This window comes from Meriones unguiculatus (assembly GCF_030254825.1).
Source record: "Meriones unguiculatus strain TT.TT164.6M chromosome 13 unlocalized genomic scaffold, Bangor_MerUng_6.1 Chr13_unordered_Scaffold_28, whole genome shotgun sequence".
Classification (NCBI taxonomy): domain Eukaryota; kingdom Metazoa; phylum Chordata; class Mammalia; order Rodentia; family Muridae; genus Meriones; species Meriones unguiculatus.
The window spans coordinates 8934969-9007057 of NW_026843644.1; the positions used below are offsets into that span (position 1 = coordinate 8934969).

Below are 72089 nucleotides of genomic sequence, written 5' to 3' on the forward strand. Positions count from 1 at the left end.
CTATGTGCAGGCATTCCAGAATGAAATGACTCTTCCTAAGAGAGCCAGCCAACCACTGCAGGTGCTCTTTCTCACTTAGCTTTCACGTGATTTGATTGTTATCTTTATTTGTCAAAGAATTGTTCAGAAGGAACAGTTTGGCAGTTAAATTGCTGTTTATATTTTGATGGATTTGCACAATCAGGAGTATACAGGGTTCAGGCAGGCTTATTTTGCTATTTTTATCTCTTTGTGTTGTTATGTATAGATAAACAGGATGTAATTACAAGTTTACTGTAGAGCCTAGAAAGCTTTTATGCCAGGGTAATTCCAGTTTCACACTTGCAAGGAATTTTAGCTACCAGCCCTGCAGCCCTTTGTCTCAGGAGGTGCTTAGGTTGTGTTTGGATGATTGTTATTCATTTGTAGCATTAGAGTACTGCTGTTCTACTCATCTCTTTATTGTTTATTTATTCCTACGAATTTGTTTAAGAGAAGGAATCGTTCACATTTTTTCTCACTACTGCCTAATTGAGGTCACTTAAGAGAATCGCTTGCAAGTCGGTGAGATGGCTCAGCAGATAAAGGCTCTTGCTGGGCAAGCCTGGAGACCTGAGTTCGATCCCTGAATTTATGAAAAGGTGGAAGGCAAGAAGTGATTGCACAGAATTGTCTTCTAACCTTCCTATGTGTTCCCTAGTATGCATGCTTCACCGGCATCATGAACACACATACACACACACACACACATACACACACACTAAAAAAAGAAGACATTGTGCTGTATTTAGAGAATATTTTTGCTGCTTCAAAATGTCTTTGTCAGTCTCTTAAAGACTTAGTCTTACCCAGACTGCTAGTGTGGAGAATCAGTTTTGTATTTAATTTTGTTCAGTTTTCAGTTACATTGTTCTTCCCCCTACAACAATTTTATTTAGGTTTTTTTTGAGACAAACTCTCTCTACAGAACCCTGGCTGTCCTGGGTTTGCCTATGTAGAACAGCCTGGCCTTGAACCTACAGAGATCTGCCTTCCCCTGCCTCCCTAGTGCTGGAGTTAAAGACCACGCACAACTTCCCCACAACAATTTTGAAACAATAACAAACTTGAAAAAAGTTCCAAGTATGGCACACAGTTAATTGCTGTTTTACTTTGGACATTTTGAGAGGAAGCTGCTGACTTTATGCCCTGTCACTCTGAGTGGTTTAGTGTCAATTTTATGCAAACAAGAATGTGGTCCTACATAATGACAGTACAGTTATCAAAATAGGAAATTCACGCTGGCATAGTATTCCATTTAATGTGGGTTTTATTGACTATGTTATTACTCACATAAATGTCAAAAGAAGCTGGTACATTTAAGTGTTGCATTGTCCTTTATCTCTTCAGTCTCTTTCAATATGGAACAGTTCCCTCATCTTTTCATGATCTTGTCACTTTGATGACTATGGGTCAGTTATATTTTTTCTTCATTAATTTATTTATTTGTTCATTTTACAGCCCACTTACAACCCTACTCCCTCATCTCTTGCCAGTCCCAACCTCCCAAACACTTTCCCTGTCCCTCCCTCAACCAGCCCACCCAGGCACATCAAGTTACATCAGGATTAATTGCCTCCTCTTTCACTTCGGCAAGACAAGGCAGCCCTACTAGGAAAATGGGATCCAAAGGGAGGCAACAGAGTCCAAGTCAGAGCCAGCTCCTGCTCTAGTTGCTAGGGAACTGACTTAAGGACAAGCAGCCCATCAGTTTTATATGTGAAAGAGGCCTAGGGCTAGTCCAGGCATGTTCTTTTGTTGGTGGTCCAGTTTCTATGAGACCCCATGGTCCCAGGTGAGCTGGCTATGTAGGTCTTCTTGTGGTGTCCTACCTCTCCAGCTCCCTCAATCCTTCCTCTAACTCTTCCACAAGATTCCCAGAGTTCTGCCTAATGTTTGTTTGACTGTGGGTCTGTGCAACTGTTTCCATTATTTCCTGGATGAAGCTTCTCAGATGACAGTTATGCTGGTCTCCTCTCTACAAGCATAGCAAAGATATGAATAAATGACGAAGGCCCAGGCTTTGGGGTACACCATTACTTAGGGGATGAAAGAAGAGGAGCAGCAAATGAATTTTGTGAACTTGGAAGAGATATTCAGCTCTCCCTAATACATATTATTTTTCTTGTAGGTGATATGAGCCATAATTTTTGTCTAGTTACATGGTTGTACAGAAGAGATTGTTTTCAAATTAAAACAAAGTTGTTAGATTTCTTTTTTCCTTCTTTTTTGTGGGGGAGGGAAGGAGTCATCAAGACATGGTATCTCTGGGTGTGTAGTCCAGGCTGTTCTGGAACTCTTCCTCAGACTCACAGAGATCCACCTGCCTTTGCCTCCCAAGCCCTGTGATTTAAGTCTTGCACCACTTTGTTAGCAGTCAGTACTCTTAATCACTGAGTCATCTCCAGCACTCTTTAAATTTTTAACAGATTAAAAAATTTAATGTGACTAAATTAATTAATTAATCATGTGACTATGTCTATATTAGTTGAATATAAATAGAATGATGAATGTTTCAAAAGGGTTGTAAGGAGGTAATGGTGTGTATTCCCAGCCTTTCTTTAGCTGAGACTGGAGATTGGCTGGGAGGTGGTGGCTCACCTTTAATCCCAGAATTTGGGAGGTAAGGCAGAGGCATTTGGATCTCTGCATTAAAGGCCAGCCTGATCTATAGATCTAGTTCCAGAAAAGCCATGAAACATACCCAGAGAAACCCAATCCAAACAAGCAAGCAAGCAAGCAAGCAAAGGACTGGAGATGTAGCAGCCATCTTGGGTAGGAGTAACAGAGAAAAGAGCTGGAAGGATCCTAGATGACTAATGACTGACAGTAGGGTTGCCATAGCAGATCTAGATAGCTGCTCTGTGTTTTGTTTTTCTTTATTTTTATTCTTCATTTTCTTTATTTTAACATATAATAACATTACATGTTTAAAGCACTGTAAATCTGAGTTTTCAGTTTCATGCTGTCAAAACAGGTACAAGGTGACAGGATGGGTTATCAGGATCCAGGGACACAGATAGTGAAGGAATGTTTTTCAGTGTCATGTGTAACCAATTGAGGGCATCATTGAGAGAAGCAGTTATTGAAGAACTTTGTGGTTGAATGTACAGATGATCTACTTATATGCAATGTATAGATAAGGAGGAGACTTTAAAGTCTTCCTCCTTCCTGTGGCCTCCCATTTTTTGTGTATTTATTTTTATTTTTATTTTATTTTTTTACACTTTATTCACTTTGTATCCCCCGATAAGCCCCTCCTTCCTCCCCTCCCGATTCCACTCTCCCTCCTCATTCTTCACACAGGCCCTTCCCCAAGTCTACTGAAAAGGGAGGTCCTCCTCTCCTTCCTTTTGATCTTAGTCTGTCAGATCACATTAGGAGGGGCTGCATTGCCATTTTCTGTGATCTGGTAAGGCTGCTCTTCCCTCAGCAGGAGGTGATTAAAGAGCAGGCAAATCAGTTCATGTCAGAGTCAGTCCCTTTTCCCATTACTATGTAACCCACTTGGACACTGAACTGCCAAGGGCCACATCTTTGCAGGGGTTCTAGGTTATCTCCATGAATAGTCCTTGGTTGGAGTATGAGTCTCTGGAGAGACCACTGTGTTTAAATTTTCTGGTTCTGTTGCTCTTTTTGTGGGGTTCCTGTCCTCTCCAGATCTTAGTATTTCCCACTTCTTACATAAGATTCCATGCACTCTGCCCAACAGTTGGCCATAAGTCTCAGCGTCTGCTTTGGTAGTCTGCAGGGCAGAGCCTTTCAGAGGCCCTCTGTGGCAGGTTTCTAGGTTGTTTCCTGTTTTCTTCTTCTTCTGATGTACAGCCTCTTTGTCTTTTATGATGGGGATTGAGCATTTTAGTCAGGGTCATCTCTCTTAATTAGTATCTTTAGATGTACCGATTTTAGTGGGTTTATCCTATGTTGTATGTATATATGAGTGAGTATATACCGTGTGTGTCTTTCTGCCTCTGGGACAGCTCACTCAGGATGATCCTTTCCAATTCCTACCATTTACCTGCAAATTTCATGATTTCCTTATTTTTCATTGTAGAGTAATACTCCATTGTGTAGATGTACCACAATTTCTGCATCCTTTCTTCAGTTGAGGGGCATCTGGGCTGTTTCCAGCTTCTGGCTATTACAAATAAAGCTGCTAAAACATGGTTGAGTAAATGTCCTTATTGTGTACTTGAGCCTCTTTTGGATATATCTCTAGGGGTAGTATGGCTGGATCTTGAGGAAGCGCTATTCCTAGTTGTCTGAGAAAGCGCCAGCTGGATTTGCAGAGTGGTTGTACAAGTTTACATTCCCACCAGCAGTGGAGGAGGGTTCCTCTTTCTCCACAATCTCTCCAGCATGTGTTGTCACTTGAGTTTTTCATCTTTGCCATTCTGATGGGTGTAAGGTGAAATCTCAGCGTGGTTTTGATTTGCATTTCCCTAATGGCTAATGACGTTGAACATTTCTTTAAGTGTTTCTCTGCCATTCGATATTCCTCTACAGAGAATTCTCTGTTTAACTCTGTTCCCCATTTTTTAATTGGATTACTTGGTTTGCTGTTTTTCAGCTTCTTTATTTCTTTATATATACTGGATATTAGCCCTCTGTTAGAAAAAGGGTTGGTGAAGATTCTTTCCCAAATTGTCTCCTAACATGACCTTGCCTCCCCACTCAACTCTCACTTTTCCTTATAGCTGAACCAACTGCATTGATTGTTGCTGGTACTTGAGGATAGTATGGGATGTTCTGATTGGGCTTTCAGTCATTTACAGGCTGTTACAATGGAAAATGAAGTTAGATCTGCCCCTTTTAGTCTTGTCTCTGGTGTTTGATTAGCAGGATTCTGCATGGGCTCTGTTGCCATTCACTCCAGTTCCTCAAGGTTCCTGATTCCCATATTTATGTAAATACTGGCAAGCAGGACTAGTTATTTGCAAGACCAGCAAAACCTCTTTACTATTGAGCCAACTCTCACACCCTATGTTGCCTATTTTTGATAAACATTTACTTTGCTGATGCTCTCATCTGTTTTGATTTGTTTTGTTTTTTTTGTAACTGTTTAAACATAGACTTCATTTTAGGAAGATCATATCAATCTTACAATTTAAAGTGAGGCACTTCAAGTTTCTAGAAGATATGTACATAACTAGAGGGAATGAATAGCTCGTGTAGAAACTTGAGCAAAGGGCTGTCAGTTCTTTCTATCTATTATTTGTTTGATTAATTTTGGCAGAGTATTCTGTGCCCCTGAGTATTCTGGAACTCATTGCATAGACCAGGCTACCATCCAGCTCTATGAGATATACCTGCCTCTGCCTCCTGAGGGTTGTTGGAATTAAAGACATGATAAAATACACCCAACTTGCCCATTGATTTTATACTTAGAAACTGTTCATACAATTTCTATGAGGTGGGCTAAGCACAGTTGCTCTGTTTACTTGTCTCCCCCTCGTTATATCTGTTAATTAGCATTCATCTTACAAGGCTACATGTTTTTTTTTAATTTATTTTTATTTTTATTAATTACAGTTTATTCACTTTGTATCCCCCTTTTAGCTCCCTCTCACTTCCCCTCCCAATTCCACCCTCCCTCTTCCCCTACCAGTACCCCTCCCCCAATCCACTGATAAAGGAGGTCCCTCTCCCCTTCCCTTTGATCCTAGTCTATAAGGGTTCATCAGGATTGGCTACATTGTCTTCCTCTGTGGCCTGATAAAGCTAGGTGTGGGGAACACACCTGCAGGATAAGCACTCAGGAGGCAGAGGCCGGAGGATCATGTTTCCAAAACTTTTTAAGGAATTATTTATTATTTATACAACATTCTGCCTGCACATTAGATCTCAGTATAGATGGTTGTGAGCTACCATGTGGTTGCTGGAAATTTAACTCATGACCTTTGGAAGGATAGCGAGTAGTGCCCTTAAACTCTGAGCCACCTCTTCAGCCTCATCCAAGAACATTAAGGAGGAACTTAAGGTATTAATTTGTTTGTGGTCCTTTCTTTCTTCCGATTTGTTGGTTTATTTATTTATTTATTTATTTATTTTACATTGTTCTGCTGCATGTACCACTGCAAGCCATACGAGGGCATGAGATCTCACTATAGATGGTTGTGAGCCACCATGTGGTTGCTGGGAATTGAACTCAGGACCAAGAGCAGCCAATGCTATTAACATCTGAGCAACCTCTCTAGCCCTGGTCCCACTCTTCTTCATGTTGCTTAAATTTTCTAAAACATAAATGAATGTGTTATGAACATCTGTAGAAAGAGGCATTGTTTTCCAAGGAAGAAAATGAAAAGATGATTAACAAATGTCTTAATGATTCTTTCCTATGGTCACATAAGTTTGAATGAATACTGTCAAGTTCATCTCAAATGTCACCATATGGTGAATTAAATTTATCATTGTGTTTTCAGGATGATGTTTCTTACTCATGACCACTGGGAGGCTGTATGCTGCCTTAGCTGGATGGATGAGTAAATTGCACCTTTTCATGGGGAGGTGGGGAGGCCAGCCTTGAACTTGTGATCCTCCTTTGTCAGCCTTCTGAATGCTGGGGTTCAAAGCTTGGGCCGCTAAGGTGATATTACTGAAGCAGATGGTACATTTATCTGTTTGCAAGGGTTATCACCTTTTGAGATTTCCAAACTTGATATGGTTAATGTATCTCACACATTTAATAATTATTAAAATGTATCCCTCTGCCATTTCACGCAACCCCTAACCAACTGTAATTCCAAATTCAGGGAATCCACTGTCCTCTTCTATCCTCCACGGAAACACATACACACTCACACACACATGAACATGTGTGTCTTTTAAAAAGTAAGTGTGCAATCGGCATCACAACCAGAAAGCTTATTTTGAAGAGATGCAGCTGAGAAGCACCGTGATAATGTCGCCTTGACTCGCTGAATATTTCTGCAAGTGTTTCATACCATTCTTCTTCAGTAGAAGGTGTTCATATGTTCCCTATACAAAACAAAAATAGAACGCTGTGTCTCCCTGCAATTCCATGGGACTTCTGTAGTTTCTCCTGCCTTCTTTGCTTTTTTGTTCTCAACACATTAAGAATTTCCAGTAATGGAGATTTAAAAATTGAAATAAATGAAGATTTAAATCTTTCTTCCATCTGCTATTTTTTTCTGTAAACTCTACTGTGTGCCTTCCTTGTGAAAGGAACCTGGCAAAGTGCCAGCAGGCATGGCTTTGATGTTTGGATTATTATTATCATCATCATCATCATCATCATTTTGGATTTTTTGAGACTGGGTTTCTCTGTGTAGCTCTGGCTGTCTTGGACTTGTTCTGTAGGCCAGGCTTGCCTCAAACTCACAGAGATCTTCCTGCCTCTGCCTCTCCAGTGCTAGGATTAAATGTTTGCACCACAATGCTTGGAAGGACTTTCTTATAGCCTGGTTGAAGTCATACTATGGGACTTAAGACATGTCCAGACATGTGAGTGTGAAGAGCTGACAGCAGGTACAAGCCCCTGTTTTTGAAAGACAGGTTTTCTCTGTGTGACCTTGCATGTTCTGGAATGATTTACAAACCCAGATGACTTGGAACTCACACAGACCCTTCCTACTTCTGCTTTCCCCACTGATTGTTACAGGTGTCTGACACCACACTTGGTTTTTTGTTATTATCTTAAAAAAATGATTTATAGTCTCTGCCTTCCTGAGAGCAGCCCTGTTTTTTACTGAGAGAGTCAGCATTCACTAAAAGAAAGTGTGGCAGGGATCCCAGGATTTATTTTTTAGGGAGGAGGGACTTGCTGGGCCCTGGCTGAGCAGGAGAATTTAAACTGGACACATTTAAACTGGGATTATGTAAATTTATGTTGTGGCTGTGGGGCCAATAAACTATCTGTACTTACTAACGGATGCTTCTGTTTTTGTCCTCTCCTAAGAACTGTAAATCTCATCTGTTTGTTTATTTTTACACATATGAGTGCTTTGCCAAGGTGAACAGGTGTACCTGTTTTTACCAGGTGGATGCCTGGTTCCTGAAGAGGCCAGAAGATGGAAATGAATCCCCTGGAACTGGAGTTACAGATGGGTTGAGCTATCAGGTGAGAAACACATCTGGTCCTTTGCAAGGACAAGTGCTTTTAACCTTGGAGCCATTTTGTAGCCCCAGAACTCTGAAAGGCATCCATGATCTCATCCTTGGTGTTGTGGCATATTGGTAGAAATCTTCTCACAATTTTGACTGTAAGTCTAGAAGGCAGTCACCTACATTTCTGGGTTCCCATGAAAACTCTGCAGCTACCTTGCCCCCATTGCTATGGGGGTCAGTCAGGAAAGTGGCCAACACACTGCAGAACACCAGCACACTGGGTGTCAGGAGCCTGGCTTTTGTAAATCAGTCAGGAAAGCTCTAGCCAGAAAAGTCACAGTGGACACACCTCAGTGACAGGACAACTGGGTATCCCAGGACAGAGTAGAAAGCAGGAATTGTGTCCTTGTAGAATATGACAATTGCCATGGCCCAAGAGCATAGATTCCGGTCACTACAAATTACATGTTCCAATGTGGAGGCAGTCCCATGAAATATTTATAGTATCAGAACAGCCATAAATGCTCTTCAGTTAGACCTTAGAAAAGTGGGTTATGGCAAAGCATAGAAAACTCAGCTATGTGACTCAATGCTATCAGGTGAAATTCTTAACAGACGCTTGTGTTCTAGTTAGCACAGTCCTACAGGTATTCATCAGTCCTAGGACACTAGGTTCAAAAAAGAGGCTGGCAAGGAATGGCTAATAGGGGCTAAATATGGCCCAAGAAAAATTGTTATTAGGCTCTGGACACACCAACATCTCCACATCACTCCAGGTCTGATTGTGGCCCCAATACGACTCCCTTGGAGAAAACTAACTTTTAAATTTATTATTATTATTATTATTATTTAAAGAGGTAGTAAGTGTTCTTTTTGTAGGGAGGGGAACCTTATTGATGATCCCTGGTGTAGTTCTTTTTGAAGATGTTTATTATTTTTACAGTATTTTGCCTACATGTACACCTGCACGCCAGACGAGGGCACCAGACCTCACTATAGATGGTTGTGAGCTGCCATGTGGGTACTGGGAACAGAACTCAGGACTGTTGGAAGGGAAGCCGGGGCTCTTAAGCTCTGTGAAGTCTCTCCAGCCCCCTTATTTCTTATTTTTTATTTTTAAACTTTTATTTATTCATTTCACATCACTGTCGTAGACTCCACCCTCCTCTCCTCCCAGGTCTACCCTCCCTGTTTCTCCTATCACTCCTTACCTGGCTCCTCAGAGAAGGGGATCCTCCCTCCCCTGTACCCCCCCCCCCCATGCCAGGATATTAAGTCGCATCAGGACTGAACGAATCCTCTTCCCCTGTGGCCTGGAGAGGTAGCCCTTATAGGGGAAAGTGATAGTGAAGCTAGCTTGTGAGTTATGGTTGCTCCTCCTGTGTTTACAAGGTCTTGTTACCTTCCTGTCCTTCATCCCCTCTGGCGCTTACACTCAGCACACAGTGTTCCTTGAGCCTTTAGGGGCAGGCGTTACCTGGGGACATCTCATTTAGGGTGGAATGCCTAGGTCTAAGGCTTCTCACTCTCTGTGCATCGACTGGACGTGGGTATCTTTATTTGTTCCCATCTGCTGCAATATGAAGTTTCCGATGATGGCCAAGCAAGGCACCGATCTGTAAGTATGGCTGTACTCCTTTAGCACAACTGAAACATTTAAATTTCTCTTAAAATCCCTGGCCTGTGTATACTCAGGTTCCTGGCCACCCAAGCAGTATTGGATCAAGTTTCCTTATCATGGAGTGGGCCTCCTGAAACCCAGCCAGATATTAGTTGGTTACTTCCATGACATTTGTGCCACCAGAGCACCAGGAAATCTTTTAGGAAATCTTTTGGAGAGTGAAGGGTTTATGGCTGGGTTGGTGGGTATTTTTCTTTTCTGGTGGAACGCAGTAGATGTTCCAGTATCATGAACAGCAGTCCACAGGGGGTGAAGGTTCTAGGTAGGCGCCTGCTGGAATTCCCTGTGTCCAATGACTTGTGGAGGTGTTGTACTCAGTAATAGGATCTTACCATCAGGTTGGGTGGCCCCAGGCCCTGCTTTGATCTAGCACAGATTCCTCCTGCTCTCAAGACACTCCTTTATCTGTTCTTATTGAATTGAAATAAATACGTAGTATTAAATTAAAACATCAAATATATAAAGCTAGTTATTAAGTGACACATGCGCGTCACCAGAGGGCACCAGATCCCTTGCAGATGGTTTGAGCGCCACTGTGTGGTCCCTGGGAATGGAACCTGGCACCTCGGTAAGAGGGAGTCTCTGTGTCACAGAGCCCTGACCATTGGGATGACAAGCATGAGCCACTGAGTCCAGCGCTCTCTTTCTTCCTTCCTTCCTTCCTTCCTTCCTTCCTTCCTTCCTTCCTTCCTTCCTCCTTCCTTCCTTCCTTCATCCCTTCCTTCCTTCCTTTCTTTTTCTTCCTTCCTTCCCTTTCTTCCTTTCTCTTTTCTTTCTCTCTCTCTTTCTTTCCTTCCTCTTTTCATTCATTCATTCATCCTACAGCATTCTGCCTGTGCACCAGAAGAGAGCACCAGATCTCATTACAACCAATCTCATTGGTTGTAAGCCACCAATTGAACTCAGGACCACCAGAAGAGCAGCCAGTGCTGTTAACCTCTGAGCCATTTCTCCAGCCTCCATTTTATTTATTTATTTATTTACTTATTTATTTATTTTTTAATCTTTAAAAAATATTTATATCCGTGTGAGTGCGTTTCTGCCTTCCCAAGACCAGTCCTGCTTTGATTGGATGACTCGAAATGACTTTAAAAATAAAAACTCAGGGACCCCCAGATCACTTCTGCAGGAAGCCGGGACCCGCTGGACTGCATGTGATCTTAATTCAAAGTGCACATTTTTCTTGTACACAAGAGGCTTCCAGCTACCGGGTGTTCTTACTTCCGGTACCAGGGGCGGTGCCATGACGTCACAAATCGGGTCCAAAAGGCTGGGGATCCTGATTACAGCAAGGGGCGCAGGGCGGGGACAAGGGAAACCGCTGTGTGCGCTGTGGTGACTGGAAAGGGTTTCGGGGTATACTTCTGGGTCCAAGCAAACCTGCCAGCGAAGGAAGGATGCAGAAGTTGGCGTGGAACGCTGTAACAGCGCGCACAACATTCTGGGAAATGTATTTCCGCGTCGGCGACTTGGTAAGGCGGAAGACAGGGTGAGACCTGGCTATGTGACTACAAACAATCCCAGAAGTCCTTGCTCCGAGGCCCGCCATGTTTGTAGTCCTCACAGATGCTCGCAGCCGGCACAATGCACTCTGGGATTGTTTGTAGTTCCCTGGCTAAGGAATGCTGGGCTTTAGGAATCCTCCAGGTTGTGGTTCACATCCGTGTCTGGGACATTTCACCATGAGTTCAGTGCTCTGTCGTAAGGATGTTCACAGTCGTACTAGATAAAACAGATAATTGTTGCCTATTATACAACGGAAGTGGCTAGATGTGGGGCTGAAATGCGGTAGATAGTTTAGAGCCTGGATAGCTCCTAAGAGGGTGGATACGGGGGGGGGGGCAGAGCGGGATAGACAGGACTATGGTGAATGTTGAGTGGAAGGCGAGCACCCACAAGTATGCATGCCATGTCTTCAATGTCTTATATATTGTTGAAAAAGCAGGCACTTGAGGAAAACTATAAGGTTATGTTCCAAGAACCTGACGGTAGAAATTCAAAGTTCAAGAGTTAGCATAGCACCTGTTGATTTTCCTAGTTCCTCTTTCTATATCCTGTTATTTTCAGGTATTTCAAACTGAACACACAGCATCTTTTCGGGCTGGAAATGGAATGTAGTTTTCAGGTCAGATAGGTAATAGCATATAATTTTTGAGGATTCTCATAGAAAACCCTTACCAATAACTCAAAAGCGGACGTCTCACGCCTGGTGTTGGAGTTCTTGTTAGATGGAGGGACCATTGTCATCACAGGGGCAAAGTTTTGTTTACACTAAATTTTCGTTTTATACAACTTACATGTATTATACATATCTTAGGTAGATTGTCACTAATATGATTTCGTGTTACTTTTTCAGACATCCTTACTTTTATTTTACCTTCCTCCTTTTTTGTATTTCTCTCAGTCTCACCACCTGATTATTATTACCCCCCCAATGTTTTTCCCATTTCCTCTTTCGAATCACTAAAACCCTTCTACTTCCTATTGCTCCCACAAAAAGGCATTTTCATTTTGGAAATGCTCCCTTTTTCACTCTTTGTTATTGCAATATCTGCCAGATATGGACTCACATCTGAGTACATACATACTCAGTTTAGAGCTAGGAACCTTAGAGGAAAGAATATGTGAAGCTTTTCTTTCTGTGTTTGGATTACCTCATACAACCTGATTTTTTTTTCTAGTTCCATCTCTTTACCTGCAAAATTTTTATACTACTCAACAGCAATTCATTTTAAAATCATGAGCTAAAGAGGTAATATTTAGTTCATTTTCCAGGTTATAATATAATTATGCCATTTTGTGCCTTCTCTTTTCTTCCCTCCAAACCTTCCCACATACCTCTCCTGCTTCTCTCTTAAATTCATCGTATTTTTTTCGTTAATTGGTATTATACTCTTAACATTAGTTGCTCGGTTTAATAATGTGACTTCCATGGATGTTTTCAGGGCTGATTGTTTGGTGTTGGATAACTGATTGTTCGCTCTTTCCTGGGAAGAATATTTATCCCACTCTCAGCCTTTATCAGTTCCCTGTAAATTTTTGCATATGATTGAGGCAGTGGTTTCTTTCTGGAGCACATTCATATGTCTTATATTTTTCAACTTTCAGTCCATGTTTATGCAGGTATATTGGTAAGTCTTTTGTTTTCTTTATTTGTTATATTGGTAAGTCTTATGGCAGTGGCTTCTGGTATTATTAGGAGACACACTACCAGAACCTACTCTGATCCTCTGCCTTATATACTTTTTTCATCAGCTGTGCTGCATGAGCTCTGAGCCTTAGATCTGGGAATTGTTTTGTAGATATGTGTGAGTGTTCTCCAGAATTCTGCCTTATGATTGGTTGTGCTTTTCAGTTATGATTGTTGGTGTAAAGAAAAGCTTCTTTCATCAGTCACGAACTGATGAAACTTTAATTATCTGTGAACTTTACTTATCTGTGTGAATTATTAAAAATATTTAGGTTATGATGTTCATATTCATGAATGGACTTACATGTATTATAGGGATTTTATGTAGATAATTCAGAGAATGGTTGCTTAAAACTCACAAATATTTACTATTATTTCACTGACTTCCTTCTTTTATATATTTATCCATCTTCATATTTAGAGTTCTTCCCCCACATTATTCCAGTCAGATCAATTATACCCTGCCATTGTATGTTTTCTTGTTTCTACAGTTATTCCATGGTGAATACTCATATCGGAATATTTGGAGCTAGATGCCCCAAAGTATAGGATGGGAGATATTTGTCTTCTGAATATGGGTTACCTTAATTATGCTTTTTCTCTTACATATATTTATGCATGATATTTTTCTTATCAATTTATCTTGTTAAAGATATTTATGGGTTTACATTTCTTACCTATTGTGAATAGAATAATAATGAACATGGCTGAGCAAGTATTTCTAAGTGGGATATCTAGTCATTTTTACACATGTAAAGGAAAAGAGAACAGGGTCATGCAGTAGATTTATTTTTATCTTTTACAAAATTCTCTATACTAATATCTGGAATGGCTCAACCTGTTTAAAAGTCTGACCCTTTGAAGAGATTGACTTTTTTGCCTGTTATATAGAGAATCACAAATGCCACCCAATGCCCTGTTATATTCCCCAAAATAACAAAGAGAAGACATATTTAGTTCTTGTACTATTTATCTCAGTTACTGTCATGAAATTACATTTGGAATATTTATTTTGTTTATAAATTAAATTCATAATTAACATGCATAACATACTAAAATTTTAGCCGCAGCTTTTCTTCTGAAATAAAATGTCTGTGATTATGAGACAAAGTGAGGGGCTCTTATTTTTGTTTAAATATACATTTCAGAAAAAAGTTTCTGAAAAGTAGGGAAATACTTTATTTTTAGTATACTAATGAGTTTTATTAGAGAAACCAATGCATGAAAATGATCAGTTTTTGTATTCTATTTTTTGTTTTTCAAACATCTCAATGAGTTTTTATCAGGTTTTAAGAGAATAATGTAGCACTTTGGGAAAAAGATGCACCCCAGTAGCCCTGCACTGGAGGCCAAGATGGAGAAGACCTCCACAGCCACCATGGCTTTGCCCTTGGTGCTCAGGTAGACTGGGATGAAGGTGACCCAGACACTGCAAAACACCAGCATGCTAAATGTCAGGAACTTGGCCTCATTGAATGTGTCAGGCAGGTTCCTCACCAGAAAAGCCACAGTGAAGCTGCCTAGGGCCAGGGTCCCTAAATAGGACAGCACACAGTAGAAAGCCGTAACTGAGCCCTTGTTGCATAAAATGATGATATGATCATATTCAGAGTATGCATCTCTGTCAGTATAGGGAGGCGAGGTTCCCAGCCAGACTCCAGAGAGAATGAGTTGGATCAGGACACAGATAGGGATGACAGCATTATAGATACCAGAGACAAACAACCTTCTCATTGTTCTTCCTGGTTTCATGACCCTAAAGGCCAGAATTACAGTTATAGTTTTTGACAAAACAGTGGAAATAGCCAAGGTGAAGACAAGTGCAAATGTTATCTGTTGAAATATGCAGGAGGCTGTGTTTGGGTGGCCAATGAAGAGAAAGGAGCAGAGGAAGCAGAGTAGGATGGAGATGAGCAGTATGTAGCTGAGAGTCCGGTTATTGGCCTTAACAATGCCTGATTCTCGGTGTTTGAGAAAGATCCCCAGAACTGCAATTGTGCTGACAGAGAAGCAAAGAGCTGTGCAGGCCAGAGCTATGCCCAGAGGATCCTCAAAGGAAAGGAAGGTCACTGCTTTGGGCAGGCACTGGTTTCTCTCAGGGTTTGGGTACTCTTGAATTGGGCAAGGGATGCACTCCTGCTGATCTGTGTGGAGAAATTGGATCAACATTTCACCTTATATAAGTATCTATTGATTGCACATTTGATTCATAAAACTGCTTTCCAATGATGTGTGTAACGTAGTGTATTCTGCTTCATGTTACTGCCAAGGACATGAACTCTCTATAATTTGTATTTCTACTGTTTATCTTGTTTAATTAAAAATAAGCTTTCTGCTCAACAGCTTATCACTGTTTCTCTAGGGTAGTGAAATCTATTTTATTCATATTCAGATAAAATAATACTGTCAATTAAGCCTTCAAATGCTTTTATTATACTTTGAGATTCTAAGTATGTGTACATTGTATTTTGATGACATCGATGTATAAAAATGCACTTCCTTGTTTCCATCATCATGGATTCTTCTCATTTTTCTTCTTACTCACTGTTTCAGTGGTTATTTGTTAATCCCACTCCTATAATTTTTCTAAGGTAATATGGTGATAAGTTAGGTCCTATCTCCATGAACTATGGAACAGTTCTGATTTGGTGGTAAATATACAACACTTGCATCAACAAACACCGGCTATAAATTATTACCTATTCTAGCTGTGGAAGTTGCAAATAAATTTCTATAGTCTTTGTCATCCTTTGACTCAGGACAGGACTCTTTCTCTTTCATTATTAATTCCAGAATAATTCTGGGAATTGTTCTAATTTACACTCTTGTTCTTCCAGTAATATTCTGAAGACTAAAAAAATAACCTGCATGTCATAAATACCATAAATCTATTAAAATGTTAAATCAGAAAGGGAGAATGATACAGCCATTTTCACTGAAATTGCTGAGAGTCATGAAGCACAGTCGCTTGGTGCTATTCCACCAAAGCTGTGCAGATTGTTACAATCATTGTTCTTCTATATCTAACTTCTGTTTTATTTTTTTTTGTGTGTGTATGTGTTGCATTACTGTGGACTTTCTTCACAATGATTTAATTTCTGTTTTGTTCTACAGAAAAATTATGTCTGAGTATTTTTTAAAATTAGGCATTTTTAAATTAATTGTACTTTATTTACTTTGTAGCTTGGCTGTAGCCCCCATGCTCATACCCTCCACACCTTCCCACCCTTATTTCCTCCTATGCCCCTCTCCAAGTCTTCTGCTAGGGATGTCCTCCTCCCCTTCCCTCCAACCATAGCCTACCTAGTCTCATCAGAACTGGCTGCATTGTAAGGGGAACAGGGACTGTCTCTGACATAAACTCAGTGGCTGGCTCTTTGATCACCTCCCCTGAGTGGGGAGCAGCCTTACCAGACCATAGAGGAAGACAATGGATCCATTCCTGATGATACCTGAGTCTTATGAAAATACTAAACTTAACTTTATTAGTCCACTGTTTGCAAAACTTCTTTATGCCCTGGAGATTATTAAGCAGAGGTAGCCATATAGAGAGATGAGGCCATTATTTCAGGAGTTTTCTTGGGGTATGTGCCCCTAAACAGTATATTGGTGCAGGGTAAACAAAGGCAATATGTGATCCCTGAGAGGCCTGGAGATTCAGGTATCAATTTAATATGCTTTTATTATAGGCTTAGAGCTCCTGGAAAATGTAGCTCAAAGTTGGAAGGTCAAAGAGGGTACACTCCTTATGGAATGAAACTTAGTAAATAAGATAGATTGACTTAAATAAACTTTTTTCTACTGTGTAGCATAGATGATGATACATATAGTAAAAGTAGCTATTTATTTGTATTTGCTATGCATAAAAAGATCAGTTAAAATATTTTCTGTTTCTCTGGACTGCACTCATACTGTAAACAATTCCAACCTAAAAGCAGGCTCTTATATATTAAATGTGTTTTCTTTGAAGGAGACATTCTTGAGATTCCTTAAAGTAGAGTTATAGGGCTAAGAATGTTAATCAAATATGTTCTGTATGTACTTTTAAAATTGTAACTGAGCTTTTATCCCTGTAAAATGAAAAATCAAACACCTATCTTGTACCACTTGAATAATCATTCTTCTGTGTTTGTACTGTGAAACTTCTATAAACAAACAAGAGCCTTGTCAGCAATAAGTCAGAGCCAAAGAAATGTCTAAATTTTAGTAGTCAGCTTCTAGATTCCCCTAACCACCTCAGCTGACTAATTTCCTCTCCTCGCTGACCCCTGATCTGCTCTCTGGAGCACCCTGTAGACAAACACCTCTCCTTTCCATGCTCAGGATTGCCGCACAGAAAGGCTCCTGGAACAAACTCAGAGAATGAACTGCTAACAATAGAGCATGCATGGGACAGATCTGGGCTCCCTGCACATAAAGACCAAGTTGTGCAGCTTGGTCTTTATGGGGACACCTAACAGCAAGACTAAGGCTGCCTTGTGTAGCCTCAATAACAGAAGTTGTGCATAATCTTATTGCAACTTTAAATGCCAAGGCTGGTTGATATCCATGGGAGACTTCTATTTTTTTAAAGAAAGGTAGGAGGGGCACATTGGGTTGGGAGGGGAGGGGAGAGAGAGGGTCTGGGAGGAGAGGTGTGAGCAGAAGCTCGATAGTACACAAACAAATTAATAATATAATAGAAAGAAATAATAACATTGTAATAGAAGTGAATGAAACAGAAATAAAGAAATCAATACATAGAATTAACCAAAGGAAGAGCTGGCTCTTTCTGAAGATAAACAAAATTGACAGACCCATAGCTCAAGTAAATTAAAGAAAAAAAATAGAGTACTCAAATTAACAGAATCAGAATTTACAGAAAAACATTACTACATTACTAATAAAATTCAGAATATTCTAAGGAAATATTTTTAAAACATACTATATTCCAGTAAGCTTAAAAATGTGCATGAGATGGAAAAGTTTTAGATTTGCCCAAGCAACCATTATTCAAAGATGAATTCGACAAAAATTCAACAACCCAAATAGATCTAAACAGAACCATGAGGAAATTCAAAAGGTCACAAAAGGCTCCCACCAAAAAAGAAAAGAAGGATGAAAGATCAAGAAATGGAGAATTCAGTATGGTGGAGACAAGTGTGCCCCATATTTGAGGGGCAGAGATTCAGATTATCTGGGACCAGTGTATGGACAGGTGGTCAGATCCAGAGCATCAACTTTGCTGCTTTCTGATCTGGACAGGTCATCCAGGGAATGGAGTTGATCTGATCTAGGCCCCCTGTGGCCATCTCATGGATCCAGGAGTAGTAAATTTTGGACCACCTACCCCTTCACATATTCCAGTGAGTTTGGATCCCCATATTTAGGGACTCTGTGCTCTAGCAGCCAGACTTCAGATCCCTCCTGCTCCCTGTGTGCCAGCTTCATGATTACTGGGAGAGCATCCCACCCACCAAGGCACTGTTCCTCTAGTCACCCCATGGACAGCAGGTGAACAATAGAATTTCAGAGATCCCAGATCCAAGAAGACAGATCTCAGAGGAATCTGAGTACAGGGAACATAGTTTGTGGCAGGCCTGTAAGTGGCAGCCCAGCTTTATTCTGAGGAATCCCAGGGATGCCACCTGGGGCATCTGCACCTTGATAATGATGAATAACAGTACCTGCACCCCAAAATTCAGGGTTCCAGTGCATGCACACCCCTGTCCTTCAATTCACCAGTCTCTACACATTTACACTGCCCTGTGCCTTGCCCTTCAAGATGCTGTCATCTGAACCATCAGCACCCATTCTTGAGCCACTGCACATTTGTCATCTTCCTGAATACTACTCTAAACTCCAAAAACTGGAGGATCCATTCTTTGGTGCAGTTTCCAGGAAAAAAAAAACAGGTAAGGCTACAGACAACCAGATGGCTAAAGGCCAGCATAGAAACACAGTCAACAAAAACTGAGACATCCTGGCTCCACCAGAACCCACCCCTGAGAGCAATGGATATTCTAATACAGCTGAAACACAGAAAAAGGACATTAAATCTATGTTTATGCAGTTATTAGAGACATATAAAGAGGAAAATAACAAATATCTCACAGAAATACAGGGAAAGACAAGGCAAACAAAGGGTTCCAGTGCATGCACACCCCTCTCCTTCAATTCACCAGCCCCTACATGTTTATGTGTCCATACAGTGCCCTGTGCCTTCCCCTTCAAGATACTGTCATTCTTTGTATCTTAAGATGCACCCATTCTTGAGCCACTGCACATTTGACATCTTCCTGAATACTACTCTAAACTCCAAAGACAGGAGGATCCAGTCTTTGATGCAGTTTCCAGTAAGAAACAGGTAAGGCTACAGACAACCAGATGGCTAAAGGCCAATAGAGAAACACAGTCAACAAAAACTGGGACATCATGGCTCCACCAGAATCCACCCCTGAGAGCAATGGATATTCTACTACAGCTGAAACACAGAAAAGGGACATTAAATCTATGTTCATGCAGTTATTAAAGACATATAAAGAGGAAAAGAACAAATGTCTCACAGAAATACAAGGAAAGACAAGGCAAACAGAGAGGCCATCATAGACAAGAAACCACAGTTAAACAGGAGAAGTGAATTATTAAAATCATTCAATTCTTGAAAATGGAATTTGAATAAATAAGAAAACACACAGAAAACCCTGGAGATGGACCACGTAGAGAAGAAATCAAGTACCACAGAGATAAGCATCACCCACAAAATATAAGAAATGGAGGAGAGAATCTCAGGCATTGAAGATACAATTGAAGAAAGCGATCTATCTCTCAAAGAAAACATAACAATCAGAAAAGTTCAAGGACTCCATGAAAATGTGAAACCCAAAAACAATAGGAATAGACTAAACAGATTATTCCAGACTCCAAGGTGCAGAATATATTTTTAATAACAGCAGAAGAAAATTTCTCCAACCTAAAGAAAGAGATAACCTTAAACATCCAAGAGGCTTACAGTACACCAAATAGAGTAGATCAGAAAAGAAAATCCTTTTGCCATAAAATAATCAAAACAATAAATCTACATAATGAAGAAAAAATATCAAAAGCAGCAAAGGAAAAAGATCAAGTGACATAGAAAGGCAGACCTATCAGAATCACACCAGACTTTCCAACAAAGTTTATGAAACCCAGAAGGGCCTGGGAGAATGTCATGTAAATGCAAAGAATTCACACATGCCAAAGCAGACTACTGTACTAAGCAAAACTTACAATCAACACAGATGGAGGAAAGAAGATATTCCATGACAAAACTAAATTAAAACAATGTCTAAGCACTCTCACTGACTGTGAGAAGCTACTAGAAGGAAAACTCCAACCCATTGAGATCAACTACAACCACAAAACACACAATATAGATAACACCAGAAAAAAATCAAAACAAGCACACAAACACACTATCTGCAATAACACCACAATAAAAGGAACTGAAATTCATTGATGACTAGTATCTCGCAACATCAATGGAGTCAGTAATCCAATAAAAATACACGTGCTAACAGAATAGTTATGGAAACAAGATTAAACATTCTGCTGCATACAATAAACACACTTCAGTCCCAAAGATAGACACTACCTTAGAGTAAAGTGATAGAAAAAGGTTTTCCAATCAAATGGACCCAAGGAGCAAGTGGCAGTACCATCTTAATACCTAATAAAACAGTCTTCCAACCAAAATTAATCAAAAGAGAAGTGAAGGATACTTTGTCCTCATTATAGAAAAATCCACAAGGACAACAATATCTTGAACAGCTATGCCCAAAATGGTAGGGCACCTGCATTTGTAAAAGAAACATTATTAAAGCTTCAATCACGTATCAGTCCCAAAACAGAAATAATAGTATCCTTCAACACCTCACTCTCACCAAGTGACAGATCATTGTCACAGAAGCTAAACAGCGAAATAATGAAACTTACATAGGTCATGAATCAAATACCTAATAGAAGTCCTCAGAAATTTTCACCCAGACACAAATATGCCTTCTTCTCTGCAAATCAAGGAACTTTCTCCAAAACTGAACATATATTCAGGCACAAAGCAACACTTAACATATACAATAAGACTGAAACAATTCCTTGGATCCAATTACACCACCATGTTCTAAATCTGGACCTCAACAATGACAGAAAGAGCAAAATGCCTACACATACACATGAAACCTGATCAACTCAATAACAGGTGTCATGGAAGAAATAAATAATGTAATTAAAGATTTCTTAAAATTCAGTGAAAATTAAGGCACAACATGCCCAAACTTATGGGACACAATGAAAGCAGTACTAAGAGGAAAATTCATAGCACTAAGTGCCTTCATATAAGAATTTGAGACATCACTTACAAGCAACCTAATGACACAACTGTAAAACCTAGAAAATAACAACTAGATATAGACAAGGGCCAAAAGGAGTAGAGGGCTGGAAATAATCAAATTAAGTGCTGAAATCAACATAATAGAAATAAAATGATTCAAAGAATTAACAAAACCAGGGCTGGTTCTTTGAGAATATAATCCAGAGAGACAAACTTTTAGCCAAAGTAACTAAAAGGCAGAAAAACAGTATCCAAATGAACAAAATAAAAAACAAAAAGGGTGATATAAGGACAGAAACCGAGGAAACCAAAGGAATCATTAGGTCTTACTTCAAAAGTCTATACATCACATAATATATATATATATATACACATACATACATACATACATACATAATTGGACAATTGTCTTGATAGATTCCACTTACCAAAGTTAAATCAAGATCAGGTAAATAAAATGTCCTCTCTGCCCTAAGGAAACAGAGGAAGTCATCAAAAGTCCCTATACAAAAAAGCCCAGGGCCAGATAGTTTCAGCTCAGAATTTGACCAGACCTTCAAAGAAGAGTAATACCAATACTCTTCAAACTATCTCACAAAAAATAAACAGAAGGAACATTAACAAATTAATTCTATGAAGCCACAGTCACGTCACTGTCAAGACCCAAGGAAGACACGAACTTCAGACCAATTTCCCTCATGAACACTGACACAAAAATACTCAGTAAAATACTCACAAACCAAATACAAGAACACATAGAAGATATCATCTACAACTATAACATAGGCTTTATCCCAGGCATGAAGGTGTTGTTAGGTGTATAGAAATCCATAACTTTAATCCACCTCATAAACAAAGGGAAGGAAAAGAATCACATGATCATTTTCATAGAAGCCAAAAATCCAACACCTGTTCATGTATAAAATTTTGGAGACATCAGAGACACAAAGCACATACCTAAACACAGTAAAGTCAATATACAGCAACCCTATAGCCAACATTAACCTAAACAGGGAGATCCCACTGAAATCAGGGACAAGACAAGGACGCCTGCTCTCTCTATATCTTTTTAACATAGGAATTGAAGTCATGTGTCACTCTGCAAGGAATTTAACCTATGATAGTATTAGATCTCAGAATATAAAGAATATTTAAATTTTCAACATTTGATAATTTGCAATAATACATAAAAATCTGTTTGTATTATGGTTGTCTAAGGATTGGTCTTTTTAAATATAATATATAGTAGATTCTCATCATTATATTAATGTATTTTCCTTCTGACTTTTTTTCGTAAAAATTTTCATTTAAAAAATAATATAATTACCTCACTATGCCCTTCTTTTTGATCACTCTAAACCTTCTCCCACACCCACCTTATATTTATTCTCTCTCAAATCGTTGGGGTCTTTTCTCATTAAATGTATTTGTGTCTTTGTGTGTGTGTTTGTATATAAATATGCAACCTGCTCATTCGATATGATGTTACTTATATATGTTATCACACATTTGACCACAACCCTAAACAAGCAGCCATATTTTAATTTACAAAGACTTGCTTTTTCTATTGTTGATACTGAAAATGACAACTGTGTTGTAAATGCAGTTCAGTTTCTTGTGCATTCAGAAACAATCAGACATGTACTTTTCCTGGAGTTATTTTGAGGCAAGAATCATTAGGTTTGTTAATCACAGAAATACAAATTGATCCTGGACAACTTTGGAGCTCACATGTAATGGGGAGCTCATAGCATGGAACACTGCAAGAACTGAGATGGCCATTCCATGCACCAAAAGGCAGGTTTATAAAGGTAGGGTGCATATGACACAATAGCACGAGAACTGCCACTCTAAACTTCACACATTGTGTGGCTTCAGCAATGATTAATAATGGATTCAGTGATGAGTGTTAGAGACATAGGGAACAGCACCATATTATGACTCCAAGGTCACTTCTTAACTTTCCCCATCTCCATTCCCAAGCATTTTGAGTAAAAGTATATTTTTCTACCTGTCTGGTTAGAAATGTGTTGCTCTGGACAAAATGCACAAGAAAAACAGCAGACCGGTCTTTCTTTTTGTAGAACTTTCCAGAATCCTGGACCACAGCTCTGTGTACACACAGATTGAGGAATCTGAAAACAACACAGAAAAACTGGTTATGATATTCAACATCAGTTTAAAATAGTTTAGGATAAATTCATGTAACCTATAGAAATTGTATTTGTTTATGAGGAACTCTGAGGTTTTAATGTGAGAATGTAGAATGGAGATTTAAACTTACCACACTTTCCAATACTAAATGTTCAACATCCCTTTATGGTGACCAAAGTACAACTCACTACTGCCTCTCCTGTGTGAAATGTGTAGGGCATCAAGATACCCTCTTCTGTGAGGCAGTAATTCAGAACTCATTTTATTGTATGAATTTTGGGACAGTTGGATTTTAAGACAAGTATCCAATCATACTTGCCGCCAAGGACACTTATTTCTACCTTTATATTTCCTATCTTATAGTAACACCCATGCACTCTGATTCAGCTGCAAAAGGAAGTTCAATTTTCTCATGAAAATGATTTGGCCATTGGTGAATTGTAATATGTTACTGTGACTTTTACCCTTGACTCCCAATGGTAGAAATTGTTCTATGCCTTTCTTTTCAAACGTTAGTGGCATCATCAAATGGGACTTTCACCAGTTGCATTCTTAATCACATAACTAATAAAAATCTAATGCAATTTTAGTTTGTTACAGGTTAGAAATTTTGTAGGACAGGAAATATTTCGATCTTAGACCTCTTTTCCACCTTGGTTTGGATTCATTTTCTGTCTAATGAATATGTACATATTTTTTTAATGCAGTTTGTTCAGGAACCTTGAACAATCATCTGACCCTGGGGAAAGCCAGCCCACAGCTTAAATAGCCTCTGGGTAGCCAACCCCAGCGTGCCACGTGGGCAATGCAGATAGTTCCACATACATGGAAGCAAGCCAGATCCTCGGCCTTAGCCAAATGTGGAGTTGTTCGTGACAGAGAGCACTCACCATTGGGAAGGTGGAAGGCAGAACCAGCTCCATCTTTAAGGCGCGGCATTACGCAGCTCTCTACAGTTCTCCCATTTTGTTTTAGACTCATAAGGCAAGAGTAGAGGTCTGATCTCTACTCTACTCTCTGATATTAGAAATAAATTGGGACTTTGTACCGATGTTCATTTAGGTGTCATCCACCCAAAGAGCATCAGACCCGTCTGATACCTTTTTCTCAGAGGCAGGACCTGGGGCATCAACCCGCATGCAATCAGACATGCTCTTCTCTGGGTTGAAAGCGGCTGACCCTGAGTGCAGTGCTTAGCCTCGCATCCTGAGCATAACATTTTAGCTTTTTATGATAGCCAACCATGCTTGGGGAGACTGTCCTGCTTCAATGGCTGTAAAGGCCTGAATGGTCATGGCTGCATTACGCTGTTGTGAGACTCTAATCTTGCATATATACCACAGGCAAACCAAGGAGACCAACACCAGAAGGCCTGCTAACGCTCCCATGCCCGCCCATTCCTTCAGATGATTCATGGCTGCAGCAATCCATGTTGATAATCCTGTGGCTAGTCCTGCGTCCACTCTGGTAGAATTTACTGTGACAATGGCCACTCTCAGCTGCTCCATCGTAGTATCGAATTCTCCAGTCCAATTACCTAAAATATAGCTCAACAATTGTTTAGACAAATTTGCAGCACAGGAAAAATTCTCATGTTATATGCTAGTGACTCAAAGTCCTGCATATCTTCATTGACAGCCAAGTTGAGCGATTTGCCATAGGGTATCAATTTGCCCCAGCACGAGGTCAATCCTCTGAGTGAACACCATCAAGCCTCCTTTTAGTTGAGCATTAATTCCTTTATGTACAACTAAGGCATGAGCTACATTGGCTAAATGATTGTTCAGGGTCTGAGCAGTCTGCCCGGTATGACTCATGGCTAATGCCGTGGTGGTAGCTCCAACAGCCGCCAATGAGATGGTAGTAACAATGGTGGCTGTAGTTCCAATATCCCTTTTCTGTCTGAAGAGAGTCATACCGTGAGGGGCATCAACGGGCACAGGCACCCAGTGAGGCATGCGAGTAACCAGGGCATACCTAAATTCACTAGCATTCCAGCATTGGGCAAAAAAGCAAGTATCATCACCACAATTACTTGGCTCTATCTGGCTAATAATGAATAAAAATGGGGGATATAAACAAACAGGTGTGGGCTTATAGGAAATCTTATGAGAAGCCTTAACCCCCTCATTGGAACATCCTGCATCAGTTCTAGAACTAGCAGTGGTGGTGTCCGAGGTCTGAGTAGGTTCAGGAGACCATTGCCCCCAGGGGCAATTTACATGCTCCATGTATATTGACTAACTCCATGTTTTTCTCCACTTTTGAAAGTCATTTAAGGTTCTTAAATTATTTTTTTCCTTTTTTTAAATTTTTCCTCAATTACACTTTATTCATTCTGCATCCCCCTATAAGCCCCTCTCTCCTCCCCTCCCAATCCCACCCTCCCTCCTCCCTCTGCATGCATGACACTCCCCAAGTCCACTGATAGGGGAGGTTCTCCTCTCCTTTCTGATCTTACTCCATCAGTTCACATCAAAAGTGGCTGAATTGTCCTCTACTATGGCCTGGCAAGGCTGATCCCCCCCAGACAGAGGTGATCAAAGAGCAGGCCAATCAGATTATGTCAGAGGCAGTCCCTCTTCACATTACTATGTAACCCTGGGCTAACTATGTAGCCCTGGGCTACATCTGTGCAGGGTTTCTGGGTTATCTCCATGAATAGTCCTTGGTTGGAGTATGAGTCTCTGGGAAGTTCGCTGTGTTTAAATTTTCTAGTTCTGTTGCTCTCCTTCTGGAGAACCTGTCCTCTCCAGCTCTTACTATTTCCCAGTTCTTACCTAAAATTCCATTCACTCTGCCCAACAGTTGCCAATCAGGCTCAGCATCTGCTTTGATAGTCTGAAGGGCAGAGGCTTTCAGAGGCCCTCTGTGGTAGGTTCCTAGGTTGTTTCCTGTTTTCTTCTTCTTCTGATGTCCATCCTCTTTGCCTTTCTGGATGGGGATTGGACATTTTAGTTAGGGTCCTCTCTCTTGCTTAGTTTCTTTAGATGCACAGGTTTTAGTGGGTTTGTCCTATGTTGTATGTCTATATGAGTGAGTATATACCATGTGTGTCTTTTTGCTTCTGGGACAACTCACTCAGGATGATCCTTTCCAGATCCCACCATTTACCTGCAAATTTCATGATTTCCTTATTTTTCATTGCTAAGTAATATTCCATTGTGTAGATGTACCACAATTTCTGCATCCATTCTTCAGTTGAGGGGCATCTGGGTTGTTTCCAGCTTCTGGCTATTACAAATAAAGCTGCTACAAACATGGTTGAGCAAATGTCCTTTTTGTGTACTTGAGCCTCTTTTGGATATATGCCCAGTAGTGGTATGGCTGGATCTTGAGGAAGCGCTATTCCTAGTTGTCTGAGAAAGCGCCAGATTGATTTCCAGAGTGGTTGTACAAGTTTACATTCCCACCAGCAGTGGAGAAGGGTTCCCCTTTCTCCACAACCTCTCCAGCATGTGTTGTCACTTGAGTTTTTGATCTTGGCCATTCTCATGGGTGTAAGGTGAAATCTCAGGGTTGTTTTGATTTGCATTTCCCTAATGGCTAGTGAGGTTGAGCATTTCTTTAAGTGCTTCTCTGCCATTCGGTATTCCTCTACAGAGAATTCTCTGTTTAGCTCTCTTCCCCATTTTTTAAGTAGATTACTTGGTTTGCTGCTTTTCAGCTTCTTTAGTTCTTTATATATACTGGATATGAGTCCTCTGTCAGGTAAAGGGTTGGTGAAGATTCTTTCCAAATCTGTAGGCAGTCGCTTTGTTTTGATGATGGTGTCCTTTGCTTTACAGAAGCTTTTCAGTTTCATGAGGTCCCATTTATTGACTGTTGCTCTTAGAGCTTGTGCTGTTGGTGTTCTGTTCAGGAAGTTTTCCCCTGTACCAATGAGTTCTAGGGTATTTCCCACTTTTTTTTCAAGCCGATTTAATGTGTCTGGTTTTATGTTGAGGTCTTTGATCCACTTGGACTTCAGTTTTGTGCAGGGTGACAAGTATGGATCTATTTTCATTTTTCTACATGTAGACATCCAGTTAGACCAGCACCATTTGTTGAAGATGCTATCTCTTTTCCATTGTATGGTTTTGGCATCTTTGTCAAAGATCAGGTGTCCATAAGTGTTTGGGTTTATTTCTGGGTCTTCTGTTCGGTTCCATTGATCCACCATTCTGTTTCTATGCCAGTACCATGCAGTTTTTAAAACTGTTGCTCTATAGTACAACTTAAGATCAGGAATGGAGATACCTCCGGAAGATCTTTTATTGTAGAGGATTGTTTTAGCAATCCTGGGTTTCTTGTTATTCCATATGAAGTTGAGAATTTTTCTTTCCAGGTCTGTAAAGAATTGTGTTGGTAATTTGATGGGCATTGCATTGAATCTGTAGATTGCTTTTGGTAAGATGGCCATTTTTACTATGTTAATCTTGCCAAGCCATGAGCATGGGAGATCTTTGCATCTTCTCATATCTTCTAATTCTTTCTTCAGAGATTTGAATTTTTTTACATACAAGTCTTTGACTTCCTTGGTTAGGGTTACTCCGAGGTACCTTATGTCATTTGTGGCTATTGTGAAGGGTGTTGTTTCCCTAATTTCTTTCTCAGCCCTTTTGTCTTTTGTATACAGGAGGGCTACTGATTTTTTTGAGTTAATTTTGTATCCGGCGGCCACTTTGCTGAAGATGTTTATCAGCTGTAGGAGTTCCCTGGTAGAGTTTTTGGGGTCACTCATGTATACTATCATATCATCTGCAAATAGTGATAATTTGACATCTTCCTTTCCAATTTGTATCACCTTGATCTCCTTTAACTGTCTTATTGCTCTAGCAAGGACTTCCAGAACTATGTTGAAGAGATATGGAGAGAGTGGGCAGCCTTGTCTTGTCCCTGATTTCAGTGGGATTGCTTTAAGTTTCTCTCCGTTCAGTTTGATGTTGGCTATAGGTTTGCTGTATATTGCCTTTACTATGTTTAGATATGTGCCTTGTATCCCTGATCTCTCCAATACTTTAAACATGAATGGTGTTGGATTTTGTCAAAGGCTTTTTCAGCATCTAGGGAGATTATCATGTGGTTTTTTTTCTTTCAATTTGTTAATATGGTGGATCACATTGATGGATTGCCATATATTGAACCACCCTTGCATACCTGGGATGAGGCCTAGTTGGTCATGGTGGATGATATCTTTAATGTCTTCTTGTATTCGGTTTGTGAGTATTTTGTTGAGTATTTTTACATCAATATTCATAAGGGAGATTGGCCTGAAGTTCTCTTTTTTGGTTGGGTCTTTGTGAGGTTTAGGTACCAAGGTGACTGTGGCTTCATAGAATGAGTTTGGTAATGTTGCTTCTGTTTCGATTTTGTGGAATAATTTGAAGAGAACTGGAGTTAGCTCTTTTTTGAATGTCTGGTAGAATTCTGCACTGAAACCATCAGGTCCTGGGCTTTTTTTGGATGGGAGACTTTCGATGACTGCTTCTATTTCCTTGGGGGATATAGGACTATTTAATTGATTTACCTGGTCCTCATTTAGCTTTGGTAAGTGGAATCAATCAAGAAAATTGTCCATTTCATTTAAATTTTCAAATTTTGTTTCGTATAGACTTTTGAAGTAAGTCCTAATGATTGCTTGGATTTCCTCAGTGTCTGTAGTTATGTCCCCCTTTTCATTTCTGATTTTGTTGATTTGGATGGTGTCTCGCTGCCTTTTAGTTAGCTTGGCTAAGGGTTTGTCTATCTTGTTGATTTTCTCAAAGAACCAGCTCTTGGTTTCATTGATTCTTTGAATTGTTTTATTTGTTTCTAATTGATTGATTTCAGCCCTGAGTTAGATTATTGCCAGCCGTCTGCTCCTTCTTGGTGTGTCTGCTTCTTCTTTTTCTAGGGTTTTTAAGTGAGCCATTAAGTTGCTTGAATGCGCCGTCTCAAATTTCTTCTTGAAGGCACTTAGTGCTATGAACTTTCCTCTTAGCACTGCTTTCATTGTGTCCCACAAGTTTGGGTATGTTGTGTCTTCATTTTCATTGAGTTCTAGGAAGATTTTAATTTCTTTCTTTATTTCTTCCCTGACCCAGCTGTCTTTTAGTAGCAAGTTGTTCAGTTTCCATGTATGTGTAGGCTTTTTGCTATTTCTGTTGTTACTGAGGTCCAGCTTTATTCCATGGTGATCAGACAGGATACAAGGGATTATTTCAATCTTCTTGTATCTGTTGAGGCTTGCTTTGTGACCAACTATGTGGTCTATTTTGGAGAAGGTTCCATGAGGTGCTGAGAAGAAGGTAAATTCTTTTGTGTTTGGGTGTAAAGTTCTGTAAATGTCTGTTAGGTCTATTTGATTCATGACCTCTATTAGAGATATTGTTTCTTTGTTTAGTTTCTGTTTTGTTGATCTGTCCTTTGTTGAGAGTGGGGTGTTGAAGTCTCCCACTATTAGTGTATTGGTATCTATGTGTGGTTTAAGTTTTATCAATGTTTCTTTCACAAATGTGGGTGCCCTTGTATTTGGGCATAGATGCTCAGGATTGTGATGTCTTCTTGGTGGAATTTTCGCTTGATGAGTATGAAGTGTCCTTCCCCATCTTTTTTGATTAATTTTGGTTGAAAGACTATTTTATCAGATATTAGAATGGCTATTCCTGCTTGCTTCTTGCATCCATTTGCTTGAAAAGCCGTCTTCCTTCCCTTTACCCTCAGGTAATGTCTATATTTGTGACTTAGGTGTGTTTCTTGTATACAACAGATTGCTGGGTTTTGTTTACGCATCCATTCTGTTAGTCTGTATCTTTTTATTGGAGAATTAAGTCCATTGATATTGAGAGAGAGTAATGACCAGTGGCTATTAGATCCTTTGAATTTGATGTTGGCTATGGTCATACAGTTGTGTCCTTGGTTGCTTTTTGTTTTACTGTAGTGGGGTTATTTATTTCCTGTGTTTTCTTGAATGTAGCTAGCTTTCTTGGGTTGTATTTTCCCTTCCAGTGTCTTCTGTAATGCTGGATTTGTTTGTAGGTATTTTTGAAATTTGTTTTTGTCATTGAATATCTTGTTTTCTCCGTCTATGAGGACTGAGAGTTTTGCAGGGTATAGTAGCCTGGGCTGACATCTGTGTTCTCTTAGGGTCTGCATGATATCTGTCCAGGCCCTTCTGGCTTTCATAGTCTCTGTTGAAAAGTCAGGTGTTATTCTAATGGGTTTGCCATTATATGTTACTTGGCCTTTTTCTCTTGCAGCTTTTAGTATTTTTTCTTTGTTCTGTATACTTACGGTTTTGATTATTATGTGGCGGGAGGATTTTCTTTTCTGGTCTAATTTATTGGGTGTTCTATAGGCCTCTTGTATTCTTATTGGCCTCTCCTTTAAGTTGGGGAAATTTTCTTCAGTGATTTTGTTAAAAATATTTTCTGGGTCTTGGTGCAGGGAATCTTCTTTTTCCTCTATTCCTATTATTCTTAGGTTTTGTCTTTTTATGTTGTCTTGAATTTCTTGGACGGTCTGTATCAGGAATTTTTTAGATTTCACATTTTCTTTGACAGATACATCTATTTCTTCCATTGTATCTTCTACACCTGAGATTCTTTCTTCCATTTCTTGTAGAGTATTGGTTATGCTAACCTCTGTAGTTCCTGCTTTCTTCCCTAAGTTCTTTCTCACCACACTTTCTTCCATTTTTTTTTTTAATTTTTCCAATTCTATCTTCAGGTCTTGAGCTATTTTGTTGGTTTCCTTCCCCTGTCTGACTGTATTTTCATGTTTTTATGTCAATTCCTTCAGCTGTTTGTTTGAACAATCCACTGTTTCTTTTATTTCATTCAGTAATTTAAGCATTTCCTCTCTAAAGGCCACATACTGTTTGACTGCAGCTTCTTCTATTTCTTTTCATATTTTATTTGTTTCCTCTGTTATCATCTTCTTGAGCATAGAAGTTAGGTCGTCTCCTTGAACTTCATTTATGCTGGGGTGTCTATTTGCCCCTGGATAACTGGGTTATGGAGATGCCATAATGCTCTGGCTTTTGTTGGTTGAACTTTTACGCTGTCCTCTACCCTTTGGGCTATCTTAGTTGTTTGAATTTAGTTTCTGGTTGTTCCTGGACTGTTGTAGTGGAGAGAATCCCTTTGGCAGGAAGATGGTTTTTAAAAATATGGAACGCTTCACGAATTTGTGTGTCATCCTTGTGCAGGGGCCATGCTAATCTTCTCTGTATCGTTCCAATTTTAGTATATGTCCTACTGAAGCGAGCACGAATATGTACATATTAACAGGAATATGTTTCTGGATAACTGGATCAGCTGTTAAGAGTGCATACAGCTCTTGCACTGAAATATGAGTTCATTTCCTGACACACATATTGGGAAGCTCATATACATTGTTTACAGAAATGTCTTGTGTCCAAATCCGTAATTTATTAATTATTTATGCTAGCTCACAACCTTGTAAAATTATTGATATGCTTGAGTATGAGTTGTGTAAATGGAAGGATGCTTGAGCATCAATCAGCTACCCTTTATAATTAACATGTGGAAATTTACATAAGTTTGTGTGCATGTGTGTGTTTACATATAAAAACACACATACATGCCTCTAACGATGAGCACTCAGTCATTCAATCACTGCATTATGAATGAACACAAACATCCAAATTCAATTCATCTAATTCTAGCTAAAGAATTATCTGACATCATGTGTACATTTGTATGTACATTTATATGTATATGTACATATACATATATGTAATTCTAAAGTATTGTTTCATTTCTGATTTAAAATCATCAAACATAACTAAAGACATGTTTTAGTATTTAACATGCTTGCCACATAAGCAGGGAAATGTGAATTTGATCATGATAAAATGATGGAAGAAATGTTGGGTGCAGAAAAATAGGCCTGTAATCCAAACTTTATGATCATGAAGACAGAGAGAAGGTATGTAATCCTGTCCACTGATTTCAGCAAAATCAGAAAGTAAAGGTTTCATAGAGATAAAAATAAAGTTGACAACTGAAGAAGAGAACCACAGTTGACTGGGACTTAAGAAGCACATGTGCTTATGTGCATGAACACCCACACACAAGCTCACAGTCACAATAGAGCTAAGAAATTAAAAATTCACAATTATTTTAAAAGTTCAAAGAATCATACCACAAACAATTTTTATAATACTTTCTAAATAATTCTCTTCATATTAAATATTGAAAAATTTCCAGACCTGTTTGAAGTTGCTTGGCCATTGAATCAGAACTTCATTGATGAAAAAGCCTTGATCTTGTGCACTCTTGAAGACAAACTCTCCCACTTTAAGTAGTAATACATTTCGAAAACTATATGCAATAAAGTTTTGTATATCATACATTTCCATAATATTCGTATTCTCATCAAAGCTTATTTCATCTCCAGCAGCATTTTTAAATTTAATTTTCCTCAGAAATGGATGCAGCTGAAGACAGACATCATATGAGTGAGTGGTCCACACAGATTACTGGCTGACTATAAAGAGAATTTCATTTTCCCTTTCTCTAACATGGCTTTCTTTTTGAAAGTGCTTACTTTGTTTATTTGTCTTCCCAGATGTTTAATGAGATTAAAATTATTCCCCATAGAAATAATGCAAGAGCTACTGAACACAAGTAGAAATATTGTCTATGAGATGAAAGATAGTATGGTGTGTAGCATGTCCTTAGTTGGAAAAAGTCATGTGTCTTTCTCCAGCACCAGAAAATAATATTTCCATTTAGAAGATGTAGATTTGAATAAGATCCAAAATGTTGGCACCCAGTGAACATGGTTACTAAGGCTTCGATTGTTGTGACTTCACAGCAAGTGAGAGGCCATGCTGTGGAATTGAAAATGCCAGTGTCAGATCACATCAGGAGTGATCTGATAGACTAAGATCAGAAGTAAGGAGAAGAGGACCTCTCCTATCAGTGGACTTGGGGAGGGGCATAAGTGAAGAACGGGGAGAGAACGTGGGATCGGGAGGGGAGAAGGGAGGGGCTTATGGGGAGATAAAAAGTGAACAAAGTGTAATTAATAATAAATAAATAAATAAAAAGAAAATGCCAGTGTCTATGCTTCACATCTGTACACAAGATATTTGAAGGAAAAGCCCAAACCAAAGGAAATAAACAACACCCAAAGAAACACAGAAAATCAATAACACCACTGTTACAAAAACAAAAGAAGACTAACAAACAAACTCACTGCAATAATAAAAATCAAAATAACAGGCACGAGCAATCATTAATATCACTCAATATCAATGGACTCAATTCCTCAATAAAAAGACACAAAATAAGAGAATGGATGCTTAAACAGGACTCATCAATCTGATGCATACAAAAAACACATCTTAAAAACAAAGGAGGACATTACCTCAGGGTGAAGAGCTGGAAATAGGTTTTTCAAAGAAACTGACCCAAGAAGCAAATTGAAAGAAGCCATTCTAATTAATAAAATAATAGTTTAAGTGAATTTATTCATAATAGATGAGAAAGGATACATATCATAACAAAAGGATACATATGATAGAAAAAATCCACCAAGATGATGTCTCAATTTTGAATATTTTGCTTCAAATACAAGGGCATCTACATTTGTAAAAGTAACATTACTAAAGCTTAAATGATACACTAATACGTCCACAGTAATAGTGGAATACTTCAAAACCCCACACTCACCAAAGAACAGGTCATGCAGACAGAAAAGAGAGAAACAAATTGACAGATGCAAGATCAAATGGTTTTAATGAACATGTACAGAAGTTTCACCCAGACAAAAAGAATATACCTTCTTTTCAGTACCTCACAGAAGCTTCTCCAAAATTGCTCATTGACTTGGTCAGAAAACAAGCCTCAACACGCACAAGAAAGTTAAAACAATCCTTTTATCTTATCAGACCACCATGGATTAAAGCTAGATTTCAATTACAATGGAAACAATAGAAAACCTAAAAAACAAAACAAACAAACAAAAAACTGAACAACTCAGTGACCACTGGGCAGTGGGTCAGGAAAGAAATAAATTAAAGATTTTCTAGTATTCAATGAAAATGAAGGGACAAAATGCCTAAACTTCTGAGACACAATGAAAGCAGTGCTAAGGTGAAGTTTCAATGCATTAAGTGCCTTCCTAAAAAGAATTAACAAATTATCATAGTAGCAATTTAAAAACACACGTAAAAGCTCTAGAACAGACAGAAGTAACCACATCCAAGAGGAGTTGACAGGAGGAAATAAACTCATGAATGAAATCATTATCATAGAAAAAATAGAAACAATACAAAGAATCAGTGAAACCAAGAGCTGTTTTTTGAGAACATGCAACAACTCTGGTTGCAGTAACAATGCAACAGAGTACCTAGACAAACTAACAAAAAGTCAGAAAGACTGTATCCAAATAAACAAAATCAGAAATGAAAAGGGGGAATAACTCCAAAGAATGATTAGATATTATTTCAAAAGACTGTATTCCACAAGCTTCAAAAAATCTAAAGGTAACAGAAGATTTTCCTAATAGATTTAACTTACCAAAGCTAAATCATGATCATTTAAGCACGTTAAAGAGTCCTATAACCCTATAAGGCTCTAAATAAGAAAACAGAAGCATTCATCAGAAGTCTACCAACCAAAAAAAAAAAAAATTCCAGAACCAGATGGCTTTAGCATGGAATTCTACCAGGCTTTCAAAGAAGAGCTCATACCAATACTTCAGAACTATTGAAAAAATCAAACAGAAGGAACATTGCCAAACTCATGCTATGGATCCACAGTCAGACTGGTACCTAAACCACACAAAGACCCAACAAAAAAAGGAAAGTTGAAATCTATTCCCCTTATGGACTTTGATGCAAAAATACTCAACAAGACACTGGTAAACCTAGTCCAAGACCACATCAAATACATTATCCACCATGATCAAGTAGGCATCATCCCAGGGATGCAGGGATGGATCAACATATTTAAATCCATCACTGTAATTCACTGAAAGAAAAAAATAAACATGCTCATCTCATTAGATGCAAAAAAAGAAAAAGAATGCCTTTGATAAAATTGAGCACCACTTCATGATAAAAGCCCTGTAAAGATACAAGGCCCATACATAAACATAATAAAGGTAATATACAACAATGTGATAGCCAAAATCAAATTAACTGGGAAGAAACTCGAAGCAATTACACTAAAGTCAGGGACAATACAAGGTTTTCCACTCTTTTCATAGCTTTTCAGTGTAGTACTTTAAGTTCTAGCTAGGGCAATAAGACAACTACAAAAGATCAAGGGGTCCAAATTGTTAAGGAAGAAGTCAAAATATCTCTATTCACAGATGATATACTAGTATATATAAGTGACTCACAAAATTTTTCCAGATATCTTCTAGAGTTGATAAACCCTCTTTAGTAAACTGGATGCTATAAAAATAACTCATAAAATTAATAGTACGCATCACTATAAATGATAAATGGGCTGAAAACAAAATTAGGGAAACAACATCCATCCTTTACAATAGTCAGAAATGATATAATATATCTTGGTGTAAGTACGCAAGCAACAGAAAGACCTCTATGACAAGAACTTCATGTCTCTAAAAAAAGAAACTGAAAAAGATATCAGAAGATGGAAAGATTGCCCATGCTCATGAATCGGTAGAATTAACATAGTAAAAATAGTCATCCTAATAAACAGCAATCTACAGATTCAGTGCAATTACTATCAAAATACCAACACAATTCCTTACAGACCTTGAAAAATCAATTCTCAATTTCATATGGAACACCAAAACAAAACAAAAAAAAAATAGAGAATAGCTAAAACTTTTTTATACAATAAAAGTACTTCAGGAGGTGTCTCCATTCCTGACTTGAAGTTGTACTACAGAGCAATAGTAATGAAATCTTATGGGACAAAAGGAAAGCAGTGCTAAGAGGAAGTTCCTAGCACAAAGTGCTGCCCGGAAGAAGTTTGAGATATCTCATACAAGCAATTTAACAACACATCTAAAATCCCTAGGAACAAACAAGCAGACACACACAAGAGGAGTAGACAATTGGAAATAATCAAACTCAGAGCTGTAATCAATGAATTAGAAACAAAGAAAACTATTCAAGGAATCAGTGAGACCCAGAGCTGGTTCTTTGAGAAAATCAAAAGATAGGCAAACCCTTAGGCAAACTAACTAAAAGGCAGAGAGAAACTATCCAAATCAGCAAAATCAGAAACTATAAAGGGGACATAGTGACAGATACTGAGGAAATCCAAACAATCATTAGGTCTTACTACAAAAGGCTATATGCCACAAAATTTGAAAACCTAAATGAAATGGAAAATTTTCTTGATAGATCCCATTTACCAAAATTAAATCAAGATCAGGTAAATAGATTAAATAGTCCTATATGTCCCAGGGAAATAGAAGCAGTCTCAAAAGTCTCCCTTACAAAAACACCTAGGGCCAGAGGGTTTCAGGGAAGAATTTTACAGACCTTCAAAAAGAGCTAACTGCAATTCTTTTCAAACTAGTCCACAAAATATAAGCAGAATGAACATTACCAAAGTCATTTTATGAAGCCACTGTCACCTTGATACCTAAATCTCACAAAGAACCAAAAAAAAGAGAACTTCAGACATATCTCTCTTATGAACATTGATGCCAAAATACTCAATAAAATACTTGCAAACTGAAACCCAGAATATATAAAAGATATTATACACCATGACCAAGTATGCTTCATCCTAGGCATTCAGGTTCAATAGACAGAAATCTATTATTGTAATCAATCATATAAAGAAACTGAAGGAGAAAAACCTCATGATCATCTTCTTAGATGATGAAAAAGCAATCGACAAAATCCCATTCATGTTTAACATGTTGGAGAGATCAGGGATACAAGGTACATCCCTAAACATAGTAAAGACAACATCAAACTAAATGGAGGGAAACTTAAACCCTTTTCCATTTAAACTTATACTCTTAATTATAATATGAAAATGTTTTATTGGCTTGACCAAAGTAAATTATTTACTAATAATGTAAGATCCTAAGCTTCTCCTGCTTATGAGTGAGGCTTACCTGCCATGGTAGAAGCCAGTCTGTGTTTCTGTCTTCCTTAGATTCTTTTTCAGGTTTTCTCAATAGCATTTTATGTAGGGCATGGGCCAGTGCATATACTGCACTCCAGATGGAATAGCTGGGCTCAGAAGTAGTTATCACATCATTTATTTTATCCTGAGTCTTTAAGGAAATATTCACTGGACAGGGTTTACAATTTCCACATAGTGAAGAAGGAGGTGAACAATTAAAATTGTCAATCCAGAATTTAGAGAAGCAAACATCTCCTGGGTAATGGGATGGTGTAAGGGCCTCAAGAAAGTGCTTGAAGCCAGGGATAGTTCTCTTCTTTAAAAAGGAGAAGCTTCCACTGAACAGGTTTATCATAGCATGCTTTTCATTTATTATAGACTCTAAGTATGTCGAGTGTGGCTTTGCGAAGATCCACACCTTCTTTCTGGTTAAAAAGATATGAATGTCTACACAGAAGAACAGCAAGTCATCTATATCACCATAAAATAAATGCACATTTACTCTTGTATGTTGGTTCAAGTTCCTCAAACCATAATCATATTTTACCCTATAATTCCACTTATCTGGGAGTTTTTCTGTAAAAGCCACACAGATATCTTCTGATACCATCTTTACTTTCAGGTCAGAGAGAAACTCCCTTCCTTTCTGATCATCAGACACAATGAGCCCCACCCACTTCCAGCCAAACTGGAGCAATAAAGAGATCAACCCTTGGGTTAGAGCTCTGTCTTTAGTAGACATTTGATAAAGGGATGGGAATGTATCTTTGTCACTAAGCATGGAATCAAATGGTCCATATGTGACCTGAAAAAGCAAAGAAAAATGTGATTCTGATTTTCAGGTATTTGGAATCATTACCCTGAGTGAGGAAGTGACTTCATTATTCAAATATGAGGGTTAAAGAACTGAATGTTGTTAAAATTGTCTTCTGTGAAATTAGTTTTTCTCTCATTCATGTGAGAGAAAAAGACTATAAACAGTCTTTTACAAATAGCATAGTAAAGCAGCCAATAAGTAAACAAGAAGCTGTTCACTGGCTCTGAAAGACCTGATAGATCTTTCTGGTTGCAATAACAATGCAACAGAGTATCTAATGTAGTGAAAGACTGCAGAAAGCATTAACAAGTGCTTTCTAGTCACATGACACCATGTTTCCCAGAACCTTCATCTTTAGGAAAGCAAATACAGAAAGAGACTAACAATGTTTTTAGAGATTCAGTTTCCTGAGTTAAAATGGTTCAAGTTGTGATGTCCTGGGGGCACATTGCCAGTGTTTGTTGAATCATTCTTCTCAATAGATTTGATAGAGACAAAACTAAGATAGATGTACATTATTGTGTTTTATTTTTTGTTACATTAGGTTAAAATACATTTACAAATTGTTTAACTGAGTAATAACAATGAGAGCTACCATGTGGGTTTTTAATCTTGATTTTGTTGACTCTTGTGCTCACCAAGTATTTTCTGTTTGTAGTGATGACTGCTGACAGATGCATTTCTTCAGTGTAGCCTGGCATGAGTCAATTGCAACAATATAGCTAAGTGGTTGGTCTCTGTGGGTGCTATTCTGAGATCTACTTTCCTGAATGAGATCATTAATTCCTTGAAAGATTTTCATCAGGGAGTGATGGCATTAAACATTGTTCCAAATTTAGTTACATGTCCTGGACTTTCTTTTTCCATATGTCAGGTATTGACAAACGTAGGAATTTTGAGATGTTTATATGCTAGATTGGCTAGGTAGGAATCTTTGCTGTAGAATTTGACTTATGATCAAATGCAGACTAGTATCTACAATACATCATCCATTGTTTGGAGATAGAATCATGGATACTACTAAATGATCTGCTTAGAAATTCCCAGAATTTGCTGTCTGTGCTATTCACCACACTCTGTCATCTGTTAACTATTGCTATATCAAAATAATTTGTTCACTGTTATTTGAAATCTGCCTGAATTAAACATAATCCACTTCTCTGTTTTCTTTTGTTTGTTTTGTTATAGTTCTTTTGATGGTTTGTTTGTTTCACTCAGGTCTAAGATGTGATTGTGCTTAAAAATATGTTTCTAACTTACTTGTGGGACATTGTAGAGCTCTGAAAGGGTTGCAATTGCAGCAGAAAATTCCGGCTTGTTTCCTGAAATGATTCCTAGAGCTTTGTGTTGAGTGTTGCACTTGTAGTTAGGGATATAATCACTCCTTCCAGACAGCCACATCAGAGGGCCCTCTAAGGTCATTTTGTTAGAATTAAAGGCATTGTAGATGTGAGGATCCAAGGTCATATTGGGAAGCAGGTTTGAATCCTTATTGATCTCTTCAATTGCAAAGTATAAGGTAAGCAAATATTGATAGTTTCTCCAAGTCACTCTAAACCAGAGGAACAGAACGATGAGTATTGTCAGTACATTTTTCTCAAAAAGTCTTTATCAAATACAGGAACCTAGAGGTCCTAGACTTTGACATTTCCTGTGACATGTAAATCTTGTGTGAATAAGCCCATGACAACCCAGGAACATCATAGAATGGCTCCTAAACTCTCAGAAGTTTAACTGTTTCTAATGTTTTTTGGTGTACATTGTGTGCATAAAATGTCACTTGTTTGTATCTTATAAGTACTGAATACATAGGTGCTTATGATGTTTCAGTGCATGGAAGCACTGGATTATGGAAGAGTCATTAAGGTGTTCACTAGGAATATAAGTAAGAGCTTGATAAACTTTTGTAATGATTCAATTTAATACTTACTTATGAAAATTCTAACAAGTTTTGTGCACTCCTAGTGTTAAAATGTCTCTTTGTGGTATAGACAGATGCCTGGGCATCTATCTATAGAAAGACCACTTTGAATACAAGCTAGCATCAGTTCTCAGTGCCCACAGGGTGGCCTTGGAAACATGTTTAGCTCCACTTCATATGATCCTTTCTGGCATCTTTGGGCACCAGGCACACCTGTGGTATTCACACATATATAAGAAGGTGAGCTCTCAAGTACATGAAATAAGAATAAATAAGCATGTGCAAAATAGTGCTCTTGGGTTTGAAAAATGATTGATATGTTATGACTAGTTGCTGCTCTTGTCGAAGACTGATTCAAGTCAGAGTAGCCAGTTTTAGGTTCAAATAGTGCATATCACCAGTTCTATGGGAACCATGTCCTCCACTGGCCTCTCAAGGGACCCTGCATACAAGTGGTACACATACAAACATGTAGGCAAGACACTCATAAACATAATTTAAAAACTAATAAATCTTTATAAAAATTCAAAAGGTAGTAAAAATAGTAATAAAGGAAAGGTGTTTCTCTAATCTTGCAGATTAAATGAATAAGTAGTTTCCTGCTTTTTTCAGGGGGAAAAAGCAAATTAAAATAGCATATAAAAGAGAGGAAAACCCCCAAATACATTAAGGCAGTACAAAAGTGCTCACAATGGGAGAAACTGGAACTTTGTTGCAGGTAGGTGAGTTGAACTGTGTCACACATAGCCTTCAGTGTTTCGGGATAGGTCCTCAGAAACTTGTTTTAAAGTCTGTGGTAGATAAGAGTCTGGGTGACTCCTACAGAGGGAGTTTAACAGAAATTATTAACCTGAAGTCCACTGGGTTCTACTGAAGGAAGGATTCTGCCATTTGACCTGCCATCACCAGAAAGAAATTACATTTGGCTGTACTACATTAATCTGGGATCTGTGGCTTAATGTTCTGTCAAGAGAGAATCTATTGGGCAAAAGCAGGCAATTAGCAACAACCTAGAAAAAGAGAATTTGTCTTCCTTAAGGATTATTCCATACTAAATATTGAACTGTAGGAATGTATACATGTATCAGTGAGAACTCCTGGAAAGATCTGTGTCTGCAGAGGCTGGCTATTAAAACGTCATTGATGTTGAGAGATTGCAATGTTGTAGTTTGAGAGGCTTATTAACATACACCGGGCTACCTGCAGCAACCTGAGTAGCCATTTCTTGGACACCTCTGTGGTTAAGATATCTCTATCTCTATCTCTATCTCTATCTCTATCTCTATCTCTATCTCTATCTCTATCTCTATCTCTATCTATCTATCTATCTGTCTATTTATCTATCATCTATCTATCTCCTATAGTGCATGAATAAAATTATTTTAGAATGTAGTAACCCAGCACACTACTGGATTTTGCCAATCTAAAAGACAAGAGTGACATTACATAGCCATCTTGGGCCTGTATGATAACTTGCCCAATTTTACTGTCAATGTCCTCTCTGAGGTTTCCACTCCTGTATTGGATTCATAGTTTTCTTTATTTATTCTGTTATTATGGAAATTAATGAAGCTGCTTCCACATTGTATCATGACATTTGGGATAACCTAAATTGTGTTCACAGACTCTCAAATTTATAGAAATCTTTCTTTTTTCCATTTGAGCTAATGGGTTATGATTTTCCAATCACAGGAAAGCAATACTAAAGACTAAAGAATCAATTCAGTTGGTTATATCTATATATTTATTTACTTATATTTGTGTGACAGAAATGTCACAAGAAGATCATCAGGGTCAATCAACCAAGGCCCAGAGGGTCCTAAGGAGTCTGATGCACCCACCAAGGACAATGCATGGTCTCAACCTAGCTCCTCTACATATAAGTAGCTGATGTGCTGATTAGGCTTCATGTGGGCCCACTAGTTAGTGGAGTGGACATGGACTATATTTTCTGTTTGTTGATCACTTTCCCATAATGGAACTGCCCTAACAGACCACATAGGAGGAAAATCAACTCAGTCATCATAAGACTACAGGGGCTGGGGTGTGTAGGTAGGGAGTAGAAGAGTGGAGGAGGATATGGGAGAGAGAGTAGGATTGGGAGGAAAAGAGAGTGGGGCCTATGACTAAGATGTAAATTGAATTACTCAATAAAAAATATTCAAGTGGAAAATATGGTAACAAGTTAGATGGTCTTCCTCAAAGCCCTCAGAGAATTCTGCTGAGTATGGATTTAAGGAATGTAATGAAAATGATTTCTATGCCAGACATCTGGAGTGGATAGCTAAGATAGGCAGAAATGGCCTTTCCTTTGATCATATTTCAACTGTGATGATGATGACAACTCAACCATGAATTGCCACATGCTTCACCCAACAATAAATCCCTGCCCAACATTTGGACACTGTTGAATTAAATGCTCTACTCTGCCTGCCCAAGGTAGGTTACTTTTCCAAGTTCCTGCTCCATAAAAAAAAATCTCAGGCCTCACAAGTCTGACATTTTGTGGGTCATGATGCCTTCTGTGGTAGCTGAAGACAATGTTGTTTTGTGTGGCATCCAAAGACTGTCAACCTCTACTCCCTACAAAGTCTTTGAGAATGCCATGGAGGATCCCAGCCTGGGTGCCCAGATATCCAGTAAATCTCTGTCACTTTGACTGATATAGAGGCTATTTGGATTATACTTACTGCTCAAATTTACCCATCTCAGATATCTTGTCATGTTCAGTGCATGTTGTCACTATAGAAGTTTAGCAGATGTTATGAAAATTTAGGCAGCCCCTCTGAACAGCTGCATGGCTAGTCCATATCATGCATGAAAGCCAGGCTTTGTTCTTTTCTACAGATATCTAGATTCCCTGCTGAAGAAGGTATTACCTTGCTGGCTTCACACTGAAAAATCTAATCTCAAAAAATTAGATTTAAATGAGATTCAAACTGAAGCTACTAATGCCTAACAGTTTACATTTTATGGTTCTTTCATTTAGAAGAACTTGTTTGTCAATCTCTCTCCTGGTAAATGCATGGATGGGGGAAACAAATACTTTAAATTTGATGGAAATTTTGAATGTCTAAGAAAGGGATATAAGGTATGTAAATGAAAGATGTAAATGTCTGAGAAAGTGGTTTAAAGTATGTGAAAATGAGACTTAAAGAGTTTAAAATTTCAGAGTTTTAAAATATTAATCAGTGGAGTTCTGATATGCTATGAAAACCACCAGGTGAAAGCACTGGCTAGTCTTCTCATAGTTACAGGATCAAACTTTTTAATGTCCTTTCATTACTGTTGAAGATATACTTCAGTGATTCTCATTGTGCTGAAATCTTACCTGTCATTAAATATTCAGAGAGAGGAAAGGCTGTCCTTTTTTTCCCAGAACCATCCTTTTTTTTGTGCCCAAGCTTATTTGTAAAGCATCAGTCTACTCCAACTGTTTACAGACACTTGTTACCTGCTTTTCCTACAGTGGGATTTTCAGTGTAGATTATAGATTGTGTTCATGTAAATATATTTAGAACTTGTATATTTGTGTGTAAACTTTAAACAACTATGATTTAAACTCCAAGGAGTTGAGACTTGATCCACCTATCACAGGTCAAACAGAATCTAGACTAATACTGGTCAATTAACAATTCAGTCTTTTCTGTCTTTTATCTATCTTTGAGGATGGGCTCTTTTCTTCCTCCTGTGTTGGGACTCCTTCTCTCTCTGGCTGCAGTCGGCTACTGACCTATGGTTTCTCTATCTTGTGAAAGCATTCTTAAGAGTTCTTTACTTCCGGAATAAATTAGACATCCTTGATTTTTTTTTCTCTTCAAGTACTCCCTAACAATACAAGTACCAGGACCTTAGGTTAGTATGTTTGTTTCCTACTCAGAGGGGAATATACATTGAAGTTTCAAAAAGGTACTTTTCAGCAAAGGACCACCCTATTCCCAACACTGATGTTCAAATTAACTTATGTACCATTATAGCATCAACTGAAAAACAGGAATATGAAAAAGCTTAATGATTCCTCCACATTATCAAAAATAATCTCAGAGAGATAACATGGCAGATGAATATTTCAGAAAGTAAAGAGATGAACAATAGAATAGAAGACAGAACCAAGCAATGAATTCAATTGGGCAATGAGATAAGAATCAGGAGTCTCCATGAGAACTCGGATAAGGGATAGAATAAACAGCTGTACACAGGAAAGACTGAGTAGCATAAAAGACAAATCATAAGACAAAATTGAGATTGTGAGAGAGGAGAAAGACAGATAGAAAGGTTGCAAATTAAAATCATAAAACCACCAATCAAATCAGAGAACATTGGGTTTCCAGCAGAGCTAACTAATCAGAGAACAGAATATGGGCATAAATGATGTGAATTTCAGAACACTCCATTACAATATCAGTGATAAATAAATAAGTTATAAGTATGATCACAGTGTCTAAACTCTGAGATACTTTAAAGATACTAAAGCCAGAACACGTGAAACCGGAGATTCTAAGATTTGTACTGAGAACACAGGGATATTCAAGTTCACTCTAACAGAAACTCTCCAAAAACAGAAACTTTCTCTGGAAAGAAACAGATATTCAAACATAAGACATTTAGATGTCCAAATAAACCTGAGAAGAATAGAAGCTTATCTTGACATATTAGCGTAGTGTGTTAAAAATATATGTCTTACCATGGAATCACACCATGGAGCAGACACAAAAGTTGTTCTTTTTTCTATCCCTGATTTCTTTTTGCCTGGAAATATAACAAAGAAAAGTAGAAATGTTTGCAGAGGCACTATGAAGCAGAAAAAAATGTGAAACTGTTTTTTATATTGTTCTGTATCTAGTTCATTATTCTCATTGGAATTACATGTGTTTAGCAGGTCATGTATTATCTTTTAACCAGAACAACCATAGCACATTCAAGCAAGTACTCACAGGTCAAACTTCCATAGTAGACTTGGTTCTCTGTCAAAAATGTTCTGGAGGTATTGGGATGTATCAAGTGGGATGGAAATGGGGATAAATATAGCGAGGTTAAAGTCTGCCTCCATGTAGGTGTTGGTCTTCCCATAATAACAAGTGACCAGAGACATCTCCATTGATGCATACATAGGTTGTAGGAGGAGGCTGAGGCAAAGCAAAGGAAGGGACATGTCAGGCTTTTCACTACACAGACAGTCCCCTGCATTGAGGCATATCCAAGGAGATTATTGGCTTAGGTCCTGGAGCAGGATCAGACCTAAACAGTGTCAGAAAAGACTTTGTATGCTACAGCTGCTTCCTACTGTTGCTTCAGGCTCTCAGTCTGTGCAAAACCAAACTTTTACATTACAGGTCAGTACAAACATTGTAGCAAAGTCCAGATATCTGAGGGTCACGGTACTGAGATATTTTTGTCACTGTACCCAGACTTGCTCTGAATTTGCTGTCTTTTTATTGTTCTATTTCCCTCTCATCCATGTACTCTTGGAATCTCATAGCCCTGGGGCTCTGCACCTGGTTCCTCTATGTGGCTGAAAAACATGTTTGGTTCTTTCTTTCTTCCACAACCTGTATGATTTCATCATGGTCCACAGTGACTTTGGAGAGCACCAGAGTCTGAGACAGAATTGTAGGTCATCAAAAAACAGTTGGTTGTTTCTGGACTGGTGTTGTTAAATATAGTTTGAAGATTTGATTTCCTCTAGTAAGGGGAGCAGGGGCAGTCACTTTTTGAACACTTTACTACATCTTTGATCACTTCCACCAGTCAATGTGGCTAAACTAAACAACAGGAAAAATAGATCCAGACAGTTTTGATGAGACCTGATAGGCTACAGTAAGATAGTAGAAGAGGAGGACATTCCTATCATCGGGGAGAGACATCGGGGTAGGAGCTGCAGAAGGAGAGATTTCAATCATACTTTGACATGAGGTTTTGACCAAGAAATTAAACACTGGTGACTCAGCCTTATGCAGGACACCTGGGTTCGGGGTTCACAACTCAGCTTTTGCATTCAGACCTCCTCCAGGACATCTGGCACCAAATTCAGAATTATACAGCACCAAAAGAGGGGGCAAGATGCTCATAGGCAATTTAAGTCATGACAAATAACACGTTTACAACTTGTATGCTTAGCCTAGATTATCAGCCACTTTCCTCTTTACATTCTTTCCTGATTAAAAGACAAACATTAACCACCTTAAGAATCAGGATAGGAGTAAGTTTTGGAACCTGTGATTATGAACTCAGGTTTGAACCTGGCAGCAGAAGTCTTGAGATGGCTGAACTCGGTCAACTATCTCATAATAACAAACAAAAAGAAAAGTACTTCACCTCTAAACTTTTTCTACTTTACTGTAATACTCTTTATCATAATTACTACTGATATAATTTCATGGTATTTTTATTATATATATTGTTATAATAAGATATATACTGTATAATGCAAATCAAAATTTGATATCTAACTTAACTAAAATTCATTCATGAAAATGCAGCCATGAAATTTCAAAAGAGCTAAAACTGCAAGAGGCTTTGAAGGTAGGAAAGTGAAAAAATGATGTACTGTTAATTCTTCTATATAAACAAACAAAATAATTAATTGATGCCTCCCATGTATAATCTTGCAAAATTTGGTTACTGGAATTTTAAAAAACTATATGGTGATTACACACACAAATCTATCTATCTATCTATCTATCTATCTATCTATCTATCTATCTATATCAATCCAGATATAAATATACCTATACAGTGAAATTTCTATGTAGGCACCAGCTTAATTTCTCTATGTACAGTGAGTTGTGTAAGTGATGTATTCAGCGATAGAGACTTGCAGTGAATTTATGGAGAGCAAATTATAATATTGATCAAAGTGTACATTGTTTGGGCATTCCAATAAGACTCCTTTGGCCACCACCTCAAGTAGATATAATCCATTCTTCATTGATGACAAGTGACATCCTGTTGTGACTCTCATATTCGTTCATTTGGATCACCTTCAGGTATGTATATATTTTAGGAAACTCCTGCTCTATTAGGTTACTACAGTAACATTCAATTGACATTTCATCTTCACTGTCTTTCTTCATATTATTTTCCTTAATGTCCTCTTTCTTCCCCACTTCCAACCGATTCTTCTTTATTATCCCATCCTCCATCTATAAATAACTAATTTACTGACCTATCCTAGGGAGATCTAGTTACTTGTGCTAGAACACTAGTCCCTTATTCTGTGTGTATCCTACAAGGTTTTATGTACTGTAGGTTTATCATTCACTTTAAAAGTAATATTAACATGTAAGAAGATACATGCCATATTAGTATATTTGAACTTGTGTTACTAGATACTCAGACTGACTTCTTTCTAGTTTGTCTGCAGATAAGCATTTACTTTCACATTTCATGATTTACTTTGTAAAATGACTGAGTACTATTTTGTTGTGTAAATGTCCACATTTTCTTTATCTATTCTTCTGCTATGGATGTCTGGGTTATATCCAATTTCTGGAAGTATTTATTAGAGCAATCATAAACATGTTTGCACAAATGTTTCCATGGAAGGATGAAACATTCTTTGGATATATGCCCAAGAGTAGTATAGCTGGTTCTTGAGGGAGAACATTCTCCATATTGCTCAGGAAAAGCCACAAGTATGTCCTTAGTGGCTAAACATTTTTGTACTCCTAATAGCAATGTCTGAATATTCTTAGCCATTGTGACTCTCTTTAGACCATACCTCAAACTACTTTTGGTTTCCATTTCCCTGTTGACTACTGATCTTGCACATATCTTTAAATGTTTCTCAGCCATTTGAATTATTTCTTTAAGAATTCTCTTCTGATATCTTTTTCTATTTCTTTCTTCAGAGACTGAAGTTTTTTCCTTATAAGTCTTTCACTTGCTTGGTTAGAGTTACACCAAGGTACTTTATGTCCTTTGTGACTATTGTGAAGGGTGATGTTTTCCCAATTTCTCTCTCAGCACTTTTGTCTTCTGTATACAGGAGTGCTACTGTATTTTTGCATTGATTTTATATCCATCCACTTGGCTGAATAGATTTATCAGCTGTAGGAGTTTCCTGGTAGAATTTTTGGGGTCTCTCAGATATACTACCATATATCATCTGCAAATAGTGACATAACATGAACTCATGGGCTGGTTCTTTGATCACATCCATCTGAGGGGATAGCAGCCTTACCACTCCACATATGAAAACAAAAAAAGTCAGTCCTGATGAGACCTGATAGACTTGTGCCAGATGGAAGTGGAGGAGGTCCTACCCTATCATTGGACTGGGGGAGAGGCATAGGAGAAGAAAAGTGAGGGTGGGTTGGGAAGCGATAGGGGAGGATGCTACATCTGAAATACAAAGTGAATAAACTGTAATTAATAAGAGTAATAAAAAAGCCTTTATTTAGAATTACATGTGTGCTTTATTTGTATTTTATATATTCTTTATATCTAATTTTTCTTTTGACTTATTTATGCATTTGCATATTAGCCTTTATTTGGGTGTGCAATTGATGAAAGTATTTTAGATTTCTGTACACTTTTACATTTTCAGAATGATGGTAGTCCTTTGTTATGGAGAAGATTTTCAGTTATCTGCTGTATTTTTGAAGATTGTTTATCTTTATGCCTGGGCAAGGGCTAGGAAGATCTCCCCTGCTCATTGATAAGTAAGATTAATAGAGTAATACTCTCCATCCTAAAAAAAAAAATCAACATCAACATTCAGTGCAATCCTCATCAAAATTACAGACAATTCTTACTAGATGTTGAAAGGACAATTTTCAGCTTCAAATGGAAGCACAAACAAACCATGAAACCTAAAACAATCCTAAATAATGACTGCAAGAGGGATCACCCATCCAAAGATTAAATTGAACTAAAAAATATAGTAGTAATTAACAGGATGGTATTGGCATAGTTACAACACTTTGGTCAATGATGAGATCGAAGACCCAGGCAGAATACCTATGGACAATTGATATTTTTAAAATAAGAAATCTTGAAATAAATACTGGAAAAAAGATAACATCTTCAACACATTTTTGTGGTCAATCTAGAAGAATGCACATAAAATGATTCAAAAGATCCCTATGTATCACTCTGAACAAAACTCACCAAAATAGATTAAAGAGCTCAGTAAAAGTCAAGAAACAGAGAATCTGATGGATGAGAAATTAAGGAATAGCATTTTATCTAGTCATGAGAATGTCTTTTTCATGTTTTGGACTGTGTTGGTGAGGCTTATCACTTGAGTTTTGTTAGACTTCTTCAGTTTTTTTTTTATTTCTAGATACATCTCAGGAACAAACAGTGAGGGTTATAAGTAACCAGATGGCTAGAGGCAGACATAAGAACACACCCAACAAAAATCAGGACATAATGACCTCACCAGCAACCCCACAAACCAATGGACACTTTAATTCACTAGATATACAAGAAAACGACCTCAAGACTATGATTTTCCAGCTATTAGAGGCCCATAAAGATGAAATGAACAAAGCCCTCAGAGAAATAGCCAAAGAAATCGAGACGAACAAAGAGGAAACAAATAGAGCTCTCAGAGAATGACCACGAAAATTGAGGAAACAAAGAAGAAAGGAACAAAGCTCTCAAAGAAATTTCCACACAAATGAAGGCAAATAAAGAAGAAATAAACAAAGCTCTCATAGAAATACAGGCAATTATATCCAAAGAAGTAGAGCCACAATTAGTGATACATAGAGAGGAAACGGACAAAAAAATAGAAGTTGTCATTGAAAAGCAGGACTCTACATTCAAACAGATGAAGGAAATGGTGCATGATATGAAAACAGAATTAGAATCAATAAAGAAAACACAAATAGAGAAAAACCAGGAGCTGGAGAACATAGAGAAAAGATCAGGAACTACAAAGTTAAGCATCACCAACAGAATACAAGAGATGGAAGAAAGAATCTCAGGAGCTGAAGATACACTTGTGGAAATTAACATGTCTCTCAAAGAAAAAATAAAATCAGAAAAGTTCCAAACACAAAACATCCAAGAAATCAAGGACACCATGAAAAGACAAAGTCTAAGAATAATAGGAGTAGGAGAAAAAAAAATCAGGCTCAAAGGTCCGGAAAATATTTTCAAGAAAATTATAGAAGAAAACTTTCCCAACTTAAAGAAGGAGATGGCTGTAAACATACAAGAGGCCTACAGAATACCAAGTAGACTAGACCAGAAAAGAAATTCTTCACGTCACATCATAGTCAAAACACTGAACCTACAGAACAAAGAAAAAATTCTAAAAGCAGCAAGGGAAAAAGGCCAAGTAACATATGAAGGTAGACCTATCAGAATCACACCAGATTTCTCAACAGAAACTATGAAAGCCAGAAGGGCCTGGACAGAAATCATACAGTCCTTAAGGTACCACAGATTCCAACCCACACTACTATACCCATCAAAACTTTCAATCAACATAGACGGAGAATTCAAAATATTCCAAGACAAAACCAAATTTAAACAATATCTTCATAGTAACCCAGCTCTACAAAAGTTACTAGAAGGAAAACTCCAAACCAAAGAAAACAACTACATCTAAGGAAACAGAGAAAATAGATAACTACACAACAACAACAACAACAACAAAACAAAAGAATACAAGCATACAAGCAATGAAACTCAGTGACACCACCAACCCCACATCTAAAGTAAGTAACAATTGTTGGTCACTAGTTTCTATCAACATCAACGGACTCAACTCCCCAATAAAAAGACACAGACTAACAGAATAGTTGCAGAAACAAGATCCATCATTCTGCTGCATCCAAAAAACATACCGATACAACAAAGACAAACACTACCTTAGAGTAAAGGGCTGGAAAAATGTCTTTCAAGCAAATGGTTCTAGAAAACAAGCTGGAGTAGCCATCCTAATATCTAATAAAATAGACTTTCAACCCGTTAATCAAAAAAGATAAGGAGGGCCATTATATTCTCATCAAAGGAAAAATCCACCAAGAGGACATCACAATTTTGAATATCTATGCCCCAAATACAAGAGCACCTACATTCATAAATGAAACAATATTAAAGCTTAAATCACACATTGATTCTAATATCCTAATAGAGGGAGACTTCAACCTCTCACCATGGGACAGATCAACTAGACAGAAAACAAATAGGGAAATAAAAACACTTACAGAGAGCCTAAATCATATGGACCTAATATACGTCTACAGACCGTTTCACCCAAACTCAAAAGAGTACACCTTCTTTTCAGCACCGCATGGAACCTTCTCCAAAATAGACCATAGAGTTGGTCATAAAGCAAGCCTCAACAGATACAAAAAGATTGAAATAATCCCTTGTATTCTATCTAACCACCATGGACTAAAGCTGGACCTCAACAACAACAGAAATAACAAAAAGCTGACATGCACATGGAAACTGAACAACTTGTTACTCAATGACAGCTGGGTTAAGGAAAAAATAAAGAAAGAAATTAAAGACTTCCTAGAATTCAATGAAAATGAAGGCACGACATACCCAAATTTATGGGACACATTGAAAGCAGTGCTCAGGGGAAAATTTATAGCACTAAGTGCCTGCAAGAAGAAATTCATAACATCACATACAAACAACTTAATGGCCCAACTGAAAACCCTAGGAAAAAAAAAGGGAGCAGATACACCCAAGAGGAGCAGATGGCTGGAAATAATCAAACTCAGGGCTGAAATCAATCAATTAGAAACAAATAAAACTATTCAAAGAATCAATGAAACACAAAGCTGGTTCTTTGAGAAAATCAACAACATAGACAAACCCTTAGCCAAACTAACTAAAAAGCAGAGAGAATCTATCCAAATCAACAAAATCAGAGATGAAAAGGGTGACATAACTACAGACACTGAGAAAATTCAAACAATCATTAGGTCATACTACAAAAGCCTATATGCCACAAAATTAATTTGAAAACCTAAATGAAATGGACAATTTTCTTGATAGATTCCATCTTCCAGCATTAAGTCAAGATCAGGTAGAAAGACTGAGTAGCCCTATATCCCCCAAAGAAATTGAAGCAGTCATTCACAGTCTCCCCTCCAGAAAAAAAAAACCCTGGGCCAGATGGTTTCAGCACGGAATTCTACCAGACCTTCAAAGAAGTGCTAACGCCAATTCTCCTCAAACTATTTCACAAAATAGAAACAAAAGGTACATTACCAAACTCATTCTATGAAGTGACAGTCACCCTGATACCTAAACCACACAAAGACCAAACAAAAAAGAGAACTTCAGACCTATCTCTCTTATGAACATTGATGCAAAAATACTCAAAAAAGAAATAAAAACAGAATCCAAGAACACATCAAAGATATCATCCATCACGACCAAGTAGGCTTCATTCCAGGCATGTAAGGGTGGTTCAACATATGGAAATCCATCAATGAAATACACCACATAAACAAACTGAAGGAGAAAAACCACATGATCATCTCCTTAGATGCTGAAAAAGCATTTGACAAAGTCCAACACCCATTCATGTTTAAAGTCTTGGAGAGATCAGGGATACAAGGCACATATCTAAACATAGTAAAGGCAATATACAGCAAGCTATAGCCAACATCAAACTCAATGGAGAGAAACTTAAATCAATCCCACTGAAATCAGGGACAAGACAAGGCTGCCCACTCTCTCCATACCTCTTCAACATAGTACTTGAAGTCCTAGCCAGAGCAATAAGACAACTAAAGGAGATCAAGGGAATACAAATAGGAAAAGAGGAGGTCAAAGTGTCACTATTCGCAGATGATATGATAGTATATATGAGCGACCGCAAAAATTCAACTACAGAACTCCTCCAGCTGATAAACACCTTCAGCAAAGTGGCAGGATACAAAATCAACTCTAAAAAATCAGAAGCCCTCCTGTATACCAAAGACAAAAAGACTGAGAAAGAAATTAGGGAAACAACATCCTTCACAATAGCCACGAATAACACAAAATACCTTGGGGTGACACTAACTAAGCAAATGAAATACCTGTTTGAGAAAAACTTCAAGTATGTGAAGAAAGAAATTGAAGAAGATATCAAAAGATGGAAAGATCTCCCGTGCTCATGGATTGGTAGGATTAACATTGTGAATATGGACATACTGCCAAAAGCAATCTACAGATTCAATGAAATTCCCATCAAAATACCAACTCAATTCTTTACAGTCCTTGAAAAAAAGATTCTCAGCTTCATATGGAGAAACAAAAAATCCAGAATCTCCAAAACAATCCTGTACAACAACAGATCATCTGGAGGTATCTCCATCCCCGATCTCAAGTTGTACTACAGAGCAATAGTAATAAAAACTGCATGGTGTTGGCATAAAAACAGAAAGGAGGATCAATGGAACTGCATAGAAGACCCAGAAATAAACCCACACACCTATGAATACTCGATTTTTGACAAAGAAGCCAAAACCATTCAATGGAAAAAAGACAGCATCTTCAACAAATGGTGCTGGTCCAACTGGATGTCCACATGCAGAAAAATGAAAATAGATCTATATCTATCACCCTGCACAAAACTAAAGTCCAAGTGGATCAAAGACCTCAACATAAAACCAGATACTCTAAACCTGTTAGAAGAAAAAGTGGAGAACAACCTAGAACTCATTGGCACAGGAGACAACTTCCTGAACAGAACACCAACAGCACAGGCTCTAAGAGCAACAATCAATAAATGGGACCTCATGAAACTGAAAAGTTTCTGTAAAGCAAAGGACTCCGTCATCAAAACAAAACAACTGCCTACAGATTGGGAAAGAATCTTCACTAACGCTTTATCTGATAGAGGACTAATACCCAGTATATACAAAGAACTAAAGAAGCTGAAAAGCAGCAAATCAAGTAATCCAATTAAAAAATGGGGAACAGAGCTAAACAGAGAATTCTCGACAGAGGAATATCGAATGGCAGAGAAACACTTAAAGACATGCTCAACCTCATTAGTCATCAGGGAAATGCAAATCAAAACAACCCTGAGATATCACCTTACACCCATCAGAATGGCCAAGATGAAAAACTCAAGCGACAACACATGCTGGAGAGGTTGTGGAGAAAGAGGAACCCTCCTCCACTGCTGGTGGGAATGTAAACTGGTACAACCACTCTGGAAATCTGTCTGGCGCTTTCTAAGACAATTAGGAATAGTGCTTCCTCAAGACCCAGCTATACCACTGCAAGGTATATACCCAAAGTTTGCTCAAGTACACAAAAGGGATACTTGCTCAACCATGTTTATAGCAGCTTTATTTGTAATAGCCAGAACCTGGAAACAACCCAGATGTCCATCAACAGAGGAATGGATACAGAAATTGTGGCATTTTTACACAATGGAATACTACTCAGCAATCAAAAAGGAGGAAATCATGAAATTTGCAGGCAAATGGTGGGATCTAGAAAAGATCATTCTGAGTGAAATATCCCAGAAGGAGAAAGACAAACATGGGATATACTCACTTATATAGACCTATAAGATATGATAAACATAATGAAATCTATACACCTAAAAAAGATAATCAATTGAGCAGACATGGGGTAAGATGATCAATCCTCGTTTAGAAAGACAGATGGGATGTGCATTGAACGTATGACAGGAGTCTACTGAGTGCATCTGAAAGACTAACTAGCAGTGTTTTCAAAGCAAAGACTCATGACCAAACCCTTGGCAGAGTACAGGGAATCATAAGACAGAAGGGGAGTTAGTCTGATGGGGAAAGGATAGGAGCTCCACAAGGATCAAATATATCTGGGCACAGGGTCTTTTCTGAGACTGACATTCAACCAAGGACCATGTATGGATATAACCTAGAACTTCAGGTCAGATGTAGCCTGTGGTAGCTCAGTAACTAATTGGTTTCCCAAAGTGAGGGGAACAAGGATTATTTCTAACAGGAACTCAATGACTGGCTCTTTGGCCTCCCCACCCCCGAAGGGAGGAGCAGTCCTGTTAGGCCACAGAGGAGGGCTTTGCAGCCAGTCCTGAAGATACCTGATAAAACAGGATCCGATGAATGGGGAGGAGGTCCCCCCCTATCAGTGGACTTGGAAAGGGGCACGGTGGAGATGAGGGAGGGAGGGAGGGACTGGGAGGGAAAGAGGAAGCGGGACACCGCTGGGATACAGAGTTAATAAAATGTAACTGATAAAAAAAATAAAATTAAATTAAAAAAAAAATCATGCAAATACAACCTAAGCACCTCCTGAGACAAGGGGCAGCTGGGCTGGTAGCGAAAATTCCTTGCAAGTGTAAAACTGGAATACACTTGAAATAAAAGAGCTTTCCCAGCTCTACAGTAACCTTGTTCTTACATGCTGATTATCTATACATAGCAACCTAAAGAAATACAAATAGGAAAATAAGCCCACATGAATCCTGTATACTCCTGGTTGTGCAAGTCCATCAAAGTATAAACAGCAATGTATATACCAAACTGTGCCTTAAGATGAATTCTCTGATGGAATAAAGAGAACAATCAAATCACTTGAAAGCTAAGTGAGAGAGAGCACCTGCAGTGGTAGGCTGGCTGTCTTTACTTAAGAAGAGTCACTTCATTCTGTAATGCCGGCACATAAGTCCTGAAACAATAGTCCTAGAAATGTTTCAAGGTGCAAGGATCCTGTGGCCTTTCCAAGCAGCAAGTGTTCATTCCACTGGGATATCCAGACTCCCCAACCCCACCGCCCCAGGCCAGGCAGGAGGCAACACTGGACTCCCTGCACTTCTTTTCCGGGACGACTGGCCCCAGTATCACTCTTCCTCAGGATGCAGGGCACAAGTGTAGCCCTAGGAACTCCACACAGTGTGCTCCCACCCTCCCAACTCCTGCGGCCCGAGGGCGCGGTCCCAGGTACCAGCAGCCTCCACAGAAGCTCTTGGCAGAACCTGGGCAGGCTCTCCCGACCTGCCCAGCCTGCCAGCCTCCAACTGCACAGCCCCAGCCTCACCCCCGACTGCCATCCTGCAGGTCCCTCACACATGCCCACAGCCAGCCAGGGTCAACCGCTCCGCGATGGCCAACACCCATGGACCTGCCGCTCCTTGGCCGCGGGACCCAACGCTCTCCCCTCCCCACCTCCCAGCCGCGATGCCTGCCCCAGCACCACCTAGCCCACTGGATGGCTGCTGGGGGCGGAGGCGGAGCCCGGGGGCGGAGGCGGAGCCCAGGGGCGGAGGCGGAGCCCAAGGCTGCGCCCGCCCCACACCCTTACCTAGCTTCTCCTGGTCTCAGCCTACCACAATGAAGCTGTGCCACAACCGCCACCACCGCGCCCAGGAAGCGGGTTCTCATAGCTGCCCTCGACGCTGTCGCCCACCAGGCCCGGGACGAGCTCAGCGTCTGTAGACCTAGCAATGGCGCTTGCATCATGCTTGACAATGGAGGCGCGCACTGCGCCTGCGCTGGTCCTCATGAAAGCCCCTCCCCCGCCCCACCCGAGAAGGTTCTGCATTCTGGGTCGGGGTGCTGTGAGCCCTGAATTTTACTATTAATTTTACAGGACAAAAGGATCTTTGAGATAAGTGTACCTCCAAGCATTTCTCTCCTGTTTTCAAACCCCTTGTCTTAGCTGCTTTTCTATCACTGTGCTAAGATATTATGACCAAGACAGCTTATAGAAGAAACGGTTGGTTGGGTACCTAGAGTTTCAAAGGGTAAGTCCATGACCATCATGGCAGGGACCATGGTGGCAGACAGGAATGGCAGGCAGAGAACCAGACAGAACAGTGGCTGAGAGCTTGCATCCTGATCTACAAGTATGAGGCAGAGAGCTAACTGAGAATGCTATGGGATTTTAAAATCTCAAAGCCCACCCACAGTGACACACCTCTTTAACAAGATCACACTTCCTAATTTTTCTAAAACAGTTCCACCAACGGGGGACCATATTTTCAAACATATGAGATTATAGGGGTGATTTTCATTCAAACAAATACACTCCTCAATAGCTTTCTATGTAGCCATGAATTGAGATAAAAAATGTCAATGTCCCAAAGCATCCCAGGCACTCAGATTCTTGTGCAGTTTTGTTGTTGCTGCTGCTGTTTTGTTTTTGAGACAGTTTCAAATAGTCAGATTGACCTTCATTCCTGACCATCCTGATGCTCCATTTACAGGCATGTTTCACCACAATTGATTTATGGTCTTGTTTGTTTGTTTTGTTGTTTTGTTTCACTTTTCAAGACAAGGTTTCCCTGAGTAGATTTGGCTTTGTAGACCAGGATGGCCTCGAAATCACAGAGATTCGGTGTGTGTGACCTCTTCTTCTTCTTCTTCTTCTTCTTCTTCTTCTTCTTCTTCTTCTTCTTCTTCTTTTTGAGGGAGCTATTTTTATCTTTTGCATAGATGAGTGATAAGAGTATTTTACTTGCATGTATATAAGCATACCACATGAGTGCCTTATATTCCAGGAGGTCATATGGCATCAAATTCCCTAAAACAGGAGCTACAGAAGATGGTCATCAACCATGTAGAAGTTAGGAACTCTGGGGGAAAAAAGAGAGAATGTTTTGATTTAAGATTTATTATTTATTATGTATACAATGTTGTGTTTGCATGTAACACCTGCACGACAGAAAAGGACACCAGATTTCATTATAGACGGTTGTGAGCAACCATGCGATTCCTGGGAATTAAACTCATGACCTCTGGAAAAGCAGCCAGTGCTCTTAACCTCTGAGCCATCTCTCCAGCCCCAGAGAAAGTATTTTTCATCACTAAGCTATGTCTTCAGCCCCTCTGGCTTTCTTTTTAATCTTCATTATTATTATTATTATTATTATTATTATTATTATTATTTATTTATTTCTTCTTCCCTATTATATTCCAAACAAATTCACCTTCTTTCATTTCCTCTACTGAACTAAAATGTTCTCACTTCTGGGCCCTTGAATACATATATTCTTTATACCTTCTGGGGTGTTAGGTCCCCCTTGCTTTTCTTTAGGTTTCATAGTGGATTTTATTGTGATGTATACATTTCTATGCGTGGTCTATACGTTTGTTTATGGTGGATTACCCCACAAGACTGTAAGCTTCTAGAGAAAGAATGATGTTTGCATCAATCATTTTTGTGTGTTTAGGACTTAGCACAATATTGGGTACCTAATTCACAAACAGTAACTATCTGTGGAAGGACAAATAACCTTTTAAACAGTAAATACCTTTAACAAAGTCTTCATAATCTGATAGTAATACAGAACTCTCGCCTAGAGGATGGGAGCATGTAGCATCTTATTTGTTAATGCCAGCCATTGTGCCATTTGTAAAAAACTTTTCCTGAATTCTTTTTATCTTGTTCTCTTACTGCTTTTACTAGGACAGCCTCCTCTATCCCTGTTGTCTTCTCTGGGTTCTCTTTAATTTATCCCATAATAAGTTACTTCCTCTAAGCTTTAGTGAGCTTTAGCATCTGGCTTTATTATATCTAAAGACTATCTATTTCTGCCTGTTTTGTACAGAAGGCAGGAATACAAGTCAGAGGTAGAACATTTGCTTCACATATAGAAGGTAAGGAAGAAGGAGGAAGGGGAGGAGAAAAAAGGAGCAGGAGAAGTGAAACATTGCTTTTCTTTATGCAGATGCACTTCCTTCAATACAGGGGTTAACAGTCTTTTTGTCTCTGCATTCCAAATAAGGTAGAAATTCCAGATATAGCAACAGTGATACTTATTTGGTGTTAGTTTTTAACCTGGTCCTTCTCCTGACATTTACCTGCTTTATATGTAGTTGGTTTTATGTATATGTTCATTTTCTGGGCTGAATCAATTTTTTCATTAGGTTTGATGAGAAGTCATATCCTCAGAAAGTGTCCTGAGCTTTGAATCCTACCATACTTATCCCTAGGAGACCATGTCTGCAATCCCTAGGAGATTATGTCCTCTCTACATCATTTGATGTTATGACTTCAGGATGCATCTTGAACCTTGTTTTCAAGAGAATGTTGTAAACAAGCCTTAAGATTAGCAGGCATTTTGTGCCTCATGAAAAAAATTTCATCATAAAATGTCCTGTCTGAAAAGAGCATCTGAGATCATTATACAATGCACTCAGTTATTTTCATTTTAGTCATTAACATTATTAGTACTATTTACTGTTTTTCATTACTTTGTTAGAGACCCAAATATGATGACCCTGGTGTAAGGGACTGTGTACACACTGTTAAGTAAGAAAATAAAACCACAGATTCAAAACAAGTAAAACCTCCAAATATTGATAATAATTAGGTTTAGATTTAGTGCCCCAAAATAATTCAGTTGAAATGTGGGAAACACATTGAAACACCATTATTCAGCAAACATTTAGAGTATATATGTAAATATGATGAAAGGAATGTACACATGAACACAACTTAAAAATTCTTGGCACACAGTATATGCTCACTCATATAGACATATAATATAGGATAAAACTACTAAAATCTGTACATCTAAAGAAACTAATCAAGAGGGAGGATCCTGACTAAAATGCTCAATCCCTATCATGTAAGGCAAAGAGGATGGACATCAGAAGAAGAAGAAAAGAGGAAACAAGTTAGGAACCTGCCACAGAGGCCCTCTAAAAGGCTCTGCCCTGCAGACTATCAAAGCAGATGCTGAGACTTATGGCCAACTGTTGGGCAGAGTACATGGAATCCTATGAAAGAAGTGGGAAATAGTAAGATCTGGAGAGGACAGAAACTCCACAAGGAGAGCAACAGAATGAGAAAATTTGAACACCAGGGTATTTCCTGAGACTCATACTCCAACCAAATACCATGCATGGAGATAACCTAGAACCCCTGCACAGATGTAGCCCATGACAGTTAGTGTCCAAGTGGGTTACATAGTAATGGGAAGAGGGACTGCCTCTAACATAAACTGATTGGCCTGCTCTTTGATCTCAGGCCACAGAGGAAGACAATGCACCCACTCCTGATGAGAGCTAACAGACTAAGATCAGAAGGAAGGAAAGGGAGACATCCCCTATCAGTGGACTTGGAGAGGATCATTCGTGAAGAAAGGGAAAAGTAGGTGGGAATAGGAGGGGAGGAAGAAGGGGTTTATGGGGGGATACGAAATGAATAAAGTATAATTAATAAAAGTTTAAAAAATTAAAAAAATATTTAACACAAAAAAATTAAATAAATAATAATAAAAAAATTCTTGGGCACACATACAAAAAGCGGGACTTCATTTAGATTTTTTTTCCTTTTTGTTTTCTTGACAGGAAAAGTTTAAACATGTTCCTCCTCTGGCTTCCTTTTTATTCTCCTCCTCTCCTCTTCCCTTCCCTGCCTTCCTTGCTCAGTGTGAATTTACAAACATTGCACTTGAATGGATGTAGTTCTTCGAAAGCATTTCCAAAAGGACCCCTGCAGCCTCACTTCTAATCCTTGAACCTCAAATGCATTCTAGCTATTTTTTTTCTTGCATTGGTGATTAAGTAAAGCAACTCATTTTCTGGGGGGTAGGGGTAGATACCCAGACATGATGAATTACTCATCTACCCCTCCCCGTTCCCCATGCTTACGACCTTTAGCACTTTGGGGAGCACATTGACAGAGGTTCCCCACCCATTCAAACCACAATCATACATGTGCTTTCTAAGATTTTCTAATAAAATTCTTTTAGTTGCCAGTATGAGACCTTAACTAAAAAAGAATTGTTTTCATTCTCAGGTGACAATCTCATAAGTACAGCCATGCTAATAAGTGACAAATCAAGATTCTCAGGTGGGTATTCTGTGTACAGTGCCAGTACACAGGCTCAGACCCAGGAACTCAGTGGAGCCAAGCCTTCCCTATTTGAATTTGGTTCACTTCCTTGTTGAAGCCACCTATGGCTAAAAAAAAGAAGTTTGTGGGATTGGGAGTGTACCTCACTTGATACGAGGTGGAGCAGAAGGATCAGAAATTCAAGGTCATCTTATAGCTGTTTAATTTAAGGCCGGGCTGGGCTACAGGGGACCCTAACCAAATAATAATAATAGTAATAACTACAATACCTTTCAACTAAGAGCATTATTTGGTGGTCATTGTTTCAAGCTAGAGCTAACCTCAGGTCACCGAACTTCCTCATAGAGATAGCAAGGACGCAACAAGGTCAAGCCCAGAAAGATTATCTACACACAGACCCCTCTCCAATCGAGCCTTCCTCGCCAAATATGTGGAAATATGTGTTCCCACTGATGACCAGAGGTGCCCCAGCTTGTAGTGTTGGGAGCATGGGGAAGGCAAAGTCACAATGGAGCACAGCTGTTTGATCACCAGCCCACTGAGACCATCACAAGCAAACAAAATCACAAAAGTACAACAAAGGAAAAAAATGTACTGGGTATAATGCGCTCAAAGAGAATGGAAGAAAAAATACCAAAAACTCAGAACAGTGGCCTGTCTCTCTATGGGCCCTCTATCCTATTCCATTAGTGGTGATCCACACCCAAATCAGGCTCCATCCACCTACACCCGAGTTTGGAATGATGACCTGCATTCAGCCAGACCAGAGAATGGAGCAGCAACATATTTGTTGATCTCTGTCTACCAGACCAGAGCCCAAAGCACCAGCCAAACTCTGCCAGACCAGAGACCACAGCAGCAGCAAATTTCTGCCAGATCAGAGGCCAGAGCAGGGGACACACTCTGCCAGACCCGAGGCCAGAGTAGTGGATAAGATCTGCCAGACCAGAGACCAGAGAACATTGGCAGAGGTGCCAATCCTGGGGCTCCACATACTGTATCAATCCCTTGCCACATTTTTGCCACTTTCACTGGAGACTGTGAAACATGGCTCAAGCCTCCTGAAATGGGAAAGAATCAGGTCTAGGGGGATAGAAGGATTTTGTCCCATGTCCTCAGTCAGTCCCAGAGACAAAAAATGACAGCGAGAGTCAAAACAGTTAAACAAGACACAGACTAGATCCCATTGCTTGTGCAGCAGAAAAATACACAGAGCCAGACAGCAGATCCCACCACTCCTGCAGTGGAAAAGGAAAGTAGGATATCAGTGAATCTCTGCTGCAGGAGCTACCTGCATTATCCTTGTCCAAAGATCCAGAGATCAAAGAAAACTCGGTGCTCAACTCCCTTTACAGATGTGCCCTTTTGGGGGGGGGTCTGGAAAGTCTTCCAGACCCCCTGTGGCCCACAGCTGTCCAGAGCATCAGCTCTAACCTTTCTGATGACACATATTACACATTTTGCCTTGAGTCCCAAAAAAACAAACTAGAGAAACACCGAGAAAGACACAGACAGATACAGACAGAGTGCTCATTTACTGGCTGTTGTTCAGCTCCATGTGCCTGGGGTGCTTGGGTAACTTGGGGATCCAATATAAGAACCCATATGTTATGGCCAGATCTTAGGGTGACCAAAGATCATCAGGAGCCAGACCACATATGCAAGAGCAAAGAGTTTTATTTGGGCTTATGCTGGGTCTCTCCATTTTTACAAACACAGTGGATCAGAGAGAGCCCTGAGCAGGTGCATGGCAGGGTTTTGATTGGGGTTTTAGGAAGGACCAGGAAGTTCTGGTTTAATAGTTACAGGATTGGTTGACATTCAGCAAGGGCAAGCTTTTTACAAAGTGATTGGCTAGCTAACATAACTAACATTGGCGGAGCTATCTCTAGGCCTCAGGAATGTTGGGTATTTTCTTTGTCACTGAAGGTTCTACTACAAAGTTGGTAGACTGCTCAGCACAAATGCCCCACTTTGAGATAAAATACCTTCCCATTCTTGTTATCCTCAGGCTGTTCCTTGGGTAAGGAATCTTACGACCTTGTATTTGGAATTGGTGACCCATGGTCCAATTCCTGGTGGCTTTATAATAGAGTCACTATTCTAGTGAAATTTAAGTGCCCTTTTTTAGGCCTAGTTCCTGGTGACCTTTGAAGATGTCTCTCCATTCTAAAAGATCCATTTGGATTTTGTGGGGGTTATAAATTATATGTCCTGTGTCAGAGAGCACTCAAATATTAAGCTGTGATATAGAAGAGTAGAACTGATGATGTAAAGGATTTACTATCGCTGAGAAACTAGTGGTACCAGTTAGAATTTAGCTGAGGGAAGACTGCCTGTAAAACACTCCACAGATAAGCAGTATGCTAACCAGACCTGTTAGAGATTAGGATCCCGGGATACACATGTTTGCTCACCAGGATTGTGTAGAAATGTGTCAGGGTTATGTCTTTTTAATTTGTAAATTCCCAATGTGTATTTATTAATTCATGAATGCAAATGAAAGCAGACAAGATTGGTGGGTGTACAATTTGGGTCAGGTATCTTGCTCCAGTAAATATTGAATTTCAAATTAAGGGACTGTCCTATGCCCATATGTACAATCCTCATTGACACAGTTCTGTCAGTTCAAATTTGAGACACAGGCTATGGGCTTAAGCTGTGTCTGTCAGGTTACAGGTCTCAGCAGCTAATATTGTACACAGGGATAACATCAAACAGTATCTTATTAATGGCTTTCCCTCTACAAGAGAATGGCCTGTGTTTTTCAAAGTCAGTATGCTATGTGTTTTTTTTTCAACTCTGAGTTTAAGAGCACTGGCTGCTCTTCCAGAGGTCAGGAGTTCAATTCCCACCAACCACATGGTGGCTTACAACATCTATAATGAGATATGGTGCTCTTTTCTGGCATGCAAGTGTAGATGCATGCAGAACACTGTATCCATAATAAATAAATATATGAATAAATAAATAAATAAATAAGTCAGTTGTTGGTATTATTAAATTTTATTTTGTTGATGCATTACTGCTCTAGTCTCTTATTAGATAATATTCTTTGATAATCCAGTCATTAAGAATTTCATTCCTTTTCCCCTAGTGCTTTGATATTTGTTTTTGTTAAAGCAATGTCTCCTGTAGATCAGCCTTTCACATGCTATGTAGTTTACACTTTATTGGAACACTGAATGCTGCCCCTACTGCCTAGTGCCTAGAACATAGTCCTGCAGCTCTTTTTAGGTGGGCCCTGACTAGTGAGTGTGAAGTAAAATAGAACAGTGAATTAATGTCCCCTGAAGACCCTAAATTTTTAGAGGTGGGCAATTACAAATAAAGAGGGACCTGTGTAAGAATTGAGTTCACTAACCTACTTTGAAGCTGGTGTAGTCACAACACAGAAAGGGAGGGGGAGAAGGGAAGATGGTAATGAGTCATGTAATCAATTTTAGATGGTCAATAAAAGTGAAAACTGTACATTTGGGGGGAGTCATACACAAAGGGAATCAAGAATATGGATTAGTTGCTGAGCTTGTTTCTGGGAAGCAAATTTCTATAGTTGCATGAGTTCAAACAAAACAGAAGTTCTGGATAAACTGCTGTGGTAGTGACTAACAGGGATGTTTCCCTTCCCCACATTTGAAAGTGCACAACCTGAGAAAAGAAGTTGTGAGTAATACTTGGTGTTCTCTAATACATATTCAAAGTCTCTGAAGAATATTGGACCATAAGGCCATTTTCAACTTTTAAAAATAATTTTAAGGTTATAATGAAATCATTTCAACCTTTTCATTCCTCTCTGCTCTTACATCTCAAATGCTGGGATGAATCTTTAAGGAGGCTACTTAACAATCAAAGCAGACCTGGCTGTCAGGTTCTCCCAGCATCCCTCAATCTTTTCCTGTTACCAGGTATGGGTGTCATACACAGATCTCTACCTCAGAAGTTGAGCTGCCCTCCTCCCAGCTCTCATTCCTTATGTATTCCAACCATTTTGGTTACCTTGTCTTTTTCATTTATCATTTACCTTCCCACCCTTTTCATCTGGCTCTCTTCTCCTCTCACATGGATCAAGTTCATGTCAATCCTAGACTGTCCCAGATGTTCCTGTGTCTGACTATGTTCTCTCATATATCTATAATAAACTTTCTATTCCAACATTCCTAGGTACAGCCATATCCTTTTTGTTTTATTTCTCATTTTCATTGAGCTCCCATTACCTACTCCTTTCTTTCAAATTCATGGCCATTTGTTTCTTTAATGGTTGTTACTATTTAGCTTTGACTAAAGTTTGGCTGAAGGACTTCCCAAATATGAGGTAGAGATGACTGCGTTGGACACTGATCATGTAATGGAATGTGCAACATAAATGACCTGTATCTTGGAAGATGAGCAGGTGCCCTGGGAAAGTAGAAGATTGTATTTTAAAACATTTCCAAGATGAGGATGTTGCAGGATATTTGATCCCAGTGTGATCCCATAGATTGTGAACTGTAAAAACCTGTGCTTTGTTTGGTATGGTTGAGCCTTAACACAAACCTTAATTCCAAGAACTTTCTGTTTATTCTAAACAGGTGATTATGGTATGGTTCCGTCAGCCATGGAACATACCTTTAATTCAAAAGCTTTCTGTGCACAGGATTTAATAATGTTAACCGTAGATCAAGAGGCAAAGCAAGAAGCCAGCTGACAGGGATTAAAGAGTAAGCGGAACTTTCAGCTGAAATGTATTTAAGAAAGAGTGTAAAAGTGTAAGGAGCTTTAGCATAGTAGATTTTGGGCTTTTTGAGCTTTGAGCTAGAAAGCCTTTGGCCTTGGGTCCTTTGGCCTATCCACCCTGATCTGTCATCTGAACTGGTGAGCTTTTGGGGCTTTTTACTCTTGGAGTTGAGGTGAGTAGGATGGTCAGATGGGTGCTTTCTCTGCCTCTCTTCACTGGAAGGTTTTAAAATAGAATAATTGGAATTTTCATTCTTTTATAACAACATTAGCATTCTGTGTGCCCATAGGGGTTAGGGCAAAGCTAGAATGCCTCTGCTATCAGCATCATTTGATCTTTGATCCACTGGTAGAGGAGCTACTACTGTCCTAAGACTCAGCTGTATTGTTCAAGCTAATGAGGGATTCTGGGTAGGCCTAGCAGTCAGGAGCAATAGTGGGAGGTAATTTATGGGTTTGTTTTGGGATTTTCCTCTGATATAGCTCTAAAGAGCTGTGATTGAGACCAGAGACCATGTCATGCTGAGTGTGGAGCCATTGTCCCCAGGCCAGGAATAGCAGGCTGCTGAGCTATCACATCCGGATCTGCTTTGGCCGAGATGGACTGTGGTTCAGGCTGTGGTTCTGTTGGTCTCCATGTGGTGATCTTGGCAGAGACCCTTGGCCTCTGACCCTTCCTGAATGTTGATTGTCCAGAGAAATGATGACTTTGCTGCCAAGCAGTAGAAAGTTATGGTGCTTATAATATCACTATCTAGTGTACACACGCAAGCATTGGTTTTGCAGTGGACAGATTGGAAAACTGAAGTTCTCATTTCTAGAAATGATGAATGTTGTATTCCACATAGAGATTTGCGTAACAAATTTTGGAACTCGTTTTGAAACTGGAAGAAAAGAGGTGGTGGTGGTAATCTTTCAGCAATACTTGATTATGTTTTTTTTCTTTAACTTTTCAACTACCACCAGTCACAATGGCATAACTTGGGGAAATTCAATTCCAGGGTACAAAGGGAATTTCTGAGATGCAGAACTTTGTCAGGTGTGCCTGGTTTTAAATAAGTGGATAGGAAAGATTCCACATATTGTGACATAAATCATGCAGCAGGAAACAGAAACTAAATTATTCTCCATCATTTTGTCTGCAATGGCTGGGCTGTGCCTGAACCCACAAGGGGACATGAGGGACTGCAAGCCATAGCCCAGCTTATGATCACCTCCATTTTTTAAGAGACTTCTAAAGCAAAAGGACTCTCTGTAAATGAGGTTAGTAGTAGCTGGATGGTCAGAAATATAACTGTTTAAGTGTCACTTTGAGTTTGTCTTCTAGCAGTTGTGAAATCTGTGTTTATTTAATTTGTATTAATTAGAAAATCAAAGGTATCTCTGGTCCCATGCAAATTTTTCATGCTAGAGGTTACTTATGTCTTTTCATGTAAACTTGGCTATATTTTAGGCTTATTTTTTTGGCTTTTTTTCTCACCCCCTTATTCTTTCACAAACACTGTACACATTCTTGATGATTGAAGTTTGTGGTAAGTACAAAAGTCACATCATGCCAGAAGATTATGAGATTCATGGCAATAGAATCATCCCTTATTTTTTCTGTTTTCCTCTGTTTCTTACCAGGTGGCTTTTCTGATATGAGATAGAGATTTTGGATTGTTCTTTAGCAATCATATAAAGACAATTTGCACTTATGTCTGTAGAAGACAGAAGAGATAACATGAAGGTGAGTGATACCAGTTGGCCAGTTTACTCCTTCTCTTTTAACATTTTTTTGGTGATCTGTCATTTTCTTCAGAAGTTTCATGTGTCCAGTGGTCTACATATTCTGTAGTTGGATGATTTTATTCTCCTGAAAAGATTAAATCAAAACCTTGCCCCATCCCTAATTCAGGGATGAGGGTTGTACCTTTTTAGGCATGTTATATCTTTTAAAGGGCAAAATGATTTTTTGGAAATAGAAAAGTATAATATCTCAATTAAAGTTTAAAAAATCTTTGAAAGTTTACAAATATACCTTAAAGTGTATTTATTTCTAGATAATAAAGGGCATTCACTTTGATTTTCAGCCTGCCTTTTATAAGCAGCTTTTAAATAAAATCACTGTAAATCCTATGTGCCTGCCTCTCCCTCCCAGGTGGTATGTAAAAGACATGTGCCTCCCAAATGCTGGGATTAAGGCTATGAACAATCAACACCCTGTGATTGTAACTGCTTAATTTAGAAAACAACTAATTAATAGAGAACTGCTTGTCTCTGCTGGGATTAAATGCATGGCCTATCACCACACTGCTCAAGTATGTTATATTCACTCCAAGTTATTCCAACTCAAACCAGTTTATACCTTTGAATTTACTTCAAACATTTTAAACCTCTTAACTCTTTTAAATATGAAATGACAAAAGTATCCTTTTTTATTTGAGAAGAAAACTATAGTCTTTATTAAGTTAGTTTGGACTGAATGACCACACTATCTGATGAACAGTTACCTCTGCTTATTCAGGAGATCTCTACTATTCAAATCTAATCATTATCAATTTTGATAGGATCCACCTTTCTTTTCCTGTGGAAACATTCGGTTTTACCAGTGAAGACACAGTTCAGTAATTTCTCACTATCTTCTTTTAGTTTTGTTTACTTCTTTTTTTTCTAGAGTATTTAGGTGTGCTGTTAAGTTGCTACTAAGAGATCTTTCTGATTATTTTTTCTGAATGTACTTAGTGGTATGAACTGTCTTCTGGTCAACAATTCCGTTGTGTACTATGACTTTTGATATGTTGTGTCTTCATTTCATTGACTTTTAGGAAGTCTTTAATTTCTTTATTTATTTCAGTTTTGATCCATTTTTTATTCAATAGAGTTGTTCAATTTCTATGAGTTTGTAAGCTTTCTATTGATTTTGTTATTGGTGATGTGATGCTTTAAACCTCAGTGATCTGATGGGATGCAGAAGGTTATTGCAAGTTTCTTATATCTTTTGAGACTTCCATTGTTCAAGTATATCATCAATTTTGGAGAACAATATATGTGTTGCTGAGAAGAGGGAACAATCTTTTGTGCTTGGGTGGATGTTCTGTAAACATCATTTGGGTATATTTAGTTTTTTGATGTTAGTTAACTGGAGCATTTCTCTGTTCAGTTTGGTCAGGGGGAGCTGTCCATTGATGATAGTTATATATTGAAGCCTTCCCCTATCAGTTTATGAGGACCAGGATGTGATGCAAGCTACAGAAGGGTTTCTTTTATAACTTGGGTGCTCTTATATTTGGGGCATAGATGTTAAGTATTGATATGTTTTATTGCTGGTTGTTTTATTTTAATATATCATGTCTTTTGCCATCTTGTGTTTAGTTGTTTTTGAAGTCTGTTTTGTTAGATATTAAAATTGCTATACAAGCTTGATACTCTAGTCCATTTATTTGGAATATCTTTTCCAACACTTTACCTTGAGATAATATCTATCTTGATGTGAAGCTGTGTTTGATGTATTTAGAAGGGTGGATTCTGTTTTATCATCCATTTTGTGAGCCTGTGTCTTTTCGTTGGTGAATTTGGGTCAATGGTATTAAGAGATATCAATGAACAGTGATTGTTAATCTTGGTATTTTGGTGGTGAAAGTGGTGGTGGTTTTAGCACCTTGTGTGGGGCTGTATTTATAGATACATATTGTTTAAATTTGACCTTAACATGCAACATCTTATTTTCTCCATTTGATGATTGAAAGGTTCTGGGCATAGTTAGTAATTTTTCTTGGCTTCTGTAGTTTTTTAGAGTCAGAAGCACACTGTCTATGTCCTTCAACCTCTAGCATCTTTACTGAGAACACAGGATTAATTCCAATAGATCTGCCTTTGTTTATTTCTTGGTTGGTTTTTGTTTGTTTTGGTTTGTCTGTTTTATTGGTTAGTGTGGCCTGTTTGATTTTTTTTTTTCTATTACAGCTTTTAATATTCTTTATTTGTTCTGTATATTTAGCGTTTTTATTATTCTCTGGTAAGAGGACTTTCTTTTCTGGTCCAGTGTCTTCGGTATTTTTGTATGCTTCTTGTGCCTTGATAGACATCTTCTTCTTTAGGTGAAGAAATTTTTCTTGTATGATTTTGTTAAAAATATCTTCTGGACCCTTGATCTCATCCTTCTGTTAATCTGATTATCAACATGTTTTGTCTTTTCATAATGTCTCAGAATTCCTGGATGTTTTGTGATAGGGAACTCCAGGATTCCCTAAATTTCTGCATTTAAAAAAATAATTTTCTTTTGGATTTTTGAGCCTGGGATTCTCTGTGTAGCATATGCTGTCCTTGCCTTGCTTTATAGACCAGGCTAGCCTCAAAGTCACTCTGCCTCTACCTACCCAAGTTCTGGGATCACAGGTGTGCACCACCATGGCCAGCTTGTTTTTGCTTTCTTTATTGATATTTCCATATTTCTAGAATGTGCTTCATTCTGTCATTCTCCATTCAGCGGAGGCCTGGAGCTCAGCTTTCAGATGGAGAACAGTGGCTCCATTTCTCTCAGGGACAGCTAGAACAGTTTAGGGCAACACCCATTTTCACTAGATGGGGGTGTGGAAAGAATTTTCTATTGACTATTACAGGTAGCTAGCTCTTTTGAAATGAAATCACCAGTGGTAGTGGAAACTTTGGTATTCCAGAGCCTATGGCAATACCAAAGTGTTACCATTCTTGGATAAGCTGCTGTGCCTTGCTCTAAGGACTTTCACCTCAGAGGTTCAAGTAAAAGTCCATGCCTGGTTGGCTTGCAACCAAGACATAGGCCTAGTGAGACACAGACCCAGTGAGGCCTAGGCCCAGTGGGCCAGTGAGCAATCCCAGATGGGAATAAATGATGAATCTCAGAGGCCATGATGGAAGGCTGATGGTATCAGGTGGCATATAACCTACCAGAACACATGCACCCCCAGCATGGGCTGGATTTCTTAGGAAGAACATTGAATCTGTTGAATGGTTATTATTAATGAGACCTTCAAGACCACAGTGGAAGAAAGAGTCAAGTGGAGCAGAAATAAATGTAGTCTTTGGTTTGTAGAGAAAAGCATCACTAGGTAGTTTCAGATGGCAGTCACATGCTGAAACAGAGACAGGAATTTTTAAGGAGATCATCATCAAAGAGAATGTCCTAGGTCTGGATTTGAAGCCTAAGTTTGTGTCCTTAAACTAACACTCCCTCCTGATAATTCTTCTGTTAATCAAAGAAGTAGTCTAAGTTATTCCTAATACCAGGAAAGAACTTCATATAAAACCTGCTCCAAATGTGTTCCAAGTGTGGCACGATCCATCCCATTTTGTCCATCCCAACTTAAAATCCAACTTGACAGTCTCACTCATCTTATGCACATTCTGGAAACAAGAAAAATGCAAAATTTAAGATAATAGATTATTCCTTTGTGATTTCAGTTAACACTGTGACATGTGACAGCCATCTGTGTTTGGCAGAGTCAGCTCCCCAGGAAAGATACTGTAACTGTTCATTGCATGAAGCAGTGAGGGTGAAGCCTGAGTTGTGTCTTGACAGTACAAGATGTTGAGGTGCCTAAGTTATGAGATACTTACCATAAAGTGCTACCTATAGGGAGTGGAAGTAAGCAATCTTGGGAATGTATGAGATGTTTCAGGGATAGGACCATCTAAGCCTTTTCAAACAGCATCAGGCTTTGTTGTTTTCCTTGCTGATCTTCTTTCCTTGGTCCAGTCTTCCCTAAATATGTACACAATTCCTCTCTACAAGAATGGGAAAGGGGTATTCTGTGCATCTATGTTGGAATGATGTAACTTGCTTCTGATGTTACAAGATGTGGCACCCAAAAAATTCTCTTGTGTATCAGAAGAGACTATGAAAATTTGTACAGTGTATGAGCTATTGCAGAATTTTAGGATCATTGAAGTTAGACTACATTTTCATCATGGGATGACAATAATCCTATAGTGAATTTGATCACAACTTGTTTGATTGAATCAAAAAAGCTCCCAGAGAAGATCATGTTTCTATCTTTGACACTGAAGAAAAACTTTCTTTGTAGCCTTGGCTGTCCTGAAAGTTGGTATGTAGACCAAAAAGGTTTTGAATTTACAGATCTAACTCCAGTCTAGTGTTGGGCTTAAATATAGTCCAACATGCCTGGCATCAACATAAATATCAACATTATCTGCTGAGTCTGGAATGTAGCATTTTGGGTTTTGTTTTGTTTTGTTTTGTTTTGTACATGTAAGCATAGGTTGTTGTGCTGATCTTCATCCATATCCTGCATTTGAAATTTGGAAGAGAGTATATTTAATTTCTTAGGATGGCATGTATTCATGACACTAACAGTGTCTGAGCTTTCTGAGTGATTGAATTGTAGGTGTGTGACATTCTTTCTACCTGCTG

The 72089-nt window shown here is 38.7% G+C and overlaps 1 protein-coding gene and 1 non-coding gene across 2 annotated transcripts; both read right to left on the reverse strand.

The window, feature by feature from the left end:
* Positions 1 to 14201: 14201 nt before the first annotated feature.
* Positions 14202 to 56722, reverse strand: LOC132650732 (vomeronasal type-2 receptor 26-like). Its single transcript, XM_060376068.1, has 7 exons — positions 56508 to 56722; positions 45190 to 45381; positions 39591 to 39874; positions 37507 to 38348; positions 32654 to 32881; positions 23315 to 23438; positions 14202 to 15100 (listed from the first exon to the last, which is right to left on the reverse strand). The coding sequence occupies exons 1-7, from the start codon at positions 56720 to 56722 to the stop codon at positions 14202 to 14204; spliced, it is 2784 nt and encodes a 927-aa protein (XP_060232051.1).
* On the reverse strand, positions 31583 to 31689 carry LOC132650738 (U6 spliceosomal RNA). The gene has a single exon (XR_009588891.1). It is a non-coding gene; the product is annotated as a U6 spliceosomal RNA (small nuclear RNA).
* Positions 56723 to 72089: the final 15367 nt, after the last annotated feature.

Excerpts from the sequence above, each read along its gene's own strand:
- LOC132650732 (XM_060376068.1), bottom strand. The coding sequence starts at position 56,722 with ATGCAGAACCTTCTCGGGTGGGGCGGGGGAGGGGCTTTCATGAGGACC. Across the intron at positions 45,382-56,507 it reads TGTGGCACAGCTTCATTGTG|CCTCCTCCTACAACCTATGT; the intron begins GTAGGCTGAGAC and ends GCTTTGCCTCAG. Across the intron at positions 15,101-23,314 it reads ACACATTTCTAACCAGACAG|ATCAGCAGGAGTGCATCCCT; the intron begins GTAGAAAAATAT and ends TTCTCCACACAG.